Genomic DNA, 72,089 nt, shown 5'->3' with positions numbered 1-72,089 from the left:
CTCCTCACAAGAAACCTATGACCTTTCACCTTCCTTTTCTCCTAATTTCCATTATTTTCATAAATAAATTGTTAAAAATGCCATTTTACCTTTCCAAAGCCTTTGCCATTACTTTTGTTAATTTCCTTATCGGTAATAAACCAAATGAACACCCACACTAGGATGTCTTGCCCAACATTAAGCTCGGAATAAGTGTCCCATAAACGTGGTTATTACATGGCATTTTCACTAGGGATATTACAGAACCCTCCCTCTTGGGGGAACCCCATCCTTGATGTTCAATGACACCTATAACCAAAACGAATGCAGAAAGAAAAACATACTTCCCATGGGGATTTATAACTTAGCTTGATGCAACATTTATAATGATCAACCTACTTAAAATCCAACCAACATGACACATAAAAACATAATAACCATAATGACATGATACCCATACTGCATATTAGAGCTTTATAACGTAGCTCATGGTGGTATTTACATCCATATACATATGTATATTTACCAAAAATATACACCAAAACACATTCGCTCAAGTAGCGAATAAGGAAGGATACATATCCTACATATTGTTCGTCATATCCCATGTAGCTTAATAGGGCCCAACGTGCTTCCACTGCTCTTTAACCAGCTCAATTGCTTGGTTCTGAAGCATGGGAACCTTTATCTAAAATATACATTATGGTTTCGGCTGGAATTCTCCATCCGGCTCCACCTGCAATACAAACCAGTCAATCACATGATTAACATCTTTAACATACTTCTTAAGAAATGACAGATGGAAAACATCATGGAATTTCACCGACGAAGGTAGTGCAAGTTGATAGGCTACTGGTCTGATCCTTTCAAGTATCTTGAAAGGTCAACAAAACTGAGGTGCCAACTTGGCACACGATCCAATTCACAAGGAGCACTTCTTTGGCTTGATGTGCAAGTATACCTATTCCCCAACTTGAAACTCCTTAAACAACCTATTCCAATTTGCATAGTTTTTCTTCCTGTCCTGTGCTTCCTTTAGATTTTTCTTGATTACCTGCATTTCTTGTTCCATTTATACTAACATATCTGGTCCACTCAATACCTTATTCATTGGGTTACTCAAACTGATGGGAGTATTGCAACTTCGCCCATATAATGCCTCAAACAGACTCATCCTCAGTGATTTCTTGTAACCATTATTCTATGCAAACTCAACTAATGGAAGGTACTCCTCCCATCTCCTCTACTGATGCACCACATACTTCCTCAACATTTCCTTGAATATCATGTTGAACCTATCTGTTTGTCCATATGTCGGTGGCTGATAAGTTGTACGGAAGGCCAACTCTGTACCTAAACCTACAAACAACTCCTTCCAAGACTTGGAAGTGAGCATTGCATCCATGTCTGACACAATATTCTTTGGAACACCATGCAATCTAACCACATCTTTGATTAATACATGTGCCACATCACTATCTTAATATATAGTCTTCGCTAGAATGGAGTGTACTACCTTAGTCAACATGTACACCACAACCATAATGGAATCATGTTGTATAGATACCTTTAGAAAACTTATAATGAAATCCATGGAAATGACCTCCCATTTCCATTCTGCAATCGAAATCAGCTGTAGTAGTCAGCCTGGATGCCTACACTCTTCCTTTACCTACTGACAGTCCAAACATCTACCCACAAACTCTACCACATCCTTCTTCAGATTTAGACAGTAATAAAACTTATTTACTGTTGTCAATGTCTTTTGGTAGCCTGGGTGACCTGAATATGGTTTCACATGAAACTCCATCAAGATAATCTTCTTGAGCTCATAGTTTTCTGGGAGATATATCTTGTTCCTAAATCTGATTAAGCCATCTATTGTAACATGTGCATAAGCTCTCTATGCCTATCATCCTACTAACCTTCCTGTAAAATCCGATCTTGTAAGTTTGTCACATAAGAACTCATAGTTTCAATGTGATTTTCCTATATCTTCCTGCTATGAGCATCTACAACCTTGTTCTCATTATCGTTGATGTACCGGATCTCAAATTCAAACTCACTGATCATGGCCAACCATCTATATTTCTTAGCATTCATATTTGGCTAGTCAAATAACTATCTCAACCCACTGTGATCACTCATCAACAAAAACCTCCTGCAAAGAAGATAGTGCCTCCACATCTTCAACGCATGAATGATCAATGCCAGCTCAAGATCATGTGTCAAATAATTTTGCTCATGCTCATTTAGGTTTTGTGACTAGTAACATACTATCTGTCCCTCCTGCATAAGCACTCAACCAAGTCCTCTCTCGCAAGCATCTATACACACCATAAACTCTTTGTCTGAGTCTCCAATCTTTAACGCTAGAGCAACTGTCAGCAACTTCTTTAACTGCTCAAAACTTGTTGCACATTCTTCTGTCCATTCAAATTTAATACCTTTTCTTTGCAATGACGTAATAGGATATGAAATTCGAGAGAAGTTCCTAATGAACCTGTTGTAATAGCCTATTATCCCCATGAATGATCTTACCTCATCCACATTTTTAGGAGTTTCCCATTCCATGATAGGTATTATCTTCTCTAGGTCTATTGCTATGCCTTCCTTGGAGACCACATGCCCCAAGTAATGTACTTATGTCTAAAAGAAATTTCATTTACTAAGCTTAGCATACATCTCATGGTCTCTCAAAAGTATCAACATTGCTGCTAAATTCTCGACATGCTCTTCCTCATTCTTAGAATATATCAAAATGTCATCAATGAATACAATAACAAGCTTGTCCAGATAAGGACGCAACACACTATTCATCAAGCACATAAACGTAGTTGGAGCATTAGTCAAACCAAATGGAATCCATACCTAGTCTGGAATGTTGTCTTGTAAATGTCCTCTTCCGTGATGCATACCTAATGATATCCAAATCTCAAACCAATATTTGAGAACACTACTGCGCCCTTTAACTGCTCAATCCTCAGCAATGGGTACTTGTTCTTGACGATCACCTTGTTGAACTGCATGTAATCAATACATAACCTGAGAGTACCAGCTTTATTTTTCACAAACAAGACCATTGCACCCCACGATGATACACTTGGCCTAATGTATCCCTTGTCAAGAATTTCCTTCAACTACAACTTCAGCTCTACTAATTATGGAATGCTCATCTTGTATGGTGCCTTTGATGTTGTTGTTGCCCCTGGTACTAACTCAATAGAAAAGTCTAATACCCGGTGAGGCGACAACTTTGAAATCTCTGTTGTAAACACATCCAGAAACTACTGCAAGATTCGGTACCTGCTCAATATCTCTCCATCCTTATCCTCCTTAACTTTAACACTAGAAAGGTGACTGCAAATAACACACACCCTTTTCTGTGACTGTGTTTTTCCTGAATAGTTGTCACCATCCTAACTGATGTTGCTTTATTCTTACCTTGTTAGTTTCTCTACTCCCCATTATCATACAAGCATGTAATGGCTTTGTCATAATAGTTCACTTTGGTCCTATGAAGATATAGTTAGTCCATACCCAAAAGCATATTATATTAGCCCAACGGTAATACGTCCAAATGTGTTGAAGTAGGCATACCATTCAACTCAAATGCAAAAGCTCTTACCTAATGATGGACTCTCTTCTTCGTACTTGTAGCCAACTGCACTAACCAAGATTATGCATGCACTTCATTATTCAAACCACACTTATCTACCAAGTTAGGGTTAACATAACTATATTTAAATCCAGGGTCAGTCAAAATAGAAACAACATGGTCACAAAGCTTATCATCCATCTCAATGATAGATTCTTGATGAGCTGCCTTCCTATTATCCAGCACTGCATAAATACGAGGAATGATCTGCCCAACATTCCCAACTGTCTGCACCTCCTATGCAATATATATTTGACACCTACCACCCCAATTATGCAGAAAATACCTCTTAAGATGATCCTTACCACATGTCCGACACTCCAACCATCTTGTACCATCACCTCTATGTCGTTGTTGTGTCCCATGTCCCTGTCTAGCTACATTGAACTTCTTATGCGGTGCAACATTCTCTTTCTCTTCTGCATTATGAGGCCTTGTTCTTTTCGGTTTCCATTTAATTTTACTTGTATATTTCCCTTTCCATCCTTGCCTATGTTTTTTCTTACGCTTTGACTGTTTATAGCAATGCTTCAATTTCCCAATAACTTTCTCAAGTGACTAAGGCTGATCATACTCCATCTCATCTCTTCATGTTAATGGAAATCCACTGAAAAATCTCTGAACTTTAGCCTTTTCATCTTTAAGATATGGTAAATACCTCAATAGCTCCAAGAATTTGGTTGTATACTCATCATATGTTATCGATCCCATTTTGAGCTCATAGAATTCCTTGGCTTTGTTATTGTAGTACCTTTTGGACAAGTACTTCTTTCTGCAGAGTCTCTTGAATTCATTCCAACTCAACTCTTCTGTCCTGATGTCTCTGTCCCATTTTACATCTTCCCACCATATATATGCTTTCCCATTATACAATCCAATATGAGGGACACGTGTAGGTATGTCACGTCCTAAAAAAAATAATTATTATTATTTTTGCTAATGTCAACCAAAACAAAAAAAAAAAAAACGAAAATTAAATAACCATATCAATAAATAATTAAAAATGGCTGCGAGGCCCATTTTACAATCCGGTATTTCACTTTCATTCTACTTGGTTCTTTGATATTTCAGTTGCACCCTGCAATTAATAAATAAAATATTTGCATGTCTATATTAAATAATATAATTTTATATAACTTTATACAGATAAAGTAATATATATATATATATATATATATATATATATATAGATATATATATATATATTCTCTTATAAATATCTCAATATAGAACTCAAATAAAATTAACTAATATATTTCATTATGAACTCTCTCTCTCTATTATGTGTGTATTCATGTTTATCCTAGTAAAACATTTCAATGTCGGAAAAAAATTAATTAATTAACCATAAAATAATGTAGTTATTTGTTGATAAGAGGAAAATGTGCAACTCATTCAATTTATAATATAAAATACTAATAATGATGAAAAATTCTCACTATAGATCTATCTTAATCACATATTTACCAAGCATTAGAAGGGATTAAATCTCTTGATGTGTAAATCTAAAGTTGATTCCTCTTGGCTCTTGGTATATCTATGATTAAAATGGATCTATATTGGTTTATCATAAGTCACAATATAGATGTTGCTAGTAATACCCAACACTTAGATCCCTGGTTAAAATGGATCTATATTGTTTTATCATAAGTCACAATATAGATGTTGGTAGTAAGCCCCAAGAGCTCAATTGGTCGAGTCCTATGGTTAAAGCACTTATGCTATTGAGAGGTCACGATTTAGTCCAAATATTTCATGAACATAGCTATCACTTCCCTGAACCACATAGAAAATTTGTCTATGTGTGTGAGAGACAGAGTTTAACGATGCAAAAATGATATTTCATTATAGCACTTTCAATAGAAATTAAGTGAGTGTAATGATGGGTTAGGAAGCTTGATCCACATAGGGTCAAAGATGTGGAGGTTTAAAAAATTAATACTAAAGCTTCATGGAATTAACCTTGCATAGGCATGCCCTAATATAGAGACTGATTTCTACACCCTTAACAAAATCAAATATTACTATTAAACATAAGCAACTTCAACATAAGTGAAATATTCTTTATTAAGAAAGCTATGTATACTTGAAAAATCCACTTACGTAGATTTATGGTCAAAATCCAAAGTAAGTTGAAACAACATTTAAATACAATTGGATTTACAAGTTGATATGCAAAGAAGATCTTTATAGATGCTGTTACCTTTTCAATATCAAAACAAAATATTAAAAAATAAAAATATGTAGGAGATTGAAGATGTCTATTATCATTTTAATTACTTACTACATTAATTATACTACTATTATTAAATAATAAATACTAAAATTTTAGTTCAAATACTTTTAATGATAATAAAAAATTATATATATATTAAACCATAAAAATTAATTTAAAAATAAATAAAACATAACTACTTAGGCTTAAAAACCCCATGTATATCCATATTGAGGATTGAGGAGATGTAAACAGTTCGAAAGGAAGAAAAGAACGCACGATGCAACATACTTCCCAATACTGTTTTACTTCGTGTTATAACCGTAATATTTATGCTTTTAGTTACTATGTACATTTTAAAATAATTTATTATTCATTAAAGTTTTATATTCATTTTAAAAACCAGCATCTCCGTTAAACGATATGGAGACGACATTCCCCGGAGACCTAATTCCAACGAAAATACATGGTCACGCACTCTCAAGTAACCAAATCAGGTTTTGTTAAAAGTCACAGTTAACTCTGAGGTCAGGGCAGATTAGGAATATATCTATTGGGCCGCCTCCACTGAGGGGCTAGCTAAGAAGTACAAGCGCATGACATATGATGGTTTTTACCATTTTCCAAAATCTATTGGGCTGCCTCCACGGAAGGGCTAGCTAAGAAATACAAGTGCATGACATATGATGTTTGTTACCATTTTCCAAAATCTTTGTGTTTGAATCATCCTCAAACAAATTATTGTCATGTTACCTTACATCCATTATTTTTAAATGGTACTGATTATAACTTGCACGTTCTTCTACAATACCATTTATTTGAATACAATATACGCCTCAGGGTCTTGCAGATTCTTCTACAAATTATGTAAGATTTTGGACTCTTGTTCACAAAGCTTAATGTATACCACGATTTTGTAAGAAATTATTTTGAAATTCATGAATGATTATATATATTTTTTAATTAATTTTGTAACACTAACAAACAATTGAATCTCTTATAACCTTTGCCTCTTTCGGATGATAAGGAATTGTTTGAAAAGAAAGAGAAATCACAATGTCTGGACGATTTCCAAAAATGTCATTTCACGTGTGCTTAACTAAAATAAGTAAATCCTGTCTATTTCTGCTGAACATAAAGGAGCAAGATCGTTGGTTCAATGGATAGACATTTCGAACGCAATTCAGTTGCACTATACTACTTAGGGTAGACTCCATTTCGATGAGAAATAGGCGAGATTTATTTGTGAAGATATATATGTTACGATACCAACCAATTCCACGATCACTGCTATTTTTCCTGAAGAGAGTAAGAGCATAACCATCTCAAGCCATCGTTAAATTTTACAGGACTAGTGACAGTTTAATTATTTCATGCTTGATTTTTTTTTAGAGTTTCTTCTTTTTATATTTGGTTTAAAATCCTATTAAAATCACATTTGGTTTAAAATCCTATTAAAATCACAAGTTTGAATAGTATCATAATCATAGTCTTGAGATGAGTTGTGTCATATTCTTACTCGAAAAAATCCTATTAAAATCACAAGTTTGAATAGTATCATAATCATAGTCTTGAGATGAGTTGTGTCATATTCTTACTCGAAAGAATTTTCAAGGTGCTTAAATTCATTTATATAATGAAAATGCACTTTTAGAACAACACTTGAACTGGCTAAAGATAACCATCTGCTCACATATTCCAGCCCAAAAAATTGTAATAGTTAGAGTTATTAGACAATGTCGTTGTCATATATATAGATATATAAATTTTCTAGAGGTTCAGCCTCTCGCCCATAAGTGAAGAATACAAACAATATATAAGGAGTTGGTCTCTTAACAAAGCACTTAACATTCTCACTGAGCTTGGAGTGAATGAAGGGAATAGGTGAAGAGGCCACCTTGCATTAGCTGTAATATCCACGACATAAATTCATGACGATCGTATGAGGCCAGAATAAATGGAGACAGGAAATGGCTACGAAAATCTCAATATTCGCAGGCTGTACACATGCATTTTAATGAAGAGAATCCTGGAACACCTCCTCGAACTGGGAAATCACCTCTCTTATAAATGTTACATTTTATATAAACAAATAATGTTGAACAAATACATATACTATATGACAAAGGTTTTGACAAATGTGTCACCCTCAAAAATCACATGGGGAAGAACAGGTCTAACTCTGCATTGCAATGGTTGCTAGTTGGCTTAGGTGTTAAGATAAGGAAATTGAGAAAAGTGGTGGTGTTTAAAGGCATCATTGTTGAGAACTCAATATACACTAGGACATACTTATATGATGTCTTTCTTCTAGGCTATATTTCACATGAATACCATGAGAAAAACCATGGTTTCTTATAAACTTGGAGTTTGAAAACCAATGGTAATTTGACCGAGTCAAGGTTACCCAAACCACCCTAAGAATGCCTCCCCTTAAATTTGACTCAAGGAGATTAACCTGGTCCAAATCATTCATAATCATCTCACCTGATATCTCACATTCCCCTCCTCACACTATGATACCATTACATCTGTCACCCTTGTAGCTATCCATGTGGTCCATTCCACAACTTGATGACTCCATGCACCATTGCAATACATGTATTCCTGAGCAAGTCTTAAGGCCTTACAACAATCTCTGCTGCTACACAACATGTATGCCTGAAGAACATATTTTATAACTTCTTGGGAAAATACCCCTGCCATGGACCAAAACCCTTTGGGTGTTCACGTACCACTAGTGTCATCACACAATTGTGGGCATCAAACACTCACTCCATCAATATCCTCAAACCATTGACTCCATCTCAATTTTCCCATCCATAAGACCACTCTCTCGCTACATCTCTAGCTTTGTTGATCCATATCTTAACCTAGCCTTTCAACATGATTTTCACTCACCAAATCCACACAATCTCTCATTATCACAACTTGCACCCCTTTAATGGGCTTCATTCACTTTTTCCACAACCACCGTAGACTTGTGTTGCACATATGCAATTTTTTCATGACAATATTTCTCATTTCATAAGACAATGCTTAATTGCCATGTACATTATTTTTCGCGCATAATCATCTCACACATACTTTACTAGGCCATTCATGCTTCATGCTCAACTCGAGATCTAATCCCAGTTGTTAGAATCATTAAACTAAGAGAAGTGGTGGTGTCTAAAAACACCATTATTGAGGTCGTAATGGCCACGAGGAAAAATCTACTTGGAATCTTTCTACTTTTAAATAGTCAATTCCACATAAATACCATGGGAAAATTCATAAATTCTCATAGAGCTTGAAAATTTTTAATAACCATACTGACTCAAATTAACCTAAATCGCCTCGGTTAAACGAAATTTTTTAAAAGGTTTATAGTGTGTATATAATCAATGGGGACGAAATAATTAAGTGTTTTAATCGAAGGCTCCGAAGCCAACATTAAGAAGGGAGGTTTCCACTTTAAAATTCCAATATAGTCGGTTAAATGTTTGATATTGTCTATATATATGATTTGTATGTAATTATAAAAGGGAAATTTCTAATTTCTAATTCGAATGACACGCCATTCAATGGTTGATTACTTGGGAGTAAGTAGTGAGTGACTGATAGCTCGTGTATTTTATAATTAATAATCGATAAAAATGTATTTGGTTACCTTGACATCAAGTTTTTTCCTAAAATTTTAAAGAACATGAGAAAATTCGTTGATTCTAAATTTTTCACGTATGTTATAACTAGATTATAGTCATAAAATTCTTTATAAAGAGTTTTTGCTCTAAATTATTTTATAGAATATCCCATTTTAAAAAATACAACCATGCTTATTGCTTATCTCAAAAATCATTAGAATCTTTTAATCATATATGATCATATTCCATTGAGTTTTTATTTTTCCTCAAAGCTATTCCATTTTGTTTAGGAGTATATACTACTATAAACTATTTACAAATCTTATTATTTGTGTGATGTTTTATAAAAAAATTTCATAAATATTACCCTTTTTTATAGTATTCAAGGATTTTGATTTTGATATACCGTCTTTTTCCTTTTCAACCATATTATTAAATTTTTTTAAGTATTCAGATTTATCTTATTTTCTTTTGGTAAAATAAACCCATTTGTATGCAGATATGTCATGAATGTAAATCACGAAATATGAAGCTCCACCAAGTGACTGGGTTTCCATGGGGTCACGCACATTTTTTTGTTCTTTTAGGAAACTATTCCATATATTATTTTCATAATGCACAACATTCATACTAAACATATTATTTTTTAAAATTTGGAAGCCCTTCCACCATTCCTTTCTTTAGAAGTGTCAAAAGATCATTATCGTTGAAATGACCACACATTGGATGCCATAATTCCTCTATGACATGGTTCTAGATGTCAATGATTTATTATCGTTCCTATTAATATCAAACTTGTACAATCCTCCAATTGTAACTCCTCTTATTATGATTTTATATTGCTCGTATATCCGTCAAAATAAACTATGACATAAAGAATTCAACGTTTAGATCTTGATTTGCAATTGTGGACAATGAGATTAAATTTTTCTTGATTCTAGGTAGATACATCAAATTTTGTATTTATTTTACATGACCACTTGGAAAAGTTATGCATGTATATCTCAATAACCTTTCATTTTGTGTGACCTATCATCTCCTAAATACATACAAGCACCATTACTATTTTCATGGTATGTTTCAAACCAGTCCCGTTTGCATCTCATATGAACAGAAGGGCTGAAATAAATAAACCATGCATTAACATCATTAGTTTTTGTTGATAAAGTAGCACCTAAACTGAACTAATTGAGGTTTTTGAAATGGATTCATAAAACGCTTTTTCCTTTAATATTTAGAAAATTTTCTAAAACTACTATAGTAGAAGCATCCATCATTCCTCTTCACATTGGTATTTGTCCTTGGTGTCACTGTGCTTTCATGTGGGGTTTTTATGTGACTTGCTACCTTTGTTCTTATCCCATGAATTTCCTTTAAATGACAATTTCCCTTGGAATACTAATGTCAGATATGAACTCTCACATTTGCAATTAAGATTATTTCTAATTTCCGCCTCTTGAAAAAGTATATCTTCCAATTCATCAAATGTAGGGAGTTTTTTCTAACTACAAGGCCAATCTTGAACATTTTATATTCATCCAACATTCCATTTGATATGCATTCAACATCCCTTTCAAATCCTTTATCCAATATTAGTGAGTTTACCTTTACAGTGTTTAATTTTGAAAATAAAATTGTTAATGTTTTTATTTTGTATTTTATTCCATTTTAATTGAGAGAAATTTGTTTTTAAAATATAACAATAGATTTATATTTGCAATCACATACAAATCTTTCATATTTTCCCAAAATTATTAGGATTTATTGTAGTCCATAATATCTAAAATAACATTATCATTCACATACATTCTTAATAGCACATTCACTTTGGTCTCTCTTCGTTCTCAATCATGAACCGACTATACTAGAACTACCAATTTAATATTACCTTTGACAAAACATGATAACCTTCCATGAATATCATCTGGAGATTCCAATTTAAATGGTTAACTCACTTAAATATGAATCTATATTTAAAAAGGACAAACAAAAAAAACACTTCTACTTTAAATTGAATCAACCTAACACATATATGTAACATTTTCCACTTCAACCTTTTATCTTTTCATTCATACCTACACCTAAATATCTTCTTAGATATTTTAGCCAAACCAACCAATAAAAAAAAACATCTCCTTTAATCAATGCACATTATTATGAATCAACCTGTCACATGGCTGCAGAAATAGTTACAATACCCTCACCACCTAGATATTTTAAAAGAATGAAAATTTTCTTATTTTAAATAAATAGGGAGTTGATCAACTTACAATTGTCTTTCGGTCAAGCTTCTTTATTGTCAACTCCTAATCATATCATATGAATTTGAGTTGCTACAAGGAACTGTGGGAAGATTGATTGCTAGGGAGTTCTCAACTCTGCACGTGCACTCTTCCACCGATGAAACCTCGACACAATGGGTGGATCTTGAGAGAAAAAATGCTCTAAATGGTGAATTCCAACATTCTTTTACATTGATGGATATCAATAGGTATGAAGATCGATATATGATATTTTGAGCCTCAAAACGTGTAGAATGAAATTTAGAAGGCCAAATCACAACCCTGAAGATGATTTCTCGGTAGACATAAATGTTATTTATAGAAAAAATACTCCCAAATCTGTATTTATTTTGATTAATCTTTTCCCTTCCCGATTCTCCACCATGAAGTGGTCATATCAATTCAATGTTAGGGAGTTTGATTCCATTTATCCATGCTTTAAAAAGTCTCCCCCTTGTTCTTTCCCTATTAGTAAGGCTTCAAGAGTCCTGATTCAGATTCTACAGATTCATCAGTTCTAGGATCTTCCATTCTTGGCCTCCTTTTAATCTGCAACTTCTTGGCTTCTTATGAATACTTCACATACTTGATTTCAAAAGGAAACAATCATAGCCCAGCCATGGTGATGTCCTATGACCGTGTGTGTGAGGATTTTGGTATCTGGAGGTTCAGAGTTTAAATATTTCATGAATAAAAATGAAAATGAATTGATCATTGTAAAATTGACCACTGTAGAACCAAAGTTTATCAGCACATGGCAGTAAATCATTCTATCAAAATCTTGGACCTTTCATATCTTACCGCAAAGAGAACACACGCCATGAATAGAATAGAAAATAAGTGATGAATATGGGGTTTTAGAACACAGTAAAGGGCTTGGCCACTAGGCTTAATAGTGTCCTCTGCGAGGATTCACTTGATTATTATCATATTTCGCTGGTTAATTTTTATGGTTTTAATCTCCTCGTTAGATGGTGAATTACTCTGATTCATATATTTTGCTAGGGTGGTTGTGGATTGCTTCTTCCAAGGAAGGTCTTGTGGATGAAGCTATTGTTCGTTTCAGATTTCACAAGTGGGCGTAAACGACTCTACTTTGAAGCGACACAGACACAATCCAGGAACACGCTCCTCTCAGAGGGTATGTCACTTCATCTCTGAGGATACAAATAACTATTGTGGTATTATTTGTGTGGGTTGGTATATACATATATATTCCTGGTTCTGTCTTTTCGTTGGCTTTCTGGTATTGCTTTCTGAGTATGAATTATTGGTTTTGATACAGTTTCATATGGCATTCATACTCTTCCACTAGACACCTTCATTCACTCTTACCATTTGCCGCCTAACTTCGAAACTATCCGAGATTTCTATACTACCCTTTCTACTGGGTTGTTCTCTAACCTTCACATAAACTCTATCATCTTATCCTCGCACTATTGGACCAATTCCATAGTTACTATTAGATCTCGCAATCATTTTGGTTCTCGTATCTGGAACCTTTGGTTGAATTGCATCGGCTGTTACTACTGCTGCTATGATTTGGGTATATAGATCCATTTTACAGTCTATTGTTTCATGATATCTCTCTGTTTTTTTTTAATATAGCATCTGTTTTGTCGACCCACTGTATATCGAGGTACCCTCCTATTAAATTCATAATTGTTGGATTTCGTCATTGGCCTAGCTACCGACCACGTTCTTGGAGCTATAATGGATTCCTTTACGGCATGGTTTTCCTTATCCCCTGGATGGTTTTTTCTGCATTCGACGTTTTGGTGTTGCCGGCCTCCCTCTGGTATGTTTATTCCGATTGCCAGATCTCGCCCTTTCTGGCAACTATTTCATTTCTTGGTCAGTTGGTGGCATCATTTCCTCCTGACAACACATCCAATTAAGGCGACGCGTCACCTGTACGTTATTCAATGTGACCTTTTAACTACACTTCACTTCAAATCTGTTTGATTATTCCTTCTGTCAGTCGCCTTTACACTTTCCTATTTTGGATGGCCGTAGTCTTTAACGCGACTTTTTGAAAGCTTTTTCGGCGATTTTTTCCGGTGAAAATCCGGCAGTAATTTATTGAAATCGAAGTTTGATAAATAGTTTCTGCACAATGAAAGCGTCCCAGGGGTTTTTCAGGGTGCTGAATCCGAATATGCAGTTAAAAAACCATTTTAACTGCAACAAATCATGATTTCATCTCAATTTCTTCCGCCGGATTCCGTCACCGGAATCTCAAAAAGTCGCATTATAGACAACTCCTTTTGGATGTCCATCTGACGGCGTCCGCATCCTTTGAGGGCAATTTAATAAATTCCTCACACACTCACTCTCCCTCGTTTTTGTTGATTTTGGATCCAGAGGTACGGTGAGTTTTATTTGGGGTCACGCTTTCCCATTTATCCTTTCAACTTCCTTGCCCCTCATAATTTCCTTCTTAATGGGGTCCGAATTTTAACATTGTCCCTTCCTCAACCTCCCATACCATGGCGGATATGGAATTGATGTGTCTGCCAATGTGGATCTTATCTGTGCCACCATGGAAGCTGAGTCTCTGCGTATTGGCAATTCTGCCCACATCCGCCGTAGTGGCCCATACTCCCATGATGCTTGGTACACTATCCTTGGGAATGACATGGTGCCATATGTCTCTCATTGGCCTCCTTCGCCATTGGGTGGTGGGCATGCATTACATGGATGACGTTCCAAACATCGTTCTATCAAAACCATTCCACCAACTCTTGTTGTGGCCTTAGATAGAGCTATTTTGTTGGATTGTATTATCAGCGTTCAGAAATGGGCACTCGTCGATAGATGGTATTTTTCGGATATGGAAGACTCTGAGATGAAAAATTGGATTGAAAAGAAATGGAAAACGATGCTTGGATACTTTCCCACCATTGTTAGACTGTTAAAAGGTTGGTATAGCTTTCATTTCCTCACTGAGGAGGACTTGGAGAAAATCAAATAAATCCCATGGACACACGACAAGAGCTTCTTGGCTCTTCATAAATGGTATATCAGGTTTAATTTTCTACATAACACCTCTACAAACAAGCTTGTCTGGTTCAAATTACCTGGGCTTCCAATAGAGTTAGGGAGAAAACAGGACTTAATTGATATTGTTAATGCCATCGATAAATTTGTATCTTTTGACCTGCACTATCTGGGGGCACCGGACAATAGTGTCGCATAGCTTCTCATCGAAAAGGAGTATCGTGGGGGTTTTTTGGATTACATAGAACTACACTAGGGTGAAAACAAACTTCATCAAAGGCTAGACTACTGGGGGGTTCCCTTCCATTGCACTTTCTATCACCATACCGGTCATCTGCGGGTTCACTGTCCTCTTCAACCAGGTGTGTCATTTGCATGGTATTTGATGTTACGATGCATCCAAGGTGTCCCGCTCTCGTATGGGTAGACCAGGTTTCAATGGACATCAGGGTGCTCAAAATTTGCAACATTCAAAGCATACAGGTATGCCTCAAGGCCCAAATTCTAACATACCTCATGCATTTGGCTCTTCTATATATGTTTCATCTCCTATTTATGTTCCATCTTCCCCACATACCTCTGCCCAATCAAATTTTCCACTTACTGATAACCTTGCCCCCTTCAAATGTCAACCCCCTCTGGAACTGGCTCCCTGTCAGGAAATACCTGCCCCATTTTCTGCGCCACATCCCTATCACGACATCCCATCCACCTCACATATTTCATATGTTCCCTCTCTGTTACCACTCCGTTGTCATTTAAAGGATAAAGGTCCTATACTTAGCGTCACACCTCCTAATTTGCCTTTAGCCTTGCCCTTGAACTCTGTCTAAGTGACCTAGACTTCCTTTTACAAAGGAAGTCTTTGGATTTAGGTACTCTCACCATACACAAACCGATGGGTTCCACCTCTCCTCACATCAACCCTACCTCGGCAGGAAACACTACCATCCAACAGAAAAAGAAACCAAGGTATCCGACATTTTAGGGGACGACCCAAGAATAACCCTTTATCCTACCCGATGGATTGTTACCTGGTTGATGTACCTATTGCTGACATTCCTCCCTCACAGGCCCTTAGAGCATGGATGCCCAGCAATGATCTCTCAAGAATTTTATCATCTCACTTAATATCTGGGGTCTGGGGGCTGCCCCTAAATACTTGGCTCTCAAACATCTCTTATCCTCTCTGCATCCATACATCATTCTCATACAAGAAACCATGCATACCATTCCACAATCTGTTCTTTATTTTCGAAAAATGTTTCTGACCTAGTACATATATGCTACTACTACTGCAGGTCTCTCTGGTGGTCTGGTGGCTTTACGAGATCCTAGATGGACCAAAATAAAGGCCTACAAGTGTTTTGTTGGTATATTTCTCAGAGGGAACATACGCGGTTTGGGTGGCCGTGTACACATCCTCAACATATATGCTCCATATAGAGGTAGATATATCTTCTGGGACAGGTTGATTTCTTCTAGGATGTTGAAACTGGATTCACTCATCATCATTGGGGACCTAAATTAGACTATTGGACTGGATGAAGTTTGCGGAGGTTGCAGGAAGATCAATCCCCTGGCTGGGATGATTCAAGATGTCATTCTTATGCACAATTTTGTGGATATTTGCCTTGGAAAAATATGCCCCACTTGGGATAATGGCCATACTGGCACGGCATATGTTGCTAAGAGACTGGATCATTTTCTGATCCATGAAAAACTTCTTGGCCGTCTTCGTGATGTTCGCGCTGATATTATCAGAAAATTTATATCTGATCATAGACCTATCACACTGCAATGGAGGAAAATGGACATTAGAACGGGGTTTCCCTTCAAATTCAACAAAACTTGGCTGGAAGATCCAAACTTTAATAAACTAATGTTGGATACTTGGGGTCGTGATTTTGCTCCCAACCCTTCACCCATGATTAGCATTCTTGATAAACTTGACATTCTCTGAGTAAATGTTAAATCCTGGCAGAAACAGAAGCTCAGGGACCTTCGAAAGGAACTCATTGACATCCAACGAGAACTAGATTCGATTCTTCCCATGATGTCCTCCCACTATCTTTCTGCTACTACTCGGTCCCATATTCAAACCCTTGAACTTAAGAAGAAGAAACTCCTTTCTATTGAGGAATCCACATGGAGATTGAAAAGTCGGGCTTTATGGATTAAGGAGGGTGATCGCAACACCAGATTCTTCCATCGTTATGCAAACCACCATCACAACATCAACACTATATGGGAGATTAATGATGTTGAAGGATAAATTCACCAGACATAAGAAGGGATTAGCAATGCTGCTATTCATTAGTTTCAAAAGGCATATGGCCATAATGAAAATATTTATGCTCAGGACCTCATTTTGGGAATAGATCCATATCCGATTATGTTTGATGCATAGAAAAATGATGAATTTTATAAGGAGGTCACTGACGGAATTACTAGGTGTCCTAAAATCATTTAAGGGTGATAAAAGTCTGGGTCCGGACGAATGGACGATTGAACTCTTCACCCATTTTTTTGAACTTTTCAAAAAATACTTAGTAGATATGGTGGAGGAGTTGAGGACCACGGGTTTCATTCATCATCATACCACCTCCACATATATTACTCTCATTCCAAAGTGCAAACCTTCCAAGTTCTTCTCAGACTTCAGGGCTATATCACTCTGCAGTCTCATATATAAAATCATATCAAAGACCATTGTTGGCGGCATGCGCAGTACTCTTTCTTGCCACATCTCTCCTGAACAGCATGGTTTTCTCAAGGACAGGCTTATTCACAACGTTGTTGCTAATGCACAGGAGGGCATGCACACGATCCATACCAAGAATTTAAATGCTGCAATTTTACAAGTTGACCTTCAGAAGGCTTATGACTATCTGGATTGGGGTTTTCTCAGACTTGTCCTCACCAAAATTGGTTTATGGCCCAGATGTGTTGATTGGATCATGGCCTGTGTTGACAATGTCAACTATGCAGTTATCATTAATGGATATCCATCAAAGTTCTTCCATGTTGGTCGGGGTCTTTGTTAGGGATGCTCCTTCTCCCCACTACTTTTCATCCTGGCGATGGATGGATTGAGCTTGCACATAAAAAAGGTGGTTCAGCTGGATCAATTCTAGCCTCTGATGATGGGAAACAACATCAGCATTTCTCGTAATTTCTTTGTTGATAATATTCTCATTATGGGTACGCTATGTCGATTTGCTTGGTTATGTCTTTTTCACATTTTCAGAAGATTTGCAAATGCTACTAGCTTGCATATGAATGTTAATAAATCTATTTTATATTATGGACAATGTGACATGGATTCTATTGCATATATCAAAGGAATATTTGGCATTGAGGCAATGCCGATACAAAATGGTATGAAATACCTCGGATACTATATCAAACCATGTTGCTACAGAGTTGCTGATTGGAAATGGCTTGCTGATCGTTTTTTCAAAAAAATATCTGGGTGGGAGTTTAGGTGCCTATCTCTGGGGGGTCGGGTCATACTCACCCAAGCAGTCCTGTCTCAATTGGGGGTTTACTGGGCACATCTTTTTTATATCCCCACCTCTATTATAAACTGTCTAAATCACTTAATGGCTAACTTTATCTGGGGGCGAGTCATGATAAAAAAAAATACCAATTGGTCAAATTATCCACCATCACTTTTCCAAAGGGTATGGGGGGATGGGGCATCATGGACCTCCATCGGTTTCGAGGGTCATGTTGAAGCCCCGAAAAATCGGGTCTACAAAAAGGGGGATACCCACCCAATCTGGACCTTGGTTAGCAGCTCCTTTTTCGTTTGGTGTAGTGGGTCTGACTGGGGATATGGGACCAGTATGTGTGTGTGTGTGTTGAGAATTGATATTTCCTTTCTAACAACTTCTAAGTAAAATTCTTTTATTCTAAATCTAATTTAATGATATGCAATTGTATTCTAATAAATAGAAATATCTAATTCTAAAACTACCTCGGGATTTGATCTTTCAATTATGTGATCTAAAATAGTTTCTACAGTAATTAGTAATAAAGATCATTCAATTGCTATAAGAAAGGAATTCAATAAAGATGAACTGTTTCGTATAAAAGGTTAGCCGAACAGTTGTGAAAAACATATCGCATAATAAGTCACTCATATATTAAGCATAAATAAATGGCTATCACCGTACAAAAGTGCCAAACGATAACTCAAGCATTTAAGCATTCATACATAAATAAATGAACATGAATATCACCATAACACATAAGCAGAATTTGTTAAGAGATAAAAGTACCATTTAAAACGAGTCCTACTCATGAGTTTGAGCAATAATGATCTATCTCTTCTTAATCCAACATCCACTAAGAGTACAAAAGTGCAACATCAATAGTAGATATTAAATGCAGATATCAATAAATCCTATTCCATTCATTCATCAAAACCTCCTCGTAGGGTGCAAAAGTGCATGTTCTGAGGACAAGTTTTTGATAAATTTTAGGACCCTTCTCTAAATGCATGAGAAGGGTTTAAATACTACTAGCTAAATCTAAAAATAATTTATTATAAAAATGTAGGATACGGTTTAAATGACCGTCCTCATTTTAGGTAAAAATAAAGCAAAACTAAAACTAAAACTAAATCTAAAACTAAAACTAATAACTAACTATCCTTGTAGTCACAAGCGTTCAGCATTTTCTTGAGGAGAGTTGGCTCGCTGACTTCCGACTTTAGCTGTCCTGCGAAAATAGAATCGGCAAGAGCTGGCACCATCTTCTCGGCAGAATTAATTATACATTTGAGATTCATGCATTGGTTCTGTGGTTTTACCAAGTACGTCCAGTAAGAATCCCAATTCAACTTGGTTAACCTTTTGATGCACTCTGCTTTTTCTTGAGCCTTCTATCTCCATCTTCCCTGTAGATGCTGTACATTTGGTAGATATTTACATACTATTTGAAGATAAATACCACTGGTTTTTGAGTTCAAGTTTTACCTTCCGCCTTTAGCACTTATTCCTACAAATTTCTGAGCTTACAAGCGACTGAGTGATTAGAGGCTTTCGGTTTTAAGAGGTTTTGCCTAGCGACCGCTAATCACGCATCAAAAACTGCCTCGGTTTCTTGATCCAGGCTTCCCTGATGCTATTTTTTGCCTCTTTTGCGCCTTTTAATATAAACCTTAAATTTTGTGGAAAGAACGACTTCGTACGTTCTTGGTTCTAAGTCTTAAACTGTCTATTCGTGATATCAGCGTTATCCAGTACCCATTTGACCATGTCCATGTATGGAAGAATTTTGGGTCTTGGCGCTATCTGGTGCAAGAAAGAACATGCTAGTTCTATAATAGACGCTTCAGTTGACCCGTGTGAGCCAGCAGTAGTTGTAACCTCCATTAACCTGGGATTTTCTTCCTCGAGTAGACTGTACATGCCTTCCCAAGTAGTAATACTAGCATCTTTGTTACAGGTGGTGTCTGTGTATAAGGGCGTCATCTCTTTATCTTCAGAACTCAGAGCTTTACCCTTCTTTCCCATAATATTCTGAACACTGCTATGTACACTTCTCTGTTTTTTGATCCTACAGTTTACAAATGAGGCAAGAGTAATGATAAGAAAAAAAGGTGATGGGAAAGCTTTAAATTCCAAAAACATATAAAATATATCACCCTACGTCAAATGGCTCCTCGATAAGATCAAAACCATATTTCATTAATGATTGCCAACTAACTCATTAATTAACATTAACGTGCATAACTGGGCATCGGTTTATGGAAAAAGGTTTCTCGAACAATGAGTCCTGTAGATTTGCGATAAGGCGATCTTGCGATTTTCTTTGCAATATCACAAATTCGTTACGTGTAGCAATCATCCTTTACAATGTGTTTTCTACGAAATGCGGTTTGCGACATGCACCATCGCATATCGACGGTTTGAGGCATTTTAGCTTAAGTGATATTTGAGGCATGCGATGCGATGAGGGTCTTTTAATGTGTGATTTCACATCGCGATTTCGCAATCTTAGGATTCCGCTTGTAGGAAGGCATCCATTACCTTTCGCGATGTGAAGCTTTTTATTAAGGGAACAAATTTATTCGAACTTATCATAAAACTCAAGTCTTTTTGGGATTTTCGGGTATTCTCCTAGGTTTTATGATAGTAAGATTTATTCAAAAAGGAAATACAAGTCCTAATTTATTTTTTTTGAATTTTATGGATAAGGGTCCCCACTTATTTAGTATTAAAAATAAAAATAAATAAGAAGGGGGGTTGTTGCTGGCCATAACAATTGGCGATTCACTTGGAAGAACCAGTTATCTCTGCTTTTCTTTTGAATTTTCTAAACTTCCAAAACAGAAAATTTTCTAGAAAATCAAACTTTATTATAGAAAGATAAAGTACACCATGCTTTCAGTTGTCAATGATAGTTTGTTCCTTCTATGTCAACTTTGTTTATTTACTTCCTAGAGCTAGTCATTATATTTACATCAACCACTACTTGGTTTATAAAGATAAAAACAAAGGCTTCTCTATAAATCAGTTTTAAACATGCTCATTTCTTGTAGGTAGAGCCTCTGCTGCCAGTAGGCGTTTATAGCCTCGACAGGGTTACCTGTTACCCAACAATGATCTTGTATCCTACTTAGAGATATATACAATTTTCAAAGGGAAATCCATATTCACACTTATTGCTTTTTATTTTCTTTTAATACTTAAAGAACAATGCCTTGGTTTGGTAGTCAAATTATGACAGTGCCACTCACTTGATTTATAACTTTGCTGAACAAGCTGGCTCGTGATGAGACCCCTTGTCTTTTGATTGCAACAATCTTAAGTCATTGCCCTGTTATGGTATGCAGTTTTCGCAAAGTCAGCAAGCTATAATATCTATGATCATGATAAGTTGACTCGTGATGAGACCTCTTATTCTTTAATTTAAAGTGTATCTCCAGATTATTCCTTGAAGCTTGTAATTCCCTGGGTGGGGAGGAAGTCATTGTTTCCTTAAGAATAGCTCTAGATGACAATGGTAGAGTTTTTTGGAAAGAGCCTTTCTACAAATAATCTTCATTTTGTTATTGATATTTTTCATTTGATTGATATAAAATAAATTCCAACTAAAGGTCGTTTTTTATCAAAATTTACAAAGTTGAAACTAGTATCATTTTGAAGCTTATAGCCCTTTGACTGTATCATTCAATAATAATGTTCAATTTTTTAAATCGGTCCTATTTATACAAGCGAAAAAACAAAATTTTAAAAGAAATGCTTGTCTTTTTCGTGAATTCCAAATGTAACCATTTACAGATGGTTTTAATATCAAAATAAAGGAAAAGATAATTTACAAAAATACAGAAGAATGATCTCCTATGGAAAGTATTTTTTGAGGATTTGTCCATTAGCAGGTAAAGATTTTCTTTTTCCTGTTAAATCCTGTAACATAAACATAGATGGACCTACGATTTTTGCGATTTGGAAAGGGCCAAGCCACATTCGTTGAAACTTCGTATGTTTGCCCTTTTCCTCATGAGCCTTATCCCATTTTAAAACTAGATCCCCTATCTGAAAGTCTTTTCCTGACATCATGTTTGACTCAAAAGAAGCTTTTACTAATGCTTGGTGATGCGCATGAGTTATTTTAGCCTATTCTCGTTGCTCTTCTAGCTTAAGGATTTGCAGCTACCTTAGTTTTAAGGAAGAGGTTGGTGTTTCATCAATATATTGAACTAAGGCCAAAGAGGGAATCGCTAAATGAGTTGGAAGAACCACTTCTTTCCCATAAACTAAATTAAAGGGAGAAGTGCCAATGGAGGCTTTCTGCATTATTCGGTCTACCCATAGAGCGTATGTTAAAGATTTGTGCCAATTCTTATGAGTTTGATCGATGGTTCTCTTATGATTCTAATTAAGTTTTTATTTGTTGATTCAGCTAACCCATTTCCTTGCAGATAATAATTGGCAGAATATTTAAGCTTAAAACCTCTTTTGAGCGCAAATTCAATCACAGAATTGCCAGAAAAATACGATGCATTATCAAACATTAATGCAGAGGGTAAACCAAACCTGGTGATTATGAACTGATCTATGAAATCAATGATGTGTTCGGCATTGGGTGGCTTGAGAGGAACTGCTTCTACCCATTTAGTAAAATAATCTATAGCTGTAAGGATATATCTATGTTGTTTAGAAGAGTGAGGAATGATCTCACCTATTACATCAATCCCCATTGATCAAAAGGTTGATCAATATTGACTGGTTGCAAAGGCAATGATGGTTTCTTTTGTCTTCCAGCAGCAATTTGACAAACTCGACATTTCCTCACGTAGCTATGTGAATCTTTAAATAGTGTAGGCCAATAGTATCATGCGCGCAAGATTTTATGTGTTGTAGTATCTCTAGCATAATGTCCACCTGTTGGGCCATCATGGAGTTCCTGCAACACTTTTTCAGCTTCAGCTTTCCCAAGACATCGCAGGAAAACAGAATCATAATTTATCCTAAAAAGTACATCATTTACGAGTTGATATTGCTTAGCCTTCAACCTTAGGGCTCTTTTCTTTGTATAATCTAAGTTTGAAGGAGCATATCCATTCTTTAGATAAAATATGATATCAGCATACAATGATTCAATATCATTTAGGCTTACCTCATATATTTGTACTTCTGAAGATGGTATTTCGGAAATAAGCAATGCTCCAACCAGAATTTTACAAAAACCTTGACCTTTTATAATATTTGCTGGTCTAATCTTGACGTTGTATTCTTGTAAGGCCGTAACCCAATTTTCTCTCTTTTCACCCACGTCTTCCTGTACTAAAAGATTTCTTACCACTGGAAATGGTACTATGATTTTTGTATGGGTTTTAAGCAAGAAGGGTCTGAAATTTTTGGTTGCTTTGAAAACAGCATAAGCTTGCTTCTCGGCGTCTAAATAAGGTGATTCAGCCCCTTGTAGATTTGAATTGAAAAAGACAATTGGGGCTTCCGCCTTGTCTTGATTTGCTTGAGTGAGTATCGCAGCATATGATCTATCAGAGGCAAGTGTATATAAAATGAAAGGGTCGGAAAAATTTGGAGTTGCTAAATATGGGGCGTTAACAATCGCTTGTTTAATTAGATTGAATGCTTCATATTCGTCTTGGCCCCATTTGAAGATTGAATTCTTTTTAATCATTGCTTGTAAGGTAGATACGATTCTTGGAATGTCGGGAACAAATCTCTTTACAAAATTAATCTGGCCAAGGAAAGATTGCATAGCTTTCTTGTTGTGAGGTAAGGGTATTTCAGAAATCTCCTTAATTTCGTCAGGATCAATATGTATTCTAGATTCTGACACTATAAATCCAAGAAGTTTTCCTTCACTTAATGCAAAAAAGGACTTTTTCGGGTTAAGTGAAATTTTGTACCTTTGGCAACGTTGGAAGATTTGTTTCAAATCTCTGAGATGATTACCTCATTTTTTGGAATATACAATTATATCATCCAAGTAGATTACTACCGATTTGTTTACTAATCCCTTAAATGCGATGTCGATGGCTGTTTGAAATGTGGCTCCAGCGTTGATCAGACTGAAAGGCATCTTTTGATATGCATAATTGCCCCATTTGGTTCTGAATGTAGTCTTGAATTGATCATCAGGGTGGACCAAAACTTGGTTGTAGCCAAAGAAACCATCCAAAAAGGACATTAATTCTGATCTTGCAATTGCTTGTAATATTTGCTCCATGGGAGGCAAAGGAAAATTATCATTTTGGCAGGCTTTGTTAAGATTTCGAAAGTCAATGCAAATTCTAATGTCTCCGTTTTTCTTTCTAACGGGAACCATATTGGAAACCCATTTAGAATGTCGCACGGGAAAAATGATTTTGGCTTTCAATAACTTATTGAGCTCAGATTTAATCTAGTTTTCTAGGTTAGGATGGATCTTTCTTAGCTTTTGTTGGACAGGTTTTTCATCATCTATCATTGGGATCGTATGCTGAATGATAGAAGTGTCGTAAGTCTTAAGTTTATCATAGTTCCAGGCAAAGACGCTTTTGTATTGTTTCAAGAGACGAACGTATGCTAATCTTTCTTCAGGGGCCAGGCCAGGACCTAGATTGATATTCTGTGGCTTGGTATCAGTTCCTAGATTTACCAATTCATAGTTTAGAGTTGAACTTTGAAGTTTTGAATTGGTAGATCTTTTGAATCAGTCTTTCAAATCGTATAAGTCTTCCAATTTGACTATTGATTTTGGCATAGCATTATTAGTGCTATCTTGTTGCAATTTTTTGTCATGTTGGTCTTCATCTATACTCTAATTATTGTAAGATCCCTCTGATGTGAGGAAGCTTACAATATCAGGATAATCGCTGAAAATTCTCCAATTTGTAATGTTATCGGGAATCGAGGGTCTAAAGATTAATTCGATTGAAAATCTATCAGGGCTAAAGTCTTATGAGGGAATAAGCTTGGAAGCTACGTTTTCCAAGAGGTCAGCACTAGCGTTTTCGAGTCTAGGAATTGATGAAATATTGAATGCTATAAAATGTTCAGTCAAATCTTGTACTAAAGATTGATAATGATTTAAATGACCTGATAGACAATGTATAGTATCTCGTACCTGTCTAATTACAATCTCGGAATCTCCAAAAACTTGTAGATACTTGATATCTAGTCTGATTGCTTTGTATAATCCTTGGATTAAAGCCTCATATTCTGCAGTATTATTTGTACAATCGAACTCGAGTCTGCAAGTTAACATAATTTTGTTTCCCTCTGGACTAACTAATATGCATCCTGCTCCTGCTCCCTTGGTAGACTTAGAACCATCAAAAAATAACTTCCAAAATAAAGATTTATTTACAGGACTATCTATAAAATTAACACATTTAGAACTATCTGTTTGAGAAAAAATTTCCACTTGAGATAAAACAGAATGTTCTAAGTAAGGTGAAGTATGAGCATTAAAATTTCCTAAGAAGGAATCAACAGAATAGTTGCCAATTATATTGTTGTTGTATGCTACAGGTTCATTTTCTCCTTCCAATTCTGTTACTATGTATTTTTGATGTCTTTCTCGCTCAACCTTTATTTGATTTGGTTTACCATTGTAAGGGAGCCACATATGCGACCAATCGGTTGCAAAATATCCATGAAGCTTTTCAGACCAATCTCTGCTAAGAATTAAGCCATAAAATTATGGAATATCTGCAACTAAAATATCGATAACTTGACATACCTTTGGATTAGATGATAGCCTTATGGTAACCTGATTTAGTTCTCCAATTACTTCAACCTGCGACCGGTCCAGCTGAACTATGCACACTACAGATTTTTGGGGTTAAACGTTCAGCTTTGTACATATTGATTTAGGTAAGATATTGGATGAAGCTCCTGAATCATCTAAATAATTATGCAAATTTTTATTGAAAATTTCATAAGTAAGAAGAAATGGTGGAGTATGAGATCTTGACCTTCCTCCAATTAAAGAAATATCATTTGGATCAACTTTACTAGTGACAGTATTTGGAGGTCTTCCCATCTCGTGGGAAGCTTGCGAGATTACAATGGCAGGCAGAGGTGCAACTGGTATTGCGTGCAATTCTTTCAAAAGGAGCTTTTGTTGATGTTTTAACTTGCTCAATTCATAAAAAGTAATGTTAGCCCTAGTCTTCTTCATTATTTCTATGATATTATACTACATCTCATCAGAAACAATCAATGTTTTAGATGGAGTTGGTGAATCTGTTTGGACTGGGCTTGTTTGAGTCACTTTGGGTGACATTTTCTTAGCTGCGACTTTATCCTTAGTCATTGAGCTTGCGCTCTTTGGCTTAGGAGTAGGTTGAGGAGGATCGGGTTGATTTCTACTTCTCATACTGACCGGCGATGCCTCTTGATCCTCTTCATCTGGTAGGATGAAATCCCACATACCTTGTACTTCTACAACTTCTTCTTCATCGGTAGGCTCTTCGTTAGTAATTTCCTCTTCTTCTTCTTCCGATTTAGCATTCATAATAGCATTGGGAGGCTTCGAATCAATTGAAGGATTTCTTCTATAAGGCTTGTAAGGCATTTTAGAAGAAGTCTCTGCTACTTGTTTCTTAATGTCAACCATTTCGTTAGACATGGTTTTCAAAACTTTTTGCAATCCCTCTAAATCAAATGGGCCTTTAGACTATTTTTTCTTTGGATCTTCTTTAAAAGTAACCTTCTTAGATTTACGTTCATCAACGACGTTTTTCTTTTCTAAAGCTATGATACGTTTCTCTACCACTATTGCTTCCTTCATATTGCCAGATAAAGTTGTTTTGTTAGCTCTATCAATGAAGATTGTTATGTTTGATGGTAGAGCAGATATGTACCATTCACTTCGAACTTCTTCGCTAGGTTTGGAGGCGGTAGGAATTTTGTTCAAAAGTTTATTAAAACGCGAGTTAAAATCTTTGACAGGTTCACTTAATTCATCCCTAAGGTTAGACATGTCATTGATTAGTGTCGCAATGGACCTATCATCACTGAACTTAGTCAATAATTGTTCTTGCAAAATATCCCAACTAGTGATAGATCCGGATGGTAATGAGAAATACCATGATCCGGCTGCTCCTTGGCAAAGTGTAAGGAAAGAGCCGAACGACGGCGTCTTCATTAGTAACCCCATTGAGATTTATCGATAACATAAAGTTGTTTATGTGTTCTTCTACTAGCATGCCTGCTTCAGGATTAAACTTAGGCAACCATTTTTCGGGATGGGCCGGTAATTGACTCAAGGGCCCAGGCATTAAGACTGCCCCTGGGTTATTCCATGGCTTTGGGCCATCATTGAACTACTAACAGGGGAAAGCACAAAACACGATCCCTGCGGTTGGGAAGATGAGGATATTACAGTTCCAGATGATTGAGAAGGAGATGTCGAAGTTCCAGTGGTCTGGTGGACGATAATTTGAAGTGGAGGAGTGGATGGTTGACTTCGCGGTGGAGAGGTTGAGATGGATGATGATGATGAAAGAGTCTCACTATCAGACCCTTTAGGTGATTTCCTTGCTCTCTTCCTTGTAGGTAGAGGTAATTCAATTGGTTTGATACCAAACTTTTCACTCTGCAATCTGGTAAGGTGATGAGAAGGGTTATATTGCAAAGTCACACTACCTTGAGATTTTTCATATTTTTGAGGAGATATTGAAAATCGCTGAAGTTTATGGATCAAAGTTTCAACTTCAGGAGGTTCAGTAGTAGATTTCTCTGAAATATTCAGGTTTGTGGCAGTGGTTGTTGTTCTATCGATTTCTCGCTCAAGATTTAAAGATTCTAAATGCGATGGAGAAGTCGGGGGATATGGTGAGGGCGATTTACTCTCATAATGGTATTTAGATTTAGATTTACTTGCCATTCATAGTTCGGAGGCCCTCCTTGTAGCGCCAAATATGGTGAAGCCCCGAAAATCGGGTCTACAACAAGGGGGATACCCATGCGGTCCGGACCTTGGTTAGCAGCTCCTTTTCCGTTTGGTGTAGTGGGTCCGACTGGGGATATGGGACCGGTTTCCAAATTTATGTGTGTGTGTGTTGAGAAATGATATTTCCTTTCTAATAAATTCTAAGTGAAATGCTTTTATTCTAAATCTAATTTAATGACATGCAATTGTATTCTAATAAACAAAAATATCTAATTCTAAAACTACCCCGGGATTTGATCTTTCAATTATGCGATCTAAAATAGTTTATACAGCAATTGGTAATAAAGATCATTCAATTGCTATAAGAAAGGAATTCAATAAAGATGAACTGTTTCGTATAAAAGGTTAGCCGAACAGTTGTGAAAAACATATCGCATAATAAGTCACTCATATATTAAGCATAAATAAATGGCTATCACCATACAAAAGTGACAAATGATAACTCAAGAATTTAAGCATTCATACATAAATAACTGAACATGAATATCACCATAAACCATAAGCATAATTTGCTAAGAGATAAAAGTACCATTTATAACAAGTCCTACTCAAGAGTTCCAACAATAATGATCTATCTCTTCTTAATCCAACATCCACTAAGAGTACAAAAGTGCAACATCAGTAGTAGATATTAAATGCAGATATCAATAAATCCTGTTCCATTCATTCATCAAAACCTCCTCGAAGGGTGCAAAAGCGCATGTTCTGAGGACAAGTTTTTGATAAATTTCAGGACCCTTATCTAAATGCATGAGAAGGGTTTAAATACTATTGGCTAAATCTAAAAATACTTTATTACAAAAATGTAGGATACGGTTTAAATGACCATCCTCATTTTAGGCAAAAATAAAGCAAAACTAAAACTAAAACTGAATATAAAACTAAAACTAATAACTAACTATCTATGTATCTATTCCTTGTAGTCGCAAGCGTTCAGCATTTGGTTGAGGAGAGTTGGCTGGCCGACTTCCAACTTTAGCTGTCCTGCGAAAACAGAATCGGCAAGATCTGGCGCCATCTTCTCAGCAAAATTAATGATACATTTGAGAGTCATGCATTGGCTGTGTGGTTTTACCAAGTACATCCAGTAAGAATCCCAATTCAACTTGGTTAACCTTTTGATGGACTCTGCTTTTTCTTGAGCCTTCTGTCTCTAGCTTTTCTGTAGATGTTGTACATTTGGTAGATATTTACATACTATTTGAAGATAAATACCACTGGTTTTTGAGTTTAAGTTTTACCTTCTGCCTTTAGCACTTTTTCCTACAAATTTCTGAGCTTACAGGTTACTGAGCGATTAGAGGCTTTCGATTTTAAGAGGTTTTTCCTAGCGAGCGCTAATCACGCATCAGAAACTACCTCGGTTTCTTGATCTGGGCTTCCCTGATGCTATTTTTTGCCTCTTGTGCGCCTTTTAATATAAACCTTAAATTTTGTGGAAAGAACGACTTTGTACGTTCTTGGATCTGATTCTTAAACTGTCTATTCGTGATATTAGCGCTATCCAATACCCATTTGACCATGTCTGTGTATGGAAGAATTTTGGGTGTCACCGCTATCCGATGCAAGAAAGAACATGCTAGTTCTGTAATAGACGCTTCAGATGACCCGTGTGAGCCAGCAGTAGCTGTAACCTCCATTACCCTGGGATTTTCTTCCTCGAGTAGACTGTACATGCCTTCCCAAGTAGTAATACCGACATCTTTGTTACAGGTGGTGTTTGTGTATAAGGGCGTCATCTCTTTATCTTCAAAACTCGGAGCTTTACCCTTCTTTCCCATAATATTCTGAACACTACTATGTACACTTCTCTGTTTTTCACTCCTACAGTTTACAAATGAGGCAAGAGTAATGATAAGAAGAAAAGGTGACGAGAAAGCTTTAAATGTCAAAAACATATAAAATATATCACCCTATGTGAAATGGCTCCTCAATCAGATCAAAACCATATTTCATTAATGATTGCCAACTAACTCATTAATTAACATTAACACACATAACTGGGCATCAGTTTATGGAAAAGGCTTTCTCGAACAACGAGCCTTGTAGATCCGCGATAAGGCGATTTTGCGATTTGCTTCGCAATATCGCAGATCACCATATCGCAAATTCGTTGCGTGTGGAAATCATCCGTTACAATGTGTTTTCTGCAAAATGCGGTTTGCGAGATGTGCCATCGCATATCGGCGGTTTGAGGCATTTCAGCTTAAGTGATATTTGAGGCATGCGATGCGATGAGGGTCTTTTAATGCATGATTTCGCATCGCGATTTCACAATCTTAGGATTCCGCTTGTAGGAAGGCATCCATTACCTTTTGCGATGCGACGCTTTTTATTAAGGGAATGGCTTTGTTCGAACTTATCATAAAACTCAGGTATTTTTGGGATTTTCAGGTATTCTCCTAGGTTTTATGATAGTAAGATTTATTCAAAAAGGAAATACAAGTACTAATTTTTTTTTTTTGAATTTTATGGATAAGGGTCCCCACTTATTTAGTATTAGAAATAAAACTAAATAAGAAGGGGGTTGTTGTTGGCCACAATAGGTCACTACTGAGCAGATCCCTTTGGAGGGCCATATTTGGATCTGGCACTTGGAATAAGATCATCCAGCACAAATATCTTACAGATAAATACTTCTTATTTTGGTTCCAAAAATGCACCATCGACATCAAATAGGGATCAACTATCTGGCTTAGTTTTCTGAAAATGGAAAAAAAATTATTCAACATCTTGCTTGGAAGTTACAAACAGGCCACCACATCCTTATTGGTATAGACCCAATTCTGGGTGCTGGAATAGAATGTAATTTTTCTGAGAGGCTTATTCATTTCCTTAATGGTCGTGGCATATATTTCTGGGGACAAGTCATTGAACGTTGGCAGGGACCGGTCCCCATATGGAAAAATGCATAGGAGATTGGGTTGTATGGACAAAAGGAAATGGAATGGAACCAGATAATTTCTAGTATGAAACACCTCGGCATCTGCCGTTCAGAATCTCAGGATAAAATCATATGGACTGGAAAGATGACATCGGATAATATCATTGTGGCCAACACATATACAACCCTCTGCAACTTGGAGGCTAGACAGGGGGAGCATCAAGTCTTATTTGCATTCTGGAAAACAAAAATTCCATACAAAATTATCATCTTCACATGGCTGGTCTACCAAAACAGAAATCTTATTTGGGAGAATCTGTAGAAAAGTCAATGGCATGGTCTTAGCATCTGCTCCATATGCAAAAGTGATGATGAAAATAATAATCATATTTTCTGCCATTGTCAACATACTATACAGGTATCGAAAAAACTATCAACTCTCATTGGTTTTCCTTATATACAACATGATTGCATTGTGAACTCTCTAAAATGGTGGAGTACTCAGAAAACTTCTTGGAGAGCCATCCCACTTTTCCTTTTCTGGGCAATCTGGAATTGGAGAAATAGGTATATTTTCCAAAATTCTCCTCATGATTTCTATATGGTTGTTGATAAAATCATCACAGATATTCACATTTACTCCACACAAACCCCATGCTCTAATATCCAACCTCACAAGCAAGTCAATATGCAGGTCATATATCCTATGGGGTTTTTTTATGGGACAACATAGAGGAATACCTGTGGTTGTGGATTTTGATTGACATGTCTACTGAATTGTCATACAAGGTCTATTGGAATGGCGGTTGCGACACCAACACCAAGGAGGAAGCTATGGCCCTATAGGGACTCTTATGGTTCAACAATTTCCTTGATAATCCCCACATACATCTATATGGAGATTCAAAGGTCATCATTGACCAGGTCATGGGGAAAGCAGTCATAAACAACCCCATGTTACAGGGTTGGCTGGAGAGGATTGATCTACTTTGGAAACATCTCAGTGACTCCACAATTCAGCATATTGGCAGAGAACAAAACAAGGAAGCAAATAGACTATCCAAAAACGGATTGCAAGTTTTGAACGAAAAATGGTACTTGGAGATTACATGGGAACATAATATTTTTGATATGGGGGATTTAACATTTCCAAGATAATACTCTCCATTCTCTGTCTATCTTTTTTGTAATTTTTGTGTACATGATTTTTTGCTTTAGCTCATCAGATGGCCGGCTATGCGATGGGAAGATACTGGTTAGATATTACCTGATCTGATAGTATGTTTTTTACATTCGAAACCATGTTTTGATTAAGATATTTTAATCACCGGTTCTGGGAACTTGGCCTATGCTTTTTATATAGTTTTATATGACCTAATCTATGGGATTGGGATGCATTTATGCTCTCATACTTTCCTGGAATGAAGATATGATGTGAACAACTTCATGTATATTTTATACTTGATAATATAATATCCTGCTTTTTTCTTCCTGAAAAAAGAAAAAGAAAAAGAATACTTCACATGCTTCACCTTAGCAAATCTCAATCTACAGTTTCCTTTATTTATTCATGTAACTGCTAGCTCATTAACCTATGGATGGAGGCATAAGCATATGTAGAGATCTCTAGAGAAAAAAATTAAGGTTGAAAACAAATGTAAGCCCCAACGGAAATTATAGCTTGCACAAGAATTTGGCTACCTCATGAATCCATGGATGGAGGCATAAGGATATGTAGATATCTCTAGAGATAAACTTTATGGTTGAAAACAAACTTGAGCCTCAAAGAAAATTATAACTTGCACAAGAATTCGGCCTATAATCCTGGATAGGTTTCTATTTGAGTATCTCAAGAGATATTATGGATGGATTAAACTCAATTATGAGTTCCTTAAATCTAACTTCGATGCCATACAATGGGACAATCAAAAACTTCTAGGTGAGCTCAATTACCTGAAGGAGAAATGGGAGGAAACTTAGAAGCTGCAAAGTGGTAATACTCATATTTGTCACATCAATATCTCTCATATTTAAAGGTAAAGGTGCTAGTGTTGACAAATTCATGGCCTCAAATATAAGGTCATACAAAATAAATAAAAATGGAAACAAACATAACATAGAAAATACTTTTTGAAGAGATATTTTTATAATATGAGACTCTACACCAAACAAAGTATAGTCCCATATTTATATCAATGGAAAAAATTATTGCAACTAGATGATAATGATACCTACATGGTTACAACTCACACTTACATTGAAAAACAATATTCTCTAAAAGAATGCATTGGCTCTCACAAGCTATCCCTAAACCACAATCCAACCAACTTATAATACATTATAACGATACTTTACAATAATTATTAATACTATTAAATGTCACATGCATGCACCACTCAATTCAAATGAGTATCATTTTGGTATAAAGCGCATATAAATTAAGATATTTACGGTGAATTTAACCTTAAGCACATATGAACTTTTTATTTATATTTGTTGCCCAAATTATATCAAAACAATTGATGCTTTAGTTATAGTGGTTAGACAAATTACATCAAATTTGTGAGAATGTTGGTGTGTGTTTTTCTCAAATCAATAAGGCCCTCTTGTCTTTATAAGGAATAATAAGTAAAGGGACTTCTCTTTATACATTTTTGAATTATAGATACCTCTTTTTCATCTTTAACCTTCATTCAATTTTTTGAGTCATCCACTCTATTAAATGATGGTGCTCCATTCCCTTTCACCTTTAATGTTTTTTTTCTTCTTCCTAGAAAAAGTTTGTAGAGCTTAGAAATATCCCCTCCATTTTAACTTTAAATAAAATATTGTTAAATGGTCATGTAAAAAATGAGCTATATTTAAATCTCACATATAGTAAAGTAAAAAAAAAATTGCAAATCTTGACCACTACCTAGACTCCCAATATACTAACGTAATCTATCATAACTCCCAATATATATGTTGCAAGTTTAGAGACATAAATGATACTCTTTTAGACCATTTTTATAGAGGCTAAACAAGTGTAAATGTGGATTGGGAAGCTTGATCCACATAGAATTAAAATTGTGGAAGGTTAAAAAAATGAAAACTAGAGCTTCATGCATTTAACTTGTATGGATAATAAATTATGGTCGTGTGTGGAGAATGATATCTTTATACACAAAATTAAATATTATTATTAAAAACACATATCCAAAAAATAAATGAAATCTTCTTCATTAAAAAATGTTTCCATATTTGAAAAGCCAAAATATGTTGAATATTTAAACCAAAAATTTTAAAAATACGATTAAATGTAGAAAGTGACGTGCAATACAAGATAGGAAAAAGATAAAAAAAAAAATTAGAAGACTTTATCTTAATTACTTAAAATTTTTGTAATTATACCAATGATTACTAAAAATAAATATTAAAACTTTACTTTAAATAAATAGAATAATAAAAATATAAAATATGTATTTAAATAGATATGTATTTTTAGTTTTATATTAAACATATAAATATTAAATACAAAATAATCTCTTATATCATTATATTAAATATTAAAAATAATTACAATAAAAAATAAAGCATCGATTATATATGAAGGAGATGTAAAATGTTATTAGAAAATATACACAATGGAGCATGAGCTCCCAATAATGTTTTACTCTTTTACTTTTACTTTGTGTTAGATATTAATATTTGTTCTTTGGATTTTATGTAAGATTTTAAAGTCATTTATCATTTATCAAATTTGAATGAAAAATGTGGTTATTTTAATATGAAAAATCTATTAATAATTTATATATAAACTATTTATAAATAATAATTATATAATAAATTGAATTGTATTAAATAAGTAAGAAATATGTCTTAAATGTTGTTCACTGTTTTTCTATGCTTTCTATAAAATTTTAGCAAGTACCCATAGGTATATTTATCAATTTCGATTCTGAATCACCGTCAGTTATCAACAACTTTGATTTTGAATCACTTTCAGTGATTGTTTTCACAACACTTGTTGTTTATACAATACAAACTCAAAAATGTGTTTTGATAAAAATTCCAGACACATTGATTTTAATGATATGTTTGTTTATACAACGAGGAACTCAACATGTGTTTTAACAAAAAATCTAGACACAAATTTTAATAATATCGTTGCCAGACACAAATTGTATTGTTGAAACCAACATCTTCGTTCAACGATAATCAAAAGACCGGTCTGACAAAACTTCTTCAGGAATTTTACAATTAATGGCAATAGAAGGTGATCTGTTAACTAAATAACAAGCAATAGGTATTGCTTTTACACACAATACCTTTTGCAGGTTAGCATTTTTTATCATTCTTCTAACTCTTTCCATAAGATTCTAATTCATACATTCAAGAAGGCCATTTTGTTGAGGAGTATAAACATCAGTTTTATGTCTAACAATTCCATCATCATTACAATATTGTTCAAAATTCTAGAGAAGCAAATTCACCGCCATTGTCAGTTCTTAAACATTTAATTGATTTTCATGTTTTCTTTTCAACCATAGCTTTAAATTGTTTAAAAACATTAAATACATTATATTTTCTTTTCAACATATAGTCCCAAACTTTCTGGGAGAAATCATCAATAAATGTTAATAAGTATGATGCACCTCCATAAGATACAGTAGGAGATGGTCCCAAAAGATTAGAATGAATATAGTCCAAAATTTCATTAGTATTATGACTTCGAGTTTTAAATTTCTATTTACATTGTTTACCATAAACACAATTTTTATAAAAACCCAACCTCAAGGATTTGAAATCAGGAAGCAACATGTGATTCATCAGTACTTGAAGACCCTTCTCGTTCATGTGACCCAGTAGCTGATGCCATAGGTGAGTACCTTTTTCTCCTTTCTCTAATATAGTCACTGCCTCACTAACTTGAGTACTTCCTTTGAGTCTGTAAAGATTTCTGATCTTTTATGTCTTCATAACAACCAGAGTGCCTTTTGAAACTTTCAGCACTCCATTCTCACTTGTAAACTTATAACCTTCCGAGTCCAAGGGTCCCAAAGAAATCATTTTCTTTTCTCAATTCGGGTACATCCCTTACATCAGTTCATGTTCTAATTGTATCATCATACATTTTAATTTTGATATTCCCATCCCAACAGTCTGACAAGATACATTATTTCCCATAAACAAAGAACTACCGTTCATAATTTCATATGAAGTGCACGAATTTATGTGCGGACTCATGTGATGAGAAGCACCAGAATCTAACAACCAATTTTCATAATTCTGAGAGACATTGAAAACGAGTAAAGCTTCACCTACTATTCCCAATTTAGAAGATAAAACATCATCAATCGTACATGAATCAACTTGCTTTATCTCTTCCTTTTGGTTTTTAGACTCCTTCCATTTCCAACAGTCTTTCTTGAGGTTTCCTATTTTGTTTCCATACCCACATTTAGCTTTACATTTTCTGCCCTTTGATTTTGATTTGGAAGAACTCCTTGCTGTCTCCCCTATTTCCTTTGACCGGCCTCTGGCTACCATGGCTTCTGGTGTGGAGGTTTCAATGTTGGAGTTCCTTCGTACTTCTTCAAATAACAAAGCTCCCACAACTGTATCAAATTCCAAAGATTCAATAGTGCTCAAAATGATAGAGGTGACGATGTGGTCCCATGACTCGGGCAGAGAACATAACAAAGTGATAGATTTGTCTTCTTCTTGAAATTTAACTTCCATATCTAACAATTGACAAACAAGTGTATTAAAAACATTTAAATGTTTTGTAATATTTGTACCATCCTCCATCTGAATACTGTACAATTCCCTTTTCAGATAAATTCTATTTGTTAAAGATTTGGTCATATACAATGTTTCCAATTTCCCATAAACATGATGTTGAGGTCTCTTCAACAATATCAAAGAGAACTTCATCCACTAGGCACAACCTTATGGTATTGAGAGATCGGCATCCAAGTCCTCCCAGTCAAAATTTGTCATGCCAGCAGGTTTCTTCTTCACCCTGTCTAATGCTTTGTGCAACCCTTGTTGCACTACCAAATCCTTAAATTTTACTCTCCATAATGAGAAATGGTTCTTTACGATGAGTTTCTCCACCTCAAATTTAGCATTCGTCATTTTTTTCATTTCTTCCTACAAATCCTCCTACTAGGTTTTCTTTCCTTCAACTGGGGTTTAAAAAAAATATAGTTTCCTTTCTTTCGACTAGGGTTTCTTAAAAAAAAATCTGATTTCTAGGAAATTCCCCCTCCTATTCCATTTCTTGTTACTCCTCAATAAACCCTACTCAATTTTAATTTCAAGAATTTCAAAAAATTCTAATTTCTTTAAAAAAAATCTGAGATTTCCATTGCCTAGAAAAGAAACTTTCTAGAACTTCTTCAAACCTTCAAACCTTATCCAATTTCTTTTTTTAATTCTGCTACTTTAAAAAAATAAGTTACCCAGCATTTGTTGTGTATCCGACTCTGCTCCTGGTGGTAAACAAGAAGAGTTTCCTTAAACAAAAAGTCAACTCTCCACATTCGAATTTCCACATGCTGACCTCTGTCTCTCTGCTTGATGGCACCTCTAGACAGGCTTTTGAATTCCGCTTCGGCTTTCTCCCTCTTGGAAGCCTTCAACGTGGCTAAGGTTTAACCAGCAAGTGGGTTGCCTTCACTGCAACTAAAGTAGTTCCTGAGGCCTCTCTCCCCAGCGATTTTGTATTGTGGCTCATATACGGTATAGGTGGCTCAAACAAACAACGGCAGGCTCGAATCACTAATCGGGTGTCTCTGGCCCTGCGATTTGAGTGTCCTCACTCTCAATATTTACTTTCTTTCCAGCAGTCTTCGTAGCTCTGAGAAAGAAATTACTTTCCTTCTAGCGGTAGCTTCAGTGTCTCTCTGATGCGGTCAGCTTTTTCGTTGCTGTGACAGAATTAGTTTAACAACGTGGATCACTCCCGCAGATTCATCGATCATTGGTTACAACCTTCTTAGGGGCGCAAGCTCTTTTAATGACGGCGATAGGGTTTCCCTCTTTGGTGACCGACAACGACTCTCAATCAAAAAAGCGTTGTAGTAACCCTCATGATTCCTCAACATGGCAGGGATTTTCAAAACAAAAAAGGGCATTGTGTTTGGCTAGACTCAAACTCTAGAATGCGGCTTTCAATAAAAATAAAATTACTTTGTTACCCTCACAACAACGTATTTTTCTCACGGCTCTGATACCAATTGTTGGTATTAAGAGATATTAAAAATACACGGGAAGAAGAATATATGGAGAAAAAACTGAATGAAGAATGAATCAAATACACATCAAGAACACACAAAAGTTACATGTTAAAACCATCACAGTGTGTCAAGGAAACCTCCACAGGGCAAGGGATTGTAAAACTTATTAATCAAAGACGATTCTCCATGATTCTAGCCTCTCTGGAAATCCCAATTAATATGGGCTTCTCCATTACATAACTCATTTTTGTTACAAAACTGATTGCATGGTAAAAACATATTTACCCACAATTACATTATTTACATTACATTGTTGTCATTTTTCAACAAATATTCCTCTTTTAAACTTGAATATATGACTTTTTAAAATTAAATACATGTTTGTTATGATTTAGGTTTAAGAAATAGATTTTTTATTTTTTAAAGTTTAGCTAAAATATGATATATCTCATTTACAAATTGCTAGATATATTTTTGACGTTATAAAACAGCCACTAAAATTGATCTTACACCTCTCCCAAATTAATTTAAAAAATTACAAATTGATATAATTAAAGGAAAAAAATACAATCATGGAATCTACTCAAACCATAAACATTATTCAAAAACCTCATAATAAAAACTTTTATTTTATGATAAACTAGTTAATATCCGACCTTGATGTGAGGCCTAGACCTCCCCAAAGTTACTTTAAAAAATTACAAATTCATCATGATCGAAAAAAATAAAATAAAAAATACAACATCATTGAATCTACTAAAACCATGCATAAACATTATTCAAAAAACATCATAAATTACTATAAAAAATTACAAATTCATCATGATTGAAAAAAATAAAAAAGTACAACATCATTGAATCTACTCAAACCATAATATCCGACCTTGATGTGAGGCCACTCCCTGCGTACATATATGACCATGATCTTTTAGTGAGAGTCACTTTCACTGCTTTGGTGACGGCTCGCATATGCTATTTAAAAAATAAGATGTGTAGGCCACGTTGTTGATGAAATGATAGGAATCATGACGATGCGTATAATATTGAAATTTGAATATACCTTTATTCACAAAGACCGTGTCTCGATTAAGCCAGGCCGATTCATCGCGGTTGATTTGGACAGGCTGGAAATTTTTTCAAGACCCAGTTGTCTGTGAAATGTATCCATTGAAGTAACTGTCTTGCCCCATCTTATTGAGCAAAGTAGAAGTGACATTTTGAAAAAGGTTCAGATATGTTGAAAAACAATTGTTTCCCAAAAAACAAAGATTCCATTCTTTAATCTTGCAATATGTCAAGAGTAATGAAAATTTGTTTTAAGTCTTCAAACAGTTATTTACCTGGTCATTATTTTCTACCATAATCTATAAAAGAACCATATCGATAAAAGCATGAAGAACTGTGTATTCAAGTTCTGAATTTCTAAAATATATGAACTGCAAACCTAGACAGGATTCAAAATAATTTTTTTTTTTTTTTTTGAAAATCTGCGTATATTCAAGATATTTTGTATTCTGCAAATTGTATTTTATGCGTGTAAATGTTTATTGATTTACATATGTTTTTTTATTTAAATTCATGAATAAAATCACAATTTCTCTCTTCAATTAACGTCAGCTGCCCTAGATGGCAAGGGATATGCAGACATTATTTGAGTTGGATGCTACACACTCGCACACGCTCAATCCCTGCAACGCCTGGGGACACTCACTAAGAAATTTGATAGCGACCGACATGGATCTGAGTTGAGGTGTCGCGATCACTTTTTCGGAAACAGAGTCATGGACAAATGCTTTGGGAGCAAAACGTCAGGGACAATTTGGGGATGTTGGTTTATGTGATGTAAAAGCTCACTTATACGTCGGTAGTGTAAGAAGATACAAATAATATGTTGGTAGTGTAATAAGCTTACTTACAACGTTACACAAAATGAGTCAGAATCTGCGGCCACTGAATTGTGTCCAGGTTAAGTTTAACCAGTATGCTCTTGTTTTTATATTTTCCAGTAATTATATGGTTATCATTATATTTAAATTTATTTTAATGGAATCACATATTATATATATTTTTTACAAAAATTACTATAAATTCATGTTAATCATAGATCTTGCAAATGTCTAGAATGATCAAATCTTTTGAGATTTAAAGCACTTTTAAAATGTAAAAACTTAAAAAATTTATGCATTGAAAATGTTAATCCCTTTTTTTGCTTAAAAAATGCATGGTTATATATATGTATATATTTTTTAATATATAAATGGTTTCAATGTCTTGAAAATATTTTAAATACATGGTTTATATATATATATATATACACACATATATGGTTTCAAGGCATTGAAAATCTTTTAAATACTTGGATTGTGAAGACTATATAATTTGAACATGCAATTCCAATAAATATTTGATGGATTATCTATAATGTAAGATAGTAAGATTACTTTAATTTTTTTAACCATAAGATTTATTTTATTTTGTCTTTATATAACATATACAACATTTTTTCATTTTCTTTTCTTTTAAACTATATATAATATATACGTAGTTGACATTGAAATATTTTATTTATAATTTGCATGGATTATTATTAATATTTTTAAAAGCTAGATATTAATTTTATATTGAAAAACTGAATGAGTTTTGTGTATCCCTCTTATCACTCTTTTTTTGGTTTGAAATTCGGCATTATATTACTTCAAAATTGGAGTACACACAACATTTCTTGGTGATCGGTTCTACCCTGCACGAAAACTAGGCCATGAACACCAATTTAGAGTCTTCAATTTACATATGCTTCATTTTACGAGAGTGTCTTTCAAGGCCAGAGACAAGACTAAGCCAAGATTATGCAAAATTACAAAATTACCATGACCATGACTATCGAAGACAAATTCCAAAAACTGAGAAATACATTTCAGTACTAGAGGACAGAGAGATAATCAAGAAAGTGGAGGAGATTGGCAAAGGAGGGATGACCATTCATAAGCCAAAGGCCACGACTAGCTAAACGAGGGTTGTTCACCAGCAAAGGGCCGACACCACCAGCATTGCAAAGGCTCCACGACATCGTCACACATCCTACGTTAACACCACACAGACCCCATGAGCTCGTTCATGCTTTGACACCACCACGATCCCAACTCTGCTTTAACCGTGTCACGACCCCTTGAGCCCAACAAAGCTCCAAGCTCTACTTCAACCCTAACCATGCAGTGACCAATGGACATGCAACAACCACGAGCCTAAATGCAGACATTAAACATGAACCACTATATGAACCTATGCCTCAAGCAACGTCCCGTTTAATTGGACTAACGAACCACCCCATGACACAGCTACTAAAATTCACCTTGGAGCAATTGACATAGCATGGAAGGTGATGAACTAGAGGAGCACATTTCTTTGACGCCGACCCAATATTACCATGCACCAAGTGCCCACGAGTGTCATTAGTACCAACCAAAAGTAGGCAGGAGAATTACAAAGAATTATGAGTGTCATTTAACAAATTTATCCAAATGTGATTACCCCCGCCATCAGTGAAAGATGTTGAACGTGAAAATATAGTCTCAGGGTTGTGTTTTTCTCCCATGGAGACCACATAAAGTTGATTGGCCTTCGTGAACCCCATGAACAATGGACAAAAAAACCAAATTCTCCATATGGGAGAGAAAAGCAGTATGCCTAGCATTGGCGTTAAGTTAGATTTCTAGAGAACGACCATTATCACCGGCATAGTTGCAGATACCTACCATTTCCTTGACAGGGAGAATTTCCTCAATAAGCTTCATGCAGATGGTGCCTTGTAAAGCATTCCCACACACGTCAACATTAAAACTCTTTGGATTGATCTAAATCGGGCCAATCAAATAATGATAACTTCCCATGATGCTAAGGGTATCGATGTGTTCATGGACCGGAATGGAGATGGAATGCAGCTTGCGTGAATTAATACCATTGTATACCAAGGCTGGGGATGATGCATGCCAATCTAGCTAGTGTCGTGTTCTTCTTAGAGCGGTCTTTTCATTGTGATTGTCCTGCATTGGCACTCGCAGTGGGGGTACCCTTCTTATTGTTTTTATTCTTATTTTCAATTGGCCTAATGGTTATGAGCATGGGTTTCCTCGTAAGAAGTCAAGGTTCAAACCATAGCGGGATATAGTATGTATGCCTTCGTAGGCTTAGCAGTCAAATTGCAATGCTGAGATGGGTCCCTTGTTCGGCAAACAAGGGGCTCTCATAGACCAATTTGGTGTTTGGCTTGTTCGTGACCTTCAAATTGGATATATATATATATATATATATATATATATATATATATATATATATATATATATATATATATATATTAGTTAACATAATTTAATTATTTTTTACATTGAAATAGAAATTTTTCTATTTTATCGTTTTAAAGTTATATAAAATTATGTTGCTTCACATGGGCATTCAAATATTTATTTATAAGAAAAAGAGAGTGGGAAAAAGTTTGAAGATATGTCTCTTATATTGGGTTATAACATCGATAACTAACCTAGCAAGCACACATGAGAATATGTTTTATAATACTTGTAATTAAAACTAACCAAATATGTTTAAAGAATATTTTATTGTTTATTTTAAAAGTGACACTTTCAATTTGAGATTAACCATAAAAATAATTACACATCTCTCATATTGGGCTATAGAAAGCATTTCTCTAGGAAAAAACATGTTTGCTATGTTTTTTTGTTATTTTTTAATTTAAATCTTCATTTAATGTGCCAATATAATATCTCCCTCAACCTGAATTGTAAAAGGTGTAGTCTAACTTATAGACGAAATGACTTTTTTCACGACATTAATGCTTTGAATTCATCAGGGGAAGGCATAGTGTATCCATCAGTTATAAGTTTCCATAAATCTTGAGTGATGAATATAGGTTACATACATTTGCTCCAACAAAAATAGTTTGTGCCAACAAGTTTAGGCAATACAATATTGCTTGTCGCCATGAGAAGAGTAAGAGAAAGTGATAGAGAGAAAATGCACAAAAGAACACAATGTGTCCCACTTCAACTAGGGACAAGAACAAAATTTCACCAAAAATTGGACTCAACCACCACCACAAAATATCAATTTTATTAATTGGAAGAGTAAAAAAAACGCTAAAATAAACTCAATTTTTCAAAAAATTACATCTTATATCTCCTTTCATTATTTCAAACCATCTTATATCTCCCTTCATGTAAAGAAAAAATATTTTTCCCTTTTCAAAACCTTATAAAGCATATCTACATTTTCTATCTCCCTTGTTAAAAAATGTTAATTCCTTTTACACATTTATAAAGCCCCTTTTACAAACTAAAGGAGTGTGTCATGCACACTTCAAGAAACATTAACTTGCACTCCAAAGAAAAGTTTTAATATTTAAAAAACTCATGAAAAGTCACTCCACTAAAAAAAAAAAAACTTTAATGTTAAATTTTAAAAAATTAAAGTTCAGTCCACTCTTATTATACTTGTTGCTGGCAAGATATAATGTATTCAGTTTTTCATTGACTTGCTATTAGTGTTTCTTTGACTAAAAAAATTTAAAATCTATCCAAATTTTGACATTGTGAAATAAAATTTATTATTTTAAAATAAAATTTATTTCTATTTAGCTCAAATATGATTGGTTAAAATGTCCCCCCTCTTATTGTGTAATGATGGCAAGAATTGACTTTTGTGTACTCTATTCTTAATTACTATGTACTATATCACTATTACTATGTACAATAAATATAAATAATTTGTAAAATAACATTATATATTAATTACATAAACACACATGGTTTGTAATTAAATTCAAAAATTACATTTTCTCCTTGGTGTAAAGTATTGAATAGACAATTTTTATGGGCTTTATTTTTTAATTTACAAAAAATAATTCAAAAATTATAAATTTGAAAAAACTATAAAAATAACATGTGTAAAATTTGTAGAACTCTCATTATATCAATCTATACTCTAATGACATGACATGTGTACTATAATATGAGCATTATATACAAAAATTGCCATCATTCAATATTAAATAAGTAATTATTAACTCGTTATCATTCTCTTCGATGTCAATTATATATATATATATAACCTTTATCTACAGAAAATGTTTAATTATATTTAAAAAATTAATAAAAAAGGTTAAATAAATATTCATATAACTCATTTTATCATTTTATTATTGTTTGGAGTACATATAACACATCATGAAATTAAAATATTTTATTAAACTAAGTGGCAGGGAATGCTAGCTATGCTGCCTTGTTTCAAATTTCACGTCCATGTTTAAACTTGATGTCCAACTATTTTTCGAACAAGCATTTGACCTGATGAAATCGCAGTAGCTCTTGCAAGCTCTAACATACTAGCTTGATAATTCAAACAACTTGGAGTCTCTTCACACTCAGATTCTCATCCATGCAGAAGACTTCTCCACGTAGCTTCATGCAGGTCTTCCCCAAGCAGGTTTGTTCCTATTCCATGTTGATGACTCCTCTTTTGTTCTACACAAAAAATCTTCACTCCAACATTGCTTCCAACGATCACAGGTTACCAGATCAGTGCACGCAAGCTCAAAACAACCCGAGAGGCAAAAAGACATATCAAATGAAAAAAAAAATACACCAAAAAACGTATCTTCATCACATAGGTATGCAGGAAATAATTTTCACGTATCAGGCTTAGTCTGCATGCTCCAACACTGCTTCATGTACAACAATTATTTACTTAGGTTCTTCATGCATGCACCAAACTCACATGAAAAACACACAAGTTCTACTTTTCAAGAGGGTTCTCATAGATCTCACAAACTCTCTAATTATTAGGGGAAATGGCTCTAATATCAAATGAAAGATAGAACAACACAGTAAAAACTAAATTACAGAGCATAAAACATTCAACAATAATGCACAACTCTCACACACCAGCTCAACTTATTTCATTAACATAGAGATATATTTATACATGAGGAGAGGTATTGGGAATTTGTTAACTCCACAAATTTCTCAATCAATAACTCCACAAATCACTCCATAATTCTCTTAGTAATCATCCACAAATATCTCACCTGTCATTCGACTAATTTCTCCATAAATCTCTCACTAAAAATAACAATTTCATTGTTTAATAATTGACAAATTATCCATTATTCCATCAGGTGTAGGAGATGACAGTTTTATTACTATGCAATAGTGAGAAAATCTGAGTACAACTGGATGCCGAAATCTGACAATCCTACAAAAAAAAATAATGGAAAAAATCCAGTGAGGAATTTTCCTCACCGAACATGCAAACCTTTGTCACGACTTGCCTTCATAAATTTGGCCCTATGGCCCTCTATGTTAGCCTCTGCACTGCTATGTGCAGCATGTTGGACGTCTAGCCTCACACTGGTCTCTAATGAAGTCAGTCAACCTTCTACTGACTAGAATGCTGCTTCTGTGACACTATGGGACTCCTTCCCCGCCTTTGGAACTGAAAATGCCAATCCCTCTCAGTAAGTCAACTTTGCCTCTAGAAGTTGTTGCGTTGCCCCAATGTCAGCCTCTCTATGGCTCTTCTACCTCTCGGCAAATGCACTCACTGGATCTGGAATACTTCCTCCAGCCTCACTATCTCTGCCCCTCTCACATTGCCTTGATCTCTAGCTCTCTCTAGCAATTGTCTGCTGCTACTTTGGAAATCGATTTGCCAATAAATCGAACTACTGAAATGTATTCTCCATCATCACATTGACCTCCTCTTATAATCATTTGTTGGAGCACTAATTGCCAAGATTAAAACATAATCAATGGCTAGGGTTATCTTTGGATCGATCTGTGTGTATTTCTAGATGATTCTTGACTTAAATTAATTAATATTAATTAATTAACCATATTCCCTAGGATTATAGACTTAGGAAATATTTAAAAACTTGTTAATAATCTAATTGAGTCATTTCTAGGCGGAATTTCCATAAACGATTTATGGGTTTTGGAGATATCATGTATTTTAGCCTCTCCACAAAATCTAAAGGCTAGAACACATCCGATGCTACAAAAACTAACAGTTTACACAGATACAATAAGTAATATTTGCTCACCAATATGTCTAGAGCATTATGCCTCTCTGGAGACATCTAACTCCCTCAATCATATTAACCAACCATTTCTAAGATCCAAAATGATATATTTATAGTGCTAGGTGAATTATGCTTTTGGACTACGTTTATAGGTGCACAAATTTGACGAAATCCATTTGTAACTATCACTACTTGTACATTAAAGGAATTCACACCCAACGCAAGACTTGTTCAACCAATTTTGACCTTACCCAGTTAATTTCAAAGCTTCTCCGAATTACCATGTTGAATTTCTTTTGATGTGCACAAGGAATGTGGAGAAAAATTCATGTAGGCCCACAACTGCAGTGAAAAAACTAGAAATTCTTGGCTATTTACACTGCATCCCATTGTTTGAAAGCCTACAACTGCACTAATGGACATTGTCTCCCAGTGGTTGTGGCAAAGCATGGGGTAAAAAAATGAATATCTGTTGAGACCTCCTTCCAGCTTCTAACACACCATCTTCAACACATGTACACACTTCGAGACTTCTGCCAAGTTTTGTGACACTTAAACAAATAGGCGAATTCGTTAGACAAGTATCACCACCAAGTTGACTTAACTCCAAACAAGTTAAGGGTTGGAATAGTGCCAACAAGCCCTCTGCTCTTCCTCAAACCTTTGCACAACCTTCAATACCTCTACACAACTTTGTAGATCACTAGTAACATCATCATAAGGTCAAACAACTCTGCAAAAATTCGTGAACATGAAGACCTAAGCTGCCAAACTCATCTTTGCATAAAACCAAATCAATGCCATTATCTAGACCATCATAAGGTTGACATCAATGCCAACATAAACCAACTACAACTAATAAATCCATAATGCCAACAATATCCCCCTTTGGCATTGATGGCAACCACACACAATCTCCAAACCTTCAACATTATCTTTTCTCTCTCTCCCCCTTTGACATCAATGGAAAGGGGTTAACTCCTTTTGATAAGCCAACAAGAGATTTGTAGCACAAGCATAAACATTGAACAAATATCCATGCTTTGCAAATCATTAATAACAAGCATCATATTAAACCAATCATCAAGTAGTCTTTCCAAAGCAGCATATCAATCCATTCAATCTCTAGTAGCAACACCAATATATCAAGTAATATGCACATAAGGAAATCACATATAACATCAATGAACAACATCATAATGAATAGCAATATGTGGCAACTGTAAGCAACATCAATCAAAATATGTAATAATATCCATATGAGGAAGCAACCCATATTTTCCATAGTAGAAAACACACAACAGTAGCACAATATGTTAGGTAAACACTTCTCAACAACCACCAACCAATGCATACCTCCAACAACAACATCAATGGCCAATCATAAACCTCTTTACTCATACAATAAGTTTAAAAACCCCGAGATTCATAACAAAGCATGAGGCACATCATGAACACCTCCAAGTGGACCATAATGCCAACAATGGATGGATGAATTAAACAAGATCATATAAGATCTCCCCCATCAATATATGTCATCTCCAAACTATAGTGAACGGCTTTTGCTGCAATCATTGCTTCCTTCTATACGAAAGAAACACAAGGTGGACCAAGAATCCATATGACCATGACTAAATGACATATAACATTGTAAATACATGGCCAAAGTACTGACACAAGACCTCATACATAACTATGATATGACCACGTGACTCTCTTTCCAATCCACTAGAAGACCCAATGATAAAGACAATACAGGTAGATGGCTTCATCAACATTTTACATGGTTTTACTAATGAAATAAATTTCTGCTATAACATCTCTAATTGACCAATGAACCAAAAATATAACATGACATGGTTGTTACAACATCATTAGCCCATACATATGGCTGCAAAAATACTTAATGAGACTCCTTCAAAAACATTCCTATCACCATGAAGACTCAACTCTCTAATGAATGAACTCTCAACCAACATAAGATGATGAAATAATAGTAATTACATGGTTGTAATGATAAGCTTATAACAACCCACACATAGCTAGTCCATGTCTCAAGTTACTCTTTTCATGCCCATGCCACAATGTCTTCAATCTCATGCTAGGGTAGCTACAAATAATCAATGAAAGTTGCAACAAGGCTGATATAACATGGTTTTCCACTCATAAACAATAAAAACACTAGTTGCAAGAAATTTGAGTGAAGAGAAATAGAGATATAAACAATGAGCCTTGAAACCCTAGAGACAAGCATAGCCCCCCAAGAAAAATATACCTCATATGAGTATGTTGATCATGCTGATCCAAACATGCGTGGAAGCACTGGATCAAAACTAATTGTTGTTGGTACTCATCAAGCTATTAATACTACTGCATATTATCCCCTTAAGGTTATGCATATCTCATGAAGCTTTGTCGTCATATATAAATATGTATGAGATAACCATGGACTATAGAGGGGGCTGATCTCACTACTTCATGGGTTGCTTCTCCTTCTTTTTCATCACAATATTAGGTTGTTTTTTTCATTATTCTTGGTTTTTTTTCTAGCTCCTCTCTGATTCTACCACTATTACCAAATTTTCCTTGAAGAACTACGCAACATGCAGTTTCTCACCATATAGAAAAAAGTTGTGGAATTTATAACACTCCACATTGTCAAGATATGAAGAAAAAGAGATTAAATCTATTGTTGGTCATGCTGGAAATATACCTTGTATGCATTGTGGCTCTCATCCATTGGCTAGATCTGTAGACCATTTCCTTGTGGCCAAACAGGTTGCATGAGTAACAATAACCATAAAAAGCATAATAATACTTCATGGCCAATCTCCTTGGTTTCCCATATTGATGCAAACTCTGTTGATTAGATCTATACACTTCGCTTTTGTATTTGGTTGCAACATGTCCAAACTTGTGACAGTTGTATCACTCTACCTTATGCATCAAAGGAACAAAAGGACTTTGATTCCTTTAGAATTTAACAAATCTACCACAATCCTCTCATAGAGAAAAATATTTCTTTAATGTAGGTGCTCCTTGAGGTATTCCTTTCTATTGATACTAGATTTGTTGTTGGTTTCCTTCTTTACTACTCTTGTTACTACTAATTTTTGGCATAGGTCCTTTTGGTTCTATTTTGTTGTTTTTTTTCCTGTATGCAAACCATACTCTCCATTTTGAAAGCAATACTAGATCTATCAAATGGTGATATGTGGTTATCAAGCAAACTATCTAAGGCTATGGTACTCTTCTCCATCTTCGGCTGCTTCCTTATGAATATCACTTCCACATCTAATTTCTCACGCATATATTCCTTTTCTTCATATTGTTTTCTCATCCATTCTTCAAATCTTTCTGATTTTTATAACTAAGTCCTCAATATGATAATATCCTCCTCAAACTTGGCCACCTTATCATCACAAATCAACAATAACTTTTCCTTATCATTGCACGTAGTTGTTATTCTACTAATCTCAATAGATAATTTCTCTACAACTTCCATGGAAAACTAATACTCAGCTCTAAGAAGCTTAATATTATACTCATCTTCACTAGTCAATTAAGCATGAATAGAATATAAACCATCCAAAATATAACTCAAAAGTAAATAATTAGTATCTATACCTTTGGATTCATTCTATTGCAATACATTTGGTTCTTGATTTTTTGATTTCTTGAAATTATCAGTTGAACCATTTGCGCTAGGAGGATGAGACTCTTGTGGTTGAGTTTCTTTATTTTGAGGGCCCTTCTTCTTTTTCATATTCTTTCTCTTCGTCTCTTTATCTATATCGTTGGTCCTACCATCTCCAAACATGATACCTAGTTTGTCCCACATATTTTTAGCATATTTCAGATCTGCTAACTTCCTCAAATCTGTATCGTGAATATTTTCATAAATTACACATCTAGCTTGAGAATCTTGCTATAAAACTTCAGGTGCAAGTGGATCCTCACCACATCCTTCACATACCAATATCCAAAGTTATATCCACAAGTCAATAATTGAGATTTAACATTCTCATTCCATACCTTAAAATTTCCAGTAGTGAGGACATATACTCATATAAGATCCATCCTGGAGAAAAAAAATACAATTTTTTTCCAATACTCCCGAGATATAATCTCTAGCGATTAAGCTACAACCAAGAGCCCCTCTCCAATACCAATTGTTAGAAACCTTGAGCACTGTTGTGAGGGGGGATGAATCAGTAGCGTGTCTTATGATATATTTTTTATACTTTTAACTTCAACTGATTCATGCATTAACTAACCCAAAACACACTAGTATATCAACACATAAGCATATAATCATGTGAGAAGCTAAACAAAAATAGCCATAAGAGAGACAATACACAACACAAAAAGCATACACATGAGACACAAGGACATTTGGTGGAAATCCTTTCAGGAGAAAAAACACTCTTGGCGTTGTTTCGTTGCTTAGAATATTCTATTACGTCTCAAACGAATGTTGTATTTTACATATATTGTTTGCAACCACCATCTAGGAGACTCAACCTGAAACATAGTTAGCTAACTCCCACTTGCTAAAAGACTTGATCCCAAAATATAGTTAATTGACAACCACCAACTATTATCTAACACCCACTAGGCAGAAGAAACCACTTCTACTACATTGTTGCTTGCACCCATTAGAACGGCATCACTACTCCAACATAGAAAGCACCCACTTTCTAGAGGCCACTCCAAAACTCTATGCGGAGCTTGATTTCAATCATTTTCAAACTAGATCCCCAAGACATTATTCTCAACAAGATTAAGCTCTGTTATCAAACCCAAAAAACAAGGCAACCTCATTAACGCAAAAAAAATATACTTGTTAGTATAATTTTTTTTTTTTCATCAATACTACAATTCACACACTTAGCCAAAATATCCACATACATTAATCATGCCACTCATGGCCATATTAATCCCATCAACAAACTGCTGCATGTAATGAACACATCAAACCCTCAGTATATCATCAACATAAAATAATTCTGGTGTTCTGCCAAATGCACCAGAAACCCTACAAAACAAATGTCAAATAATACTATAGCTGCACTGCTCAATCCATGCTCGGTTACTACCTTTTTCCTCTAGGTTATCTTTCTTCAATCAAACTCTAGTACATCAGCCACAAATCTGATTTGCAAACTGATATTTTAGTTCAATACTCTGCTACAGTCCTATGATTTTCTCACTCTACTGTCATTTGCACTCATACACTAAGTAATATTTTCTCACTAATATGTATAGAGAAATATTCATCCCTCCAAGCCTCTTACTCTTTCAATCACACTAACTAACCATTTCGCAAATCCAAAATAATATATTTATAATGTGCTGGGAGAATTCCTCTTTTGGACTAAGTTCATAGGTGCACAACTTTGATGAAATCCATCCATAACCATCACTACTAATGCATTAAAGGAATTCACACCCAATAGAGGACTTATTCAACCAATTTTTACCTTAACCAATTAATTTTGAAGCTTTTGGGAATTACCATGTCAAATTTCTTTTGATGTGCGCAAGGAATGCCAAGAAAAAATCATGTAGGCCCACAACCACACGAACAAAACTAGTAATTCTTGGCTATAGCCAAAATATTCAAACTACATCCCAACAGTTCAAAGCCTACAACCACAATAACAGACATTGACTCCTAGTGATTATGGCAGAGCATAGGTTAAAATAATGAATCTATGCTCATAACTACTTCTATCTTCTAACACACCATCTTCAACACCTATATACACTTCTATACATGTATGAAGATCTATGATAGTTAAAAAAATAGGCTATTTCATCAAACAAGTATCACCACCAAGTTGACCTTGCTACCAACAAGTTAAGGGATGATATTGTCCCTACAAGGCTTATTCTCTTCCTCACACCTCTACACAGCCTTCAACTTTGTAGCGCATCATTAACATCATCATAAGGCCAAACACATTTGCAAAAAGTCATGAACATGACCTAAACTTCCAAACTCATCTCTGCATCAAACCACATCAACGCATCATCTAGATAAGCGTAAGGTTGACATCAATGTCAGCACAAACAAACTATAACCAATAAATCCATGATGCCAACAAAAATATCCTATCGAAGCCTATAATCTCTATTTCTCTCAACTACTCTCCTAAGATAATGAATTACATGTCACGAGGAAACAATTCCTAATTCTTATAATCAATTTATACTACATCATAGTTAGAAAACAAATCTACTAATCCTATCTTCATAAATTAATTAAATGAAATTCTACTAAGGAAACCAAATCATTTAGTAAATGTGATAAGACCTTCTAGGTCTTATTGAATTTGAAGAGATGCTCCTGCATTAGTCTCCTAGGGAAACAAATTCATGGCCTCCTAGTCATGTGCCTTCAACTTGTTTTGTTGTAGATCCCAATCTGTTTTCTAACATTTTTCAATTACATGTGCATCTGATGAAACTTCCTCCTTTACAAATTTCTATCTCCAGTCTCAACTCATTTGCGTAGTTCTTTTTCTTGTATTTTTTGTTGTTGTCTTGAATTTCTTGCTTTACCTCCTAGATCCCAAAATCTAGTTTACATTTTTCTCTTTCCTTTGTTGCGATAGTTACTCTTAGTAAAATGTGTTCTAATGTTGGATTTCTAGTTGGAAATCACCTATACTAATTTTGTCTCCTTTAATTTTGCATGTTGTTGACACATTCCTACTTTGTCTTCACATGTGTGTCCTTCTTGCAACTTTTACTGGATGCCTACAACGATAGTATCTTCCTTTTAGCTTCATTTTTCTTTGGATATCTATTGTTTTATAGATTCTTTTGTTATAACTACACATAAAACAAACATATTAAGTAACCAAATTTCTTTTCCATACTTTGTTTGTCATTTCCTTGTATAGGTTGCATTATTTTTAGTTGTGTTTGTGATAGTGTTCAAATGAATTTTTCCATATATTTCTCCATAATCAAACAACTTTCAAACTTCTCATATTCATTTTCACCAACACTCGGGATTCTCTTCACTGAATCAACCACATTTACAAGGAATGCCAAATAGTCTTGCCTATCTTGACGTGTGTGTCCTTTCAAAAAATCACTTAAAATATGACTTACATCACACTCTATGTTAACTTTAAGAATATTTAGAAAGAATTCTAAATTTGAAATTTCATCAGCATCATACCTTTCTCCTTTCGTTCTTGTTTTGAAACTTTAACCATATGCCTTGTTCTCATTTCCATGCAATTTTTTTTTATTTAAACTGAAATATGAAATCATGGTTATAAATCTAAATTTCTTCTTCAATTAAATTTTGCTAACACATACTAATTTTCCTTCCTTCATATGTATGAGTTATAAAAATTTCTTCTCGCTACCTTTCTCCAAACTTTTGTAAGGCATATAACCAACTAGTTAATTTACTAACACATGCTTCAAATCCCATTATAGTCTCATCAAATAGAAAAATATCCAATAAAAATCTTATATGTTCTCCTTCTTGAAGCTTCGTGATAATTTTTGGATCATTTATTCTTTTAAAGTTTGCAAGTTCATGTTCTAGAGATCCATATAGAAGGTGTCTTTTATCCAACAACCTATTCCACTTTACTCCATAAGTTTCTTTATAGGTATTCAAGACACTTAGATAGCCCTTCCATGGCTTCTCTTCATTTTAATAATTCATATATCTGAGTATATTTTCACATATATTAATAAAACAAATTTGTTTTCTAACCTCAGTCATAAAATGAACACTAGCATAACTTGTTTAGCTCTCTTGTTTTCTAACAAAGATGCATAAATTGTTTCCCTTTCCCATGCCTTTTTTACATTAATACTTGAATTTTTGGTTCATTTCCTTTACCATTAGTCTCCTTATCCTTGAAGACAATCTTCTAGTTTGTATCTTCTCGTAATGCATAGAATATTTTTTTTTTTTATTATTATCCTTATTTACCCACTTGAACAAATTTATCCCTTCATCTCCAAATAATCATTTATCAAGATAGAAATCATACACCCTATACTTCATAGCCTTAAGTTTACATAATAAACTTATGATACTATGATAAGGACCAATTAGATTTCTCAATCTTTCATATTTTTTCCCTTGAGCTCTATCCCCATTTTCAACAACATCTTTGTTTCCTTGGGTGTTCTTAAAACAAACTTTTGTTCTGCACTTATTTATTATGCATCCTCTACGAAATTTTCCTCATTCTTTAATAAGATATATCATTCAACCTCAAAATACCATCATAAGAATCCTCCTGTGACTTGAATTGCTTAAAATGTTTTTCTTGCTCCTTGGTATTGTGTTGAATTGATGCTCCTTTGAACTTATCATGTTCATCAACTAGGTCCAAAGTTTGATGTAGTCATATTCCACCTTGTCCTCTTTTAAGTATATCTTTCTTATAATCTTGTTGTTGGATTTAAAGGCAATCCCTTGTTCACTACTTTTCAACATGCATTCACATTTATTCAACAAAATTGTACCTACTAAACACAAATCCATTACCTCAACATCTGCAACTTCTTCCTTTATATTTCCTTGAAATTTAATATTTGTGGATTTCTCATTAATAGGAACTATTTCTAAGTATTGTCCTTCTTCTTCTTTTGTTGAATTCTTCTTGCTTTTGTCTTCTTGGAGCAGTTCTATAAGTTATTCTTCCTTTAGGAACTTTTTAAAGGATTATCCTTCTTCATAACCTACATTCATACAAAATTTATTAATTTGAAAAATATGAGATTCCTTGATCCTTGTTGATACTTCTAGCTTCTCTTCCTTATGCTAATCTAAACACTCGAAGAGATCCTTAACATATCTCTCATCTATGTCTTCACTTCTCCAAGCATGATTTCCTACTCTGGTTCACATATGCAAACTTCTTCTTCATCCTCCAAAGACCTTTATCCATACTCATCTACTATGACTTTCTTGTTCCTCTTAATCAATACATTCATATTATGTTTCAATTTATTTAAATATAATTTCTTAATAAACCATTTGATTGTTTTCTTCATCTTCCATACATTTCTTTGGATTTTTCCACTTTCTCGTAGCAGTATCATCATTATTTTTAGTTGATCCTTTAACCCTAGAATTTTTTTTTCAAATTATTTTTATATCGCCTCCATTTTTGCCAATTACCTTGGCATATTCTCTTGTCTTTTTGTGGCTTTTTTCTTTCATTTGACTACCTCTAGTCATCTTCATGAATTCTCCATGCTCACTTTGAGCTACAACCAAGCCTCTGCAATAACAAGATTGTTTCACCCTATTACAAACTACCTCACCAAGCTTCCCCTGGACTTGGTCTTTTGGTATCTTCTTAGTTCTCTCCTCTAGAACCTCTTGATATTTCTCTACTCTTCTAGGCTTTTGTAGTCTCCTCACTTCTCCTATTAAGAGCTTCACCTACTCCTTCTTCACTTCCAACTTTAAGGAACTCAATTAGAGTCTCTTTCATACTCTTCTTCAGTTGAGAGCTACACTTTCCCTCATTTCCCATGTTACAATTTTCTAGCTCTAATTATTTGCCAATGTACCTTATCCACTGCTATCGATAATCACCACATACATTTTTTCCAAATTTATTACAAAACATAAAACTCTATACCTACAAAGCCTACACTAGAATCTAGTCCTCAATATACCTTTATCCAATTTTTCTCCTTAGTTGGAATGTTCTCCAATCTACAATATTATTCACTCCTTTAGATCTATATCTCACCTTCACTGTATGTGAATTAACATTTATTTGCACAAAATCCCATGTCTTTTGTTTCTATCCTTAAAGTGAGCAAGATTCACATGCTCTAATACCACAAATTGATGCCAAAGTCCTTCTCAAGAATTCTTCGATCAAATTCCCTAATCTTCCCTAAGATTTATTATCTCTCCTTTTCGAAATGCTTGAATCAAAACTGGTGCTTGATTTCAATATTAGCATTAACAATGCTTATAGCCATTGACAAATCCCTTTTTGAATCAGTGGGAAAAGTCCCCAAACTTCTTCTGCTATTTTCTGCTCAATAAATGGTGCATGATGTTTGGTTCAAGGGTGGACATTTCAAAGACAACAAAATCTTGACAAAATTTAACATGCTTGGCTAATCAAAGCGTGATACACTGGCATGATGAGATGTACATAGAAATGTATAATCTAATTTGTGTATTTAATCGATTTATAGAAGTTTGAATGGATGGCAAGGGTTGACACTGTATCTATGGAATTTTTGTACGATCTATCCATTTCAAGCTAATTCGTATGTCCGTCTCATCACCTCTTGTTTTACCAATTCATTTGAATGACCGAGACGAAAATGCTGCACAGTTGGTGTGCTACGTGCCGAACGTGCATCGAAGCCATCAGATCTCGATAGTTTTTCACATACTCGTTATCAAGAGTTTGACATGAGTGCTCCATCCATTTTTTGTTTGAGTCATTTTCATGGTACTCTATTGAAAAAACGGAAGAATGGTTTCAGCTTGTGCCGAATGCACATAGACGGCTTTTCAGTGACGATTTTCACTCATGTTGGGCCACCACATTGGATTGGCAGAGCTTTGCTCATTTCTACTGTTATACTTCCCTGTGACAGATAGCCAATTGTAAAAAGGCTTCCAGCTATTTAGGTTTAGAAGACTGGTGGCATTGAACTTTTTGTCCAATGGTATATACATAGAAAGAAGAGAATTTTAACGTTATTGGTGCAGTTTTGAATTTGAAAAGAAACAAGAATACATTTGCAAGGGGAAAAAGAATATGGAGAATAGCTAGAGATAAGATTAATGGATAAGGCATTCGTGTATTTCCTCCACTAACACGTGACAATTGGCTTGATAAGATAAGTGGGAATTCATTTCCATTCAACTACTTAGGCTAATTCCATTTTGATAAGAAATAGTTGAAATTTATTTGTGATAAATTTGTATTAGACCAGAGCATACATAACACACAGCGGATTTATACTCAGAGACTTAGACAGCAATAGCAGAGAATAATTCACAGAGACAGATAAATGGAGAAACAACAAAATTACTTAGTCAGAAACAACGGAATAGATAAAACAATCACTGGAGAACAGAAATCACTTTGCATTACATAACAGGCTTGGGCCTTGGCTTGCTTTCCTTGGCCAGAGAAATTACAAATTTAGAGAGGCAGAAGAAGGATCTAGAATCCTATGTGTGATTCAGATGGAGATCTGGATTGATCTAAAAACCACTAGCGGTGTAAGAGGATCTAGAATCCTGCATGTGATTCTAGAAACTAATAGCGATGTAGAAAGATATAAAATTGTGGAGATCTAGAATCCTCCGCGAATTTGGCTTCACATCTAACAATTTGAAGGATAAGTATCTGAAGAATTTGATGTTACGGTACCAACCAATCCCTAGGATCACTGCTGTGCATTATAAAGCGAGAGTTACCCATCACTGTGAAGCATGAAGATGTGCATCTTTAACAAAAAGAGAATTGATATATGACCTCTTATATAGGGGTTTATACCGTATTAAAATATTACAAAATTGTCCTTTATTTATTCCTTTCTGCGCTAACTTATATGTACATTGATAAAGTTTGGATTTTCACTGTGGATACATTCAACGATGTGATAACATGAAAAGCTTTCTATTACAAATCGTTTGTCCATAAAGAATAAGAACATAACCATCTCAACGAGCTCTTAAATTTTAATGGATTAGTTTTCATAGCGGTAATTTAATTATTGTAAAGTTTGGAGTTAATTTTGGTTGATTTTGTTTGAAATTTAGTAAATAGGTATTCTAAACACAAATTTGAGTTATATCACAATTTTATTCTAAAAATTGTATCCCAATTTACTCTCAAATTTCTAAGTTTGGAGTTAATTTTGGTTGATTTTGTTTGAAATTTAGTAAATAGGTATTCTAAACACAAATTTGAGTTATATCACAATTTTATTTTAAAAATTGTATCACAATTTACTCTCAAATTTTTTCAGAAAGAAAAAAAAATACTAACAATGTTTTATTAATAAAAGTTGTTACATAGTTCATAGGTTTCGGATACTGTAGCTCACTCAAAAACAGAGTGTTGGAAAAATCAACAATGTTCAATAAGTAGTGATACATCAGTGCTGAGCAAATCGACAAAGAAATCATGGAAAACATGCAACAGATAGATATGAAAACATTGTAAAGTCATCACGTGAAGCAAAAAACTGATCAGTCCAAAAAAGTAAAATGTCATGTCTCTTGTTGAACCCCAAGATGCCAGAGACTGAAGAAAGCATAGCCAGGGGGCATAGATACCCCATGCTTAGACAAGCCATCAGTCACTGAATTCTGCTCGCAATAGATATGGGAGAAAGAAATGTGGCTAAATGAAGGATGAAGACCCAAAATCTATTGAGTCTGGGGGTACATTGAGGGGATATCCAGAGAGGAAATACCCCTAATGTAATCAATCACCAATTTGGAGTCTCCAACCACTGTGATCTTCTCAATGGTGAGCCAACTCGCAAACTGTAGGGCGTCCCAAAGTGCAAGAATCTCTACTCTGGGGCAGGAACCAGTGCCACCAGACCAGCAAAACCTGAGATCTATAAACTAGTCCAACCTGATGATAACACCACAACCACAGTTGTCATCTATGCACACACCATCAAAGAAGCCAATTGGGCTGGAAAAGTCCAATTGTGTGATAGATGCCACTCTATGGCGAATGCATGGCATCCAAGATCCCACCTCCAGGAAATAATCCAAGATGCCCAGACAAGCTGAGTGACAGTCCGGAAGTTGATTTTCAAAAATGTATTTATTCCTTCTGTTCCAAATACCCCATAGGAAAAATAATGGGAGGGCTCGAAGGGGTTTCTGGGCACCTTACCAACTGGACAACCAAACAAATATGGAGGATCTGTCTGTCAATGGATCCACCATAAGCCTGTGAGTGAGCTCCTCCCAAACATCTAGAGCAAAGGGACAATGTAGGAACAGATGCTCGACGTCCTCAGGGGCCAGTCCACAAAGCGAACAATGACTAGGCCCAAAAAATCCCCATTTGATGAGCACATCCCATGTGAGAATCCGACTGTGTAAGACCAACCATACAAAACATTTGATCTTTAAAGGGGCATTCCACCTCCACATCCTTGCTAACCAACTAGATAGTAGTTGTGCTGGAGAAGTAGAAGATAAAAAATTATATACTCCCTTAACAAGGACATCCCCTCGAGAGTTGGAATCATCCCATGTAAGTTTATCTTTCCTGTCTCAAAGTGAAATGCCTCCATTGATGAGGTTCAAGAGATATTTGTTCCACACCGCCTCAAATACTCTCGAAATGCCCAACTCTCTTGCATTTGGCCAACAAAGAGAATTGTGGGGTGCTCTACCCATCCTCCCTATGAGGGCAAGTGATGTGAGTCCAATACGTATAAGGCATTGCATGAGATGGAACCGTAAAAGGTGAGAGCCCACTGACATGCCTTTCATTGGATCAAGACCGATACAAACCCACTCCCCACGACCCACTTCCCAGCATAAATTGGCACAAAACCATTGGTCAACTTTCATAAAGTTGCGCCAAATGTATGAGGACTATCAGGCCATCGGAGCACCTACCATGATCCAATCTTATAACTTCATATTATTTAAGTATTTGTCTAAAATAATGTCATGCCACCCACCAGATCCATTGAATGCCCACCAAAAGTTGTTGATGAGAAAGGCCACATTGAAATATTTAGTTTCCCCTATATCCCAACCTCCTTTGTTGACATATTTGGATAAGGTAGATAATGTAACCAAGAGAATCTTGTGTTTACCCACAAGCTCATTGCAAAGGAAGTTGGAGAGGTTGGCGAGGATAGCGTTGAACTTATTGATGACTGCCATGGGAAGAATAAATAAATGCATCCAGTAGACTGGCGTACCCTCCAGTACCAATTTAGCCATGATCAACCTGCCCCGAGAGTAAGCCACTTGTGCTCCCATCTTGAGATCCTTAACTGGAATTTGTCAATCAACCATTACGAGTCTCCTATCGTGTAATGGTTGGGTTTTAGCATGAATCCCAGATATTTAAATCCATTTTCCAAAAGCAAGATCAAGACCGCATAAAGGGCCACATAATTTCCTCATTAATTTCACCTCAGGAAATCAAATCCATTTATATAGTGAAAATACACGTTTATCTGCTCACATATTCCAGAAGTTCAGTATCCCACCCATAAGTGAAGAATACAAACAATATATAAGGAATTGTTCTCCAAACAAATTTGGTTCAACATTCTCACTTTCTTTCAACTGCATTCTGAGAATGGTTCACTGCGATTTGTAGTACAAGGAATGTGCACCTACGACGTTCAAGTTTGGAAGTACCAGTTATGACTGGATTTTGATTCATTCAACTTTCTCCTCAGCTACAAAGGAAATTGTGAATGAATTTTGAGCAGTAACCAATAGTACTGCAGGCTAATCTTAATACCTTTAGCTTCACCTATAGTCTCAAATAATTCACCTCATCCAAAGACTATGCAGTTCCTCTAAAATCAAATAGGCTTGGCCCATTTTCTTTGGAAATTGCCATCAATTCTCTTGCGCGCTATCAGATACATCTACCACCACAACTTTTAACTGCATAATCCTAGAGGGAACATTAATAATAATGGACTATGATAATGATTATGCCGAGATAATTTATCTTTTCCATGCTACTAGCCATGATCCCCTTTCCCTACAACAACCCTACAGAACTCATGTTGTCCATCTCATGCAAAACAACCATGTGAGCCACTATTGTCAAACCTTCCTTCACCTTCAATATTATCTCCATCAATTTCCTTTATGGCATCCTTTGAAATCACACACCTGCTAACTATATTAAGTGGATTACCATCTCCAAACATCAACTTGTAAAAACAATCCCATCATAAGAACCGCCACACGCTCAACCCAAGCCAGCTAGGGGCCATTCCAGTGCGAGGTTAGACCTGTTCTCCCACCAGGTGGTTCCTGAGAGTGACATATTTGTCAAATATTTTGGTATATGTAGTAGATGTATTTTTTCAACATTATTTGTTTACATAACATGTTACATTAATATGTAAAAATTACAGATAGGTCACTTCCCAATTCCAGGACGTGTTACAAGATTGTCTACATCAAAATGCATGTGTACAATTTGTGATTGTTGAGGATCCATTTCACGATCGTCATGAACATACGTCGAGGAGACTACAACTAATGTAAGCTAACAGGTACACCTATCCGTGCATTCATTCCAAGGTCACCAACGGATTCAAATTTCAAACCATAGCATCGTTACAGATCCTCTAATCTGCTTATTGTGTAGAGGCTATTCCCTTCTTTATTCTTGTAGTTGCTACCTCATGATTCCATGGACAGAGGCATAAGGATATGTCAAGATGTCTAGAGGAAACCTTTAAGGTTTAGAACAGACTTCAAACAATATGGAAATTATGGCTTGCATGGTAATTGGGCCTCTAGCCTAGATACGTTGTTATTTTAGTAGCACAAGAGAGATTATGGATTGATTAAACTCAATGAGATACGTTGCTATTTTAGTAGCACAAGAGAGATTATGGATCGATTAACTCAATGAAAAATACCTTAAATCTACCGCATGGAGAAAAGAAAAGAAAAAAATCTTAAATCTATTTCGAGGGACAACAAAAACAACTCACATATGAGCTCAATTATCTAAAGGAGAAATGGCAGGAAACTCAGAAGTCATGACATGATACTTAGATATCACACACTAATCTCTCTCACACTTAAAGGTGGTCACGTTGACAAATTCACACCCTCAACTTTCAAGCATTAGGCTCTGATATTTAATTAAAAAGATGGAAGAAAACACAAGATAACAAGGTTTTCTTCAAGAGATATTTTTATTAGATGTGATAAATACTAAACATAAACATCATAAACATAATAGAGTTCCATATTTATAACTATTGAAAAGTTTATTGTAATTAGATGATAATGATACTTATTTAGTTACAACTCACATAAACAAATTTTAAAATAATGCAAAAGAACAATTTATTTATCTAATTATCACTAATAATATATTCCGAAAACACAATTTAACCAACTTAAAAATAATAATAATAAATTATGACAGCATTAAATGTCACATACATGCACCGCTCCGCTCAATCCATGTGAGTAGCATTTTTAAAGATAAATTCTAGTGTATTAGCATCAATATGCACTACACACAAAACCACAAATAGGTAAGATATGTTATTATTCCTATGAAAAAACATGAAGCCCAAAGTACATAACAAACACTTATAACAACATTGTTCCAACAATGAGAGGACAACGAATATTGTGCAATGAGGTAGTAAGAGTTCAAAAGTGTCCTTTATTAATTCCCATTCATATATTTTGGTAATTTGGTTTAGGTTTTGACTTCAATTTCTTAATTAATATTAATTTATTTTTATGGGAAGGTAGAAATTAGTATAAATATGAAGCTTAAATTGTAAACGAAAAACAATTAACACATAATCCATACATCAAAGTGAACACATTTTTATGTCCATTACACAGAAAATAGAGTAAATCTTGAAGTGGAAATGAAATGACTCTCTGTGAGTAGTATTTTGGTATAAAGGGTATAAAATAAAGTATTTATAGTAAGTTTAACCTTAATCACATATAAACCTTTTGCTTATATTTGTTGCTCAGAGCATATTAACACAATTGATGTTTTAGTGGTAGTTGTTGGGTAAATTAGATCAAAATGAAAATGTCAGTGGGTTTTCTTCTCAATCTTAATGAGAAAGATGGTATGTGTTTTGCTCAAATCAATAAACCCCTGTCTTCCTTATTCCCATAAGGAAAAATAAGCAAACAAATATATTTTAGAAAAAATATTGAATGATAGGAGGCTCTTTTCATCTTCAACTTCCATTCACACTATTAAATTATTGTGTTTCCTAATTCTTTTTCACCAAATTCGTTTTTTGAATTTTTTTTCCTTAAAAAAAATTGTAGAGCTTAGAGTCTCCTCTATCAATGTTAACTTCAAACAAAATATTGTTAAATGGTCATGTAAAATATGAACCATATTTAAATCTCACATATAGATAATGTACTTTTTGTTTACAAACCTTAACCACTACTTAAAATAAGGTATTTTATGGTCAGTCATTTGTAAACTTTACTTTTATATACAATTTATCATAAGTCACAATATATATGGCTAGTAAACCGTAAGGGACAGTTACCTTAATTGGTTGAGTCATATTTTAAAGCAGTAATACTATTAAGAGGTCATGATTTAGTACAAATATTTCAGTGAGAGTCACTTTCACGCCTCACCCTTTCCTGATGAGGCGCATGCGCTATTGAACAAATCAAGATGGGTACGCCACATTGATGTCAAGGATAGAAATCATGACGATGCGTATAATATTGACCACCTTGTCTGTCCTTCCATTCGACCTTTTTACAACGTAATTGTTTTGTTTTGACGATGCCATGTCGATAATCACGTCTTGATTAGGACAGGCTTGAAATTTGTTTAGTTTAGGTGAGGAAAGGTGAAGCGACATTTTTTTATAAAACAATTCTTTCCCCCAAAAAACAAAGATTCTAAATATCTCAAAAGTAATGAAAATGTGTTTTAAGCTTTCAAACAATCTTCCATTGTGGGCTTTTAATATTCACCTGCTCATTATTTTCTACACATCAATAAAAGAGCCATATAGATAAAAGCTAATATGGCAAGAAATATTCAGATATTATTTCAATTCAGGTGGGTAGGAATTTGAGGGGATTGAATATGGTCAGGATTTTAACTTTTTCCCTGTGCTTTATGGATTCTTCCACACATCAGCTAGGAATTTGTCGACAATTGAATGTGGTCAGGATTTTAATTTTTTCCATGTGCGCTTTCACTTTTGTAGGAATTTGCAATCTTCCACAACTCAGGCAGTTAAATAGAAATACTCAGAAGTTGGATGTGGCTACAAATTTAATTTTCTCCTCGTGAAAATTCTACAACACAGAATATCTTGGTTGCTATAATTTTTTCTCATGTGCATTCACTTGTGAAAAGTCTAGAACAAAAAATATAATGGTTGTTGTAATTTATCACTGTGCTTTGGTCTCGAACAAAAAATATCGTGATTGATGTTTTGCTTCACGATAAGATATTCAATTTCATAATGTTGTACAAAATGGGTAAGAATCTGCGGCAACTGAATTTGTCAAGATGCCAGGCAAGGTTAAATTTACTCTTTCTATCTTTACCGAATAAAGATAAATTTTAAAACAGTTCCGGCATGGTAGTTTTGCTAAATGAAGGATACGTTACAACGTTGTACAAGATGGGTAGGAATCAGCGGCAACTAAATTTGGTCAAGATTCTAGTCAAAGATTAATTTAATGAGTATTTACTCCTTTTTATATTTACCTTATCAGGATAACTTTTAAAATAGTTTTGGGTTGGCAGTTTGGGTGATTGGAATATAGGTTAATCTGCGCCAACTAAATTTTATCAAGATCCTGGTCAGGGTTAAATTTTATCAAGATTTGTACATAATGCGTATCAATCTGCGTCAACTAACTTTTATCAAGATTCCTGTGACAACCCTAATCTAAAACTTACCATGGTGAAAAAAAAATTTAATGTCACCTCCGGTACTAAATCCATCTGATACCATTAACTGCGCATCTATGAATTAGCTGGCGTACAAGTCCTGGATATTAGTTTTGGGATTCGGTTCTCAACTCAGCTCACTCGTTGGAATACCGAGATCATTAATGTTGAACGTTTTCCGGTTAGCAGTTAAAACTATGGTATGAATTGCCTGGCCTTTATGCCGTGATTTCACATTTGATATTTTGGTTTGATGGCTCGCTGCCCTGCATTAATCGCTCCGCTGTCCTGAATGACGTGGCGTGGCAGGTGAAACCTCGATGAAACTTCACCCCATCAACGGTAAGGGAGGTAGGAGACTCATCCAACGGTTGGATTCATCTCGGGAAACTATTCCACCACCTTGTCATGGATGTGGTTCATTCTTTGCACCACCTTTCGTATTCGGCTCCCACAATTCGGCTTCTCCTGCAATGACAATGCTCAGAGTTGACGGAGGCAATCTGCAAGGATTTTTTGGGTGTAATTTGGAACCTCTTTGACATCATCATAACCAGGTATGAATTGGTTTTGTCGCTTGACTGTAATGCGTTTTATTTCGATCATTGTTTTTACACAATTGTGTTCTAATTACATATTATGAACTCTTGATGTCTTACAGATTATGAATAATGGTGTGGCGGACCCGAAGGTTGCCATACCAACGGCCTGCTCCATGGTTAGCGCTGAACGCTATGCACCGGGTAACCATGTCATGCTAAAGAAGTTTTGGTTGGAAACAAAATAATTCTCGAGGCATTTCGAGGGTTTCACTTTAGTTTTTGAGAATGGAATTATCTACTGTCACCGCCGTTTCCTTTACTTTTACAGCATAGGTTTGTCCAATGCTAGCTAGGGTTTACAGAAAAGCGCCGAGGGCTCCTCGTGGACTTAGGCTTAAGACCACGATGGAGTAATTTCCCTCGCTGCTCCTGAACTTGTAATTTTTATAATTCTGGCTACGGTCTGCAAATTTCAAGGAATTGTTATGTCCATGACTTGTAAGATAGGTCTATAATCAATGGGACCATTTACTGTGGTTACAGTTATTAGTATATAGTCTTAATGTTTGCATTGTGTCCATGTGGAATATTACAGACTTGTGTGTATTGTTTTTTTGGCGTATCTCATACGCAATTAATTACTCTGTATTCGTTCTGGTAAGGCATATTTACATACGGTTTAATATTTCTTTTGAGACTGTAAAATGACTGTCGCATTTTGTATATTAGGACGACTATCGTCTTTCGGTGGTTAAATAATTTTAACAAGAATTTTACTGTTTCAATTATTCCTACAGTTTGTTTGATTTTCGGAAGTTCGGCGGTCACCCATGACCGTCACCTTTTCTTGCATTTTGTCCCAAACTTCTTACGGTTGTTTACCGCTTACGGCTTCTATTATAAAGCCTTGGCATGACTACAAAGTAGATTCTGTTAAGAGTGACTGTTCCATCTATGATAATGAATTAAAAGACTCCTTCTAGGGTTATTGGCACCTTGAATTTCCCTGGTTACGAGTCCCTTTTCCTCACGGGTTCATTCCCGAGGTTCCATTAATGGCTCAGGTTCTTTGCCATTCTTAAGGGTTTATTTTTATTATGAAAAGCCGTTTATTTTTATTATGAAAAGCCTGAGTCGATGACTCTTGGCTGCCGGAATAATTACCAAGACAGTTAGGGGGTGTCCGTAACCCAGGAAAGAGAAAGAAAATTAGATAAAATACCATATAGGGGTCCCTATTTCGCCATAATTGACCTACAACACTTACCCATAACACACCCATAACACACAGTCGTTCTTCCAACTGATACTGTGCGGCTACCCTGCTTGTTACAGGTTCATATGGTACTACCCTTGCTGTAGACGAGTCGACAGAGCTAACCCTTGCCCTTTGACTTTTGTTTTTTTTTTAGTGAAAAGAATTGGCCACCGAATAACCCTGTTAACTTTATTTAAAGACTGGTCAGATGTTTTCTTTTTTTTTGTTTGAGGCCACACAGTGGGGCCAACATATGGTTTGGTTCTTGCCCATATATTACTCTTACGAGTATTTTCAGGGACAACTGTGAACCTCGGGGGTTTTGCTTATCGCTTCACCCCCGTGCCTCAGACTTTCCCCTGGTATCTGAAATCAATTAAACATTACAGCCTTCCTCTAGACAGAGTTTACAGTTCTAAATGTCTACCTAACCCCATAGGTACCTGTCTGTTTTCTTTTCTTATATATATATTCATGATTATTTTCTTTCTTACTGCAGTTTCCAAACATAATAACCAAATGAAGCTACAGTTCTTTAACTGATACGAACACATCAAACTTTGCCCTTTCATCAGCAACTTAAATAATTCCAGGATAGACACTTACCTGTCTCCTGCTAGAAACAAATCTGTGCACCTTGCAAGGATTGTATTCGTTATTATCTGCCTGTTGTCTGCCCAACCATGAGATACGTCCTCCTCGACTGTATCTCCCCTCGAGCTCTCTTGCAAGGTCACCAACCTCTGCAAGTATGCTGCTCACCGAGTGCATGCTATCTGGTCATTACCAGACTTAGCATTCTCCTCTTACCGTCTGACCTTCAACACGGTTTTTTCCTCCCCCTGCCTCCTTTTCCTCGAGGTGTTTTTAGTTAGGGGACGCAGTTAGGGTTGCTTTCCAGCAACTGTCTGTTTGCCCAAATTCCCTCCTCGGAAGTTGCCAGCTTCTTTTCTTTTTTTTTTTAAAGAAAACTTAAAGAAATATTTCCATGGTTAATAACTAAGAAAAATATTCTTTAATTCAAATAACCATCATTCTTTGGTTTGTAATTGAATACAGTGATAAAATAATTACAACAGAATATTTACAATGTTCCGGGGTATCACATCTCCCCCTCCTGAGATTGGACATCGTCCCGATGTCCTTTTGTTACGAACAGTTCCGGGTAAGCCTTTTTTATAAGCTCTTCATCTTCCCAAGTGGCCTCGTCAGGCCCAAAGTGCTGCCACTGCACTTTAATTTGGGTAATAGCTCACTTCCGCAGCTGTACTTCTCTCCGGTCGAGGATGCTCAGTGGCTCGACCAAGACTTCTCCTTCCGGTTCGACCTGCAACCAACAATATTCCAATCAGTTTCTTCTAAAGTAAACTTTTAGTCTGGTCTACTTAAATTAATCCTTACCTGTATGTCCTGCCATCTAATCACATGTTTAGGGTCATAAACGTATTTTTTTAATACAGAGACATGGAAGACATTGTGGACCCGGATGTGACTTGGCAGGGTGAGCCGGTAAGCCACTGGCCCAATTCTTGCCAAGATCTGGAATGGTCCATAATATCGGGGTGCCAACTTGGCACACCCGCTCCATTGCAATGTACTTTTTCTGACTTGGATCCTCACATAAACATGGTCACCAACTTGGTATTCTTTGAACCTCCTCTTCCGGTCAGCAAAACTCTTTTTTCTATCCTGTGCAGCTTTTAAATTAGCGCGTACCCTTTTTACCATATCTTCCATTTCCTTGAGCATCTCTGGTCCTAACCTTAATTTTTCCTCAGGTCCACCCCAGCTTGAGGGTGTCCGGCATTTCCGCCCGTACAGAACCTCAAAGGGACTCATTTGTAACGAAGTATGATACCCGTTGTTGTATGCAAATTCAACCAAGTGTAAATACTCCTCCCACTGCGTTGGTTTCTGCATTACATAGGCTCTTAACATGTCTTCTACCACCTGGTTCACTCGCTCTGTTTGACCGTCGGTCTGGGGGTGGTAAGCTGTACTGAAATTCAGTTGTGTCCCCAATTCTGCAAATAATGTCCTCCAAAAGGCCGACATGAATTTCACGTCACGATCAGAAATTATTGTCTTCGGGAGTCCATGCAGTTTAAACACATTCTGCATGAAGATGTGGGCAATTTGCACAGCCCTGTAGGTGGATTGCACAGGTATAAAATGTGCTGCTTTACTCAATTTGTCTACCACCACCATAATAGAATCATTGTTCTTCTTTGTCCGAGGCAGCCCTGTTATGAAATCCATAGAAATGGTTTCCCATTTCCATTCCGGAATGGGTAAGGGTTGTAATAGCCCTGCTGGATGCTGATGCTCTACTTTAATTTGTTGACACTCCAAACACCGCGCTAAATACTCAGCTACATTCTTCTTCATCCCTGGCCAATGGTACTCTTTTCGAAGCGCAGTGATCATTTTCTGATACCCTGGGTGTCCAGCATAGTGGCTGATGTGAAATTCATCTAAAATCAGATTTTTAAGACTGTTTTGACTAGGTACATACAACCTCTTTTTATAATACAACATTCCAGCATCATCTACTTCATATCCTTGCTGATTTCTCTCGCTGGTAAACTATTGTACCTGCTGTTTTATTTGCTGGTATTCAGCATCTTGTTCTGCTGCTTTTTTTATCATTTCCTTGAAGGGATTTTTCCATTCACTGGAGGAGATTTCGTACAAACATTGCACCTTCCGACTTAAGGCGTCAGCCACCCGGTTTTCTCTCCCCTTCAAGTGTTTAATATCAAAGTCAAACCCACTTAGGAAATCTGCCCAGCGTGCTTGTCTCGCATTTAGAGTGGGCTGGCTGAAATAACTAGTCAGACTGTGGTGGTCTGTTAGTAATAAAAATTTCCTCCCCATGAGATAATGTCGCCACATCTTCAATGCGTGTATGACGGCTGCTAACTCTAAGTCATAAGCAGAATACTTCTGCTCATGCTCCTTTAGCTTCCTTGATTCATAAGCAATCACTTTTCCTTCCTGCATCAACACACCTCCCACGCCCTCCTTGCTTGCATCAGTGCACACCACATAGTCCTTATTAGGATCAGCTATACTCAAAATGGGTGTTGTGGTGAGTAGATGCTTAAGCTGCTCAAAGCGTTTTTGACATTCCAGGGTCCATTTGAATGCTCTTCTCTTTTTCTGTAAGGAGGTGATAGGGTACGCCACTATTGAAAAACCTTCCACGAATCGTCTGTAATAACCAGCTAATCCCATAAAGGATCTGATATCCACTACATCTTTTGGTACGGGCCATTCCATTATGGTCCTTATCTTTTCAGGGTTCACTGCGACCCCCTCTTTGGTGATTATATGGCCTAAATATTGTATTTCCTCCTTGAAGAAATCGCACTTGCTGAACTTACCATACAATTGGTGTTCTCGGAGGGTTTGTAGTACCAGTCTGAGGTGATCCTTGCGCTCCTCCCTAGAATGGGAGTATATCAGTATATCATCGATGAATATCAGCACAAATTTGTCCAAAAATTGATGAAACACGCTGTTCATTAAACACATGAAAGTCGCAGGAGCGTTGGTTAACCCAAAAGGTAGGACCACAAACTCATAATGCCCATACCTTGTTTTGAAAGCTGTTTTAGCGATGTCTTCCTCCTTAATCCTAATTTGGTGGTAACCTGAGCGCAAATCAATCTTGGAGAACACTGTTGCACCTTTCACTTGATCAAAAAGTTCATCGATCCGAGGTAAAGGATATTTATATTTTATTGTTAGCTTGTTCAGCTGACGATAATCTATACACATTCGAAGAGTTCCTTATTTTTTCTTGATAAATAATACTGGGGCTCCCCACGGAGATACATTGGGGCGATTATAATTTTTGTCTAACAGTTCTTGTAGCTGCATTTTTAATTCTGTTAACTCAGGTACGCTCATTCTATAGGGTGCTCGCGATACTGGTGCTGCCCCTGGTATCAATTCGATGGTAAAGTCTATATCCCTCTTAGGTGGCAGTCCGAGAATCTCCTCTGGAAATACATCCGCAAATTCTTGTATTACAGGGATGTTATCCAGCGTGGCTGTTTTATCCTTTGAATCAGCATAGCCCACCTGGATGGCATAAATTTGACATCCCTTCCTGATGCATTTTGCCAACTGGGATGCAGTTATTGGCCGAACCTGCACTGGCCGTTTAATTCCTTGCATCTCTTGCCTCTCACCAAGTTCATTCCTATAATAAATGGTCTTTGTCTTGCAGTTCACCAATGACCAGTGCTTTTCTAACCAGTCCATACCGATCAAAACATCATATGAACCAAGGGGAAGCACGTTTAAATCTGCCACTACTGGCTGCCCTGCTATTGTTAAAGGGCAGTTATTAATTTTTGCCAGCACTCGCCTCTTGGCCCCCGTAGCTAGCTGTACTAGCCATGGATTCTTGAATTTAACAGGTTGCAGTTTACAATGCTCTACTACCTTTGGACTAATATAACTTAAGGTGGCTCCCGGATCAATTAAAACAGCTACAGAAAGGTCTGAAATTTTACCTTTGAATTCCACCATGGTCGGCTGGTACTCCACCTGATGATCATCCAGGGCTGCATTAATCCTTGGCATGCTACGTCCCACATCGCCGACTGTCGATGCTTCATGGATTTGGGATATCTGTTCGGTTCCCTTTCGCTGCAGACAGTTTTTGACGTAGTGAGGTCCTCCACAACCCCAACATTGTACTGGGGGTCTGGCTGCCCCTTCACCATCCAATCTGGCAGACTGTTCACTCACTCTGGACTCACTGGTTGGCTTGGATTTGAATGAGCCTCTCTGTATAGTTCTGTTGTTCTGTCCCTTGCCAATTCCCTTGCCTCCACCGCTGCGATTTCCTTTACTGTTCCCAGCTGTCTTATTACCTCTTTTCTCATTCCATCTTTTATTCGGAGCTTCTCCTTTCTGTTTATTCTGCTGGTAGCAGATCCTGGCTTTGCGGATAGCTTCGTCCATCGTCCTTGGATTGTCAAACTCAATCCTTTCTCGTATATACAGGGGTAAACTACTAACAAATCTTTGCACCTTAGCTTTTTCTTCTCTAATGTAAGGCACATAGCGAAGCAGGGAAGTAAAACGGGTGATAAATTCATCCATAGTCTGTTGTCCCAACCGCAAGTCATGGAATTCCCTTGCCTTTTCGTCGTAGAAACGCTCGGTCAGATATCTTTCTTTGAAGTACCTTTGAAATTTCTCCCAAGTTATGGTCTGTTCGCTTACCCCCTTTACGATCT

Source organism: Pinus tabuliformis, chromosome 5_1 (genome assembly GCF_031772625.1).
Source record: "Pinus tabuliformis cultivar Carrire ecotype Pingquan chromosome 5_1, CPIR1, whole genome shotgun sequence".
Classification (NCBI taxonomy): Eukaryota; Viridiplantae; Streptophyta; class Pinopsida; order Pinales; family Pinaceae; genus Pinus; species Pinus tabuliformis.
This window is presented reverse-complemented; position numbering follows the sequence as displayed.